Below are 71,757 nucleotides of genomic sequence, written 5' to 3' on the forward strand. Positions count from 1 at the left end.
GCTCCGTCTTCAGAGACACACCAGCGGCAGGTCAGCTCTCCCCGCTCCATCTTAGGCAGCTGAGCTCTCCCCTCTCCACCTTCAGCAGCTCGGCTCTCCCCGCTCCGTTTTCGGTTGGACGCCGGCGGCTGCTCGGCTCTCCCCGCTCCGTTTTCGGTTGCACGGTGGCGGCTTCTCGGCTCTCCCCGCTCCGTTTTCGGTTGCACGCCGGCGGCTGCTCAGCTCTCCCCACTCTGTCTCCGGCAGCTTAGCTCTCCCCACTCTGTCTTTGGTGGTATGCCGGCGGCAGCTCGTCTCTCCCTGCTCCGCCTTTGGCGGCACACCGGTGGCCACCTGGCTGTCCAAGATATGTCTTTGGTGGCATGCCGGTGGCAGCTTGGCTCTCCCCACTCCGTCTTCAGTGGCACGGCGGCGGCCGCTCGGCTCTTCCAGCTCCGTCTCTGGCAGCTCGGCTCTCCCCGCTCCGTCTTGGGCAGCATGCCGGCAGCAGCTCGTCTTTCCCCGCTCCACCTTCGGCTACACGCTAGTGGCAGCTCGTCTCTCCCCACTCCGTCTTTGGCTGCACGCCGGCGGCAGCTCGGCTGTCCCCGCTCCGTGTTTGGCAGCTTGGCTCTCCCCACTCCATCTTCAGCAGCACGCCAGCAGCAGGTCGGCTCTCCCTGCTCCGTCTTCAGCAACACACCAGCGGCAGGTCGGCTCTCCCCTCTCCACCTTCGGCAGCTTGGCTCTCCCCGCTCTGTGTTTGGCTGGACGCCGGCGGCAGCTCGGCTCTCCCCGCTCCATTTTCGGTTGCACGTCGGCGGCTGCTCGGCTCTCCCCACTCCGTCTCCGGCAGCTCAGCTCTCCCCGCTCCGTCTTCGGCAGCATGCTGGCGGCAGCTCGGCTCTCCCCGCTCCGCCTTCGGCGGCACGCCGGCGGCCACTTGGCTCTCCCAGATATGTCTTTGGCGGCACGCCGGCGGCAGCTTGGCTCTGCCAGATATGCCTTTGGCGGCACGCCGGCAGCCACTTGGCTCTCCCAGATATGTCTTTGGCGGCACGCTGGCGGCCACTTGGCTCTCCCAGATATGTCTTTGGCGGCACGCCGGCGGCAGCTTGGCTCTCCCCGCTCCGTCTTCGGTGGCACGGCGACGGCTGCTCGGCTCTTCCAGCTCCGTCTCCGGCAGCTCGTCTCTCCCCGCTCCGCCTTCGGCAGCTCGTCTCTCCCCGCTCCGCCTTCGGCAGCTCGTCTCTCCCGGCTACACGCTAGTGGCAGCTCGTCTGTCCCCACTCCGTCTTTGGCTGCACACCGGCGGCAGCTTGGCTGTCCCCGCTCTGTCTCCGGCAGCTTGGCTGTTCCTGCTCCATCTTCGGCGGCACGCCGGCGGCAGCTCGGCTCTCCTTGCTCTGTCTTTGGTGGCATGCAGGCGTCCGCTCGGCTCTTCCCGCTCCTTCTTCGGTGGCACGCCGGCGGCAGCCCTTCTTCTTCTTCTTCTTTTTTTTGTTTTGCTTCTCCAGAGCTGGCCCTGTGAGTGCGCATTCAAAAAGTTTGGAGACCCCTGGTCTAGTTTGCTGACGTCTTTGCATTGCAGGGTAATGTGGGTGAGGAGATGTGGAGCTATAATGAGGGCCTGTAATTCAGCCGTGGTTTCAATGGTTTTAATCAATTTTTACTACTCTCAGTTTGTCATGGGTGTTATGCGATTATTAAACTGTGCTCTTCTGGTCCCTGCTAGCAGCTGCTCTGTCCAAGGTCTCTTGATTACAGGTCTCTCAGCCTTCCAGGGATGCAGTCTTCACTCCCTGAATTCCCAGCAGCAACAGAGTACCTCTAGCCCTGCAGCCCTTTTTATGTGAGCCTCCTGGGCCATGATTGGCTGCTCCTTGCAGCCTCTCTCCTATTGACGGCTTCCCAGACAGCCTCCCTAGGGTTCTATTAACCCCTTTTATGCCAGTGTGGGTAAACTCTCCTATTACCGTCAATCTAATAAGAGAGACTTAGCTGGCCAAGACTCTATTTTGCAACTCTGGTGTAAGTCTGTGACTAGAGAGACAACTAAAAGCACTTCCCTAAACAGCCTGATTCTGGTACAAGTTTGGCAGGTCTCAGGGTGGCTGACTGGACCATGGGCTGGGCCTGTGCTTCTCCAACAGTAAGTGTGCAAATGACAGTCAACTCCAGAGACAGACGCTGCCTTTTCTATCTTTGTTGTTCTCTTCTTTCCTTTTTTAGACTTCAGAACATAAGAACGGCCATACTGGGTCAGACTAAAGGTCCATCTAGCCCAGTATCCTGTTCTGACGGGTTTGGTCACAGAGACCCCCTTGGGACTGTCACCTGATGTGCTGAAATTACATCTGAGCCCATTTTCCCTGCCAGCTTGGGACTTCCAGAACCCTGCCTTTTTGAGCCAGACACACTAGCCTGCTGAAACACAGACCCAGGCCTGGCCCCGTCCCCAAAGCTGCAGACTTAACTGAAAACAGCTCAGGAGGTTACCTATCTCCAGCACCCGGACACCCAGTTCCCAATGGGATCCAAACCCCAAATAAACCTGATTTACTCTGTATAACTCTTATACAGGGTAAACTCATAAATTGTCCGCCCTCTATAATTCTGATAGAAAGGGATGCATAGCTGTTTGCTCCCCCAGGTATTAATCACTTACTCTGAATTTATTAATAAACAAAAGTGATTTTACTAAGTATAAAAGGTAGGATTTAAGTGGTTTCAAGTCATAACAGACAGAACAAAGTAAGCCACCAAGCAAAATAAAACAAAACATGCAAGTCTAAGCCTAATACATTAAGAAACTGATTACAGGTAATATCTCACCTTCAGAGATGTTCCAATAAGCTTCTTTCACAGACTAGACTCCTCCCTAGTCTGAGCCCGATCCTTTCCCCCCTTGTTAGTTCCAGCAGACATTTCAGATGGTAAGTGGGGTTTTCTCATGACTTGCAGCCCCTTTTATAGTTTTGGCACCAAGTGGGAATCTTTTGTCTCTCTGGGTCCCCATCCCTCCTACTAAATGGAAAAGTACCAGATTTAAGATGGATTTCATTATCAGGTGACATGGTCACATGTCACTATAAGACTCCTAGTCTCCATTCTTCCTGGGTTGGCCCACACATACACCGGAAGGCTTGCAGGTAAAGAAAGCATTTACAACCAATTGCCCTAGTCAATGGGAGCCATCAAGATTCTAAACTGCCATTAATGGCCCACACTTTGCATAATTACAATAGGACCTCAGAGATATACTTCATATTTCTAGCTTCAGATACAAGAATGATACATGCATCCAAATCGGAGGATCATATTCAGTACTTTATAACCTTCATTATGATACATTACAAGAGACCTTTTGCATAAAGCATATTCCAGTTACATCATATTCATAAGCATACTTCCATAAAGCATATGGAGTGCAACGTCACACCTGTCTTCCAGCAGTGGCCAATGCCAGGTTCCCCTGAAGGAATGAACAGAATAGGTACTTACTGAGTGTGTGTTTGTCTTGTTTTGTATTCTGAGAAATGGGTTTAGACTGTAACAGCAGTAATACTGACAGCTGCAGCCCATCTCAACTCACTTCTCCTCATTTCCCCCAAAAGGACAATAAATACAATTTTTCCTACTCTCTAAGAGACTGCCACATAGGGGGGTGGGTGGGAAGGGAAAGGAAGGGAGGGTTCCTTTTAAAGACTTTCCAAAGCTAAGGGATCAAGGGTTAGTGTTAAAATGACAACCTTATTTAATACTTTATTTTGTAAATGCTTATTGTTTTCCTTCTTGTTCTGTATCCTTAATAAAAGGTTATTAAGATTTTGAATGGTGGGTTTGCCAGGGGACTAAGCAGGCTGAGGTCTGTGTACTTGGAACCCTGAACCATGTTTAAAACTGTGAATAGTGTACAGTGACCCTTGAACCCAGGGAGTGGCATGCAGATAAGAAATGAGAAGCAGGGCTTCACTTCCGCACTGAGCTGCCCCTGACACACGCAGAACCAGAGGACACATCTGGGAGGGGGCTGCAGATGGTGCTTCTTCCCACAGCCTGCAAGGTAAGTGACAGGCTTTTCCTGGGCTCTTTCCACCTCCCTCCCCCACGGAGGAGAGCTGGAGGCCTGAGATTGGGGTGGGGTGGGGGCAGAATCTCCCCAAAGTGCAGCTTTCCGGGTGGAAGGCAGATTGAAAGTGAACGTGAGGGGTGGGGTGGGAGGAGGCAATGCAGTCTGTGACGCTGCAGCAGGGCTTTTCCATTCTCTGCCAAGGAGTCCGAGATAGTTACATGAACTCAGTAAAGGACGTCAGAAAACAGGCTTAAGTCAGCCCCCTGAGGGCTCTTTGAAGGGGACAGGGGACCAGGACTACACCCAGCCCTGATGTACACACCTCGTATCCTTTGCAGGTCAGCACAGCAGGGCCTTGTCATACATACTCATCACTGAGTTACATGAGCCCAGGGAGCTGCATGGAGTGACACTTGGATAGATCTGACCATTGATTTAGAGCAAATGAAAGGGAATGACGGGGAACGGAAACATGTTCTATTTAGAATGGACCATTTAATATAAAGCATTCTCTAAACTACAGTTCTCCACTCAACTCCTGATGCAGTCAGAACCCACTTTGATTTAACAAAGTTATCTTGCCAGAAGGACACCTTATTTGCAAAGGTGGAACACTGGCCCCAGCAGGGACTGGTTGCCTCATTGCTCAAGCACTGTGGAGCCTTTCCCCTGCAGGTTTCCAGTTCGATTCCTACCCAGCACAATTAGGATTAAAAGTTATTCCCATCTAATGGCTGTCTGGGCGCCTGGAGATGAGTTTGGTGGGTCCAAATTCCAGCTCCCACATCACTGTGCTTAGCACTGGATTGTGAAATGTACCTGCGCCAGCTTTGATCAAACTAGCATGCTAAAAACAGCAGTGTAGCTGCAGTGGCACTGGCTAGCTACCCAGGAACATATCTACGGACTCAGACAGGATGTACTCAGATGGCCAGCCCATGTTACCCCCCCAGCTCACTGGCTGCACTTCTGGTTTTAGTGCAGTAGCTCGCTCAGGGCTAGCACATGCAGCTCTACCCAAGCTGGACATTACACCTCCTGCTGCAGTGCAGACGTACCCTGTATCTTCTGATGTGTTTGTACAGTGCCCTGCACAATGGGGTCCCAATCGTGGGTAGGTCCTTTAACAAGAGCTCCTGCAGCAGCAGCTGAAAGCTAGTGCTGTACCCCGAATGGACTGTACGGGACCATAATGCCCCCACTGGGGCGACTTCACACGCAGGTCTGATGTCACGCTCTTTGGAAAGTGCTATTTTGTTCCACAAAATGGCACCCTCCATGCAGTGTGACCTCGCGTGTGTGTTGAGTGCAAGGACATGTTCTGTGGAGGATGCCGTTGTGCGAGCAAAATGGCATCCTCCAGGCTGCAAAAGTGCCGGAATACCATTCTGGAGTATTCTGGCTCCATCACCCCTGCGGCTGAAATGGCCCAATTGTGAGAGTTGCGTGCACTAGGTGTCACACCTGGTGGGGCTGGTGGGAGAAGGTCAGCAATTTGCAGACAGACCAAACCCCATGATGTCATCATTTTTTAATTTCATCACGTTTGAACTTTTGGCGTTAGCAATACTGCGGTTCGTAGAGCTTTGTAGAGCTTGCTGAGGTTTGTGAAGGCAAATCCCTGGATTGATGCTGAATGTTATTAATTCCGAGACAGGAGCCCTTTATGGAGGGCATCAACTGTCTTCATAGATTTCTCCGAAGACGTAAAACACTAAGAACAAAATGTGAGACTGTCTTAGCTGTAGAGCGAAATGATCTCCCTGCCTCTGTCTGACGAACATTTTCCTCTCCGTAAACTTTCCAGAGAGACAACGGCGCAGAGGGAATAAAATGGCTTCCAAACAAAGGTCTGCGGCAACCGAAGGTGAGTGTGACTGATGGGCATATCTCACTATTAATCAAGAATTAAAGGAAAGTAATATAATTAATATCAATCAACATGGATTTATGCAAAATAGATCCTGTCAACGTGGCTTGATATTTTTTTGATGAGTTTGGTTGATAAGGGTAATAGTGGTGATGTAATATAATTAAGACTTTGACTTTCTACCTCATGATATTTTGATGAAAAAACTAGAAAGATATAAAATTAACATGGTGCACAGTAAGTGGCTTAAAAGCTGGCTAACTGATAGGTCTCAACATGTGATTGTAAGTGTGGAATCATCGAGCTGCTGTGTTTCTAATGGGGTCCCGCAGGGATCAGTTCTCAGCCCTATGCTAACTGACAGTTTATCAATGACCTGGAAGAAAATATAAAATCATCATTGCCAAAGTTTGCAAATGCCACAAAAATTGGGGGGTGGTAAATAATGAAGAGGACAGGTCACTGACACAGAGCATGGTAAGCTTGGCGCAAGCAAACAATATGCATTTTAACATGGCTAAATGTATACATATTGGAACAAAGAATGTAGGCTGTACTTACAGAATGAGGGACTAAGCCCTGGGAAGCCGTCACTCTGAAAAAGATTTGGGGGCTCCTGATGGATAATCAGCTGAACATGAGGTCCCAGTGGGATGGTGTGATAAAAAGGGCAATTGTGATCCTTAGATGCATAAACAGGAGAATGCTGAATAGGAGTAGAGAGGTTATTTTATCTCTATATTTGGCACTCGTATGACCAGTACTGGACTCCTGTGTCCAGCTCTGGTGTCCACAATTCAGGAAGGATGTTGATAAATTTGAGAGGATTCAGAGAAGAGTCATAAGAATGATCAAAGGATTAGAAAACAGGTCTGATAGTGATAGACTCAAAGAGCTCAATCTATTTAGTTTAACAAAGAGAAGGTGAAGGGGTGACGATCACAGTCTATAAGTATCTACATGGGGAACAGATATTTAATAATGGGCTCTTCAATAGAACAGAGAAAGGTCTAACATGATCCAATGGCTGGAAGTTGAAGCTAGAAAAATTCAGAATGGAAATAAGGCGTACATTTTAACAGTGAGAGTCATTAACCACCATGTGCTGTGGTGGATTCTCCATCACTGACAGTTTGTAAATGAAGATTGGAGGTTTTTCTGCTCTAGGAATTATTTGGGGGAATTCTGTGGCCTGCATCATACCGGAGGGCAGACTGGATCATCACAGTGGTCCCATTTGGCCTTGGAATCTGCGAATCATGAACAAAGCAGCATACAAAACAGCATATTGCTCCTACAATAGAGCTCAGCCCCACTGCCATAGCCCCTGCCCCATTCCTTACAGCGCTTCCTCCTAAGGGACTACGCCTAAGGGTGCAGAATGCAGCAGCCCACCTCTTAGGTGATGCTCCTTGGTGGCAGCATGTTTTACTCGTGCTCTAATCTGCTCTGGCTACTGATTGGTTTGTGGGTTGAATAATATAAGGTGCTGGATTTGATATGTGAACTCCTAGGTGGGGTTGGGACCTTGCTGCTTGAGTGACCCCCTTTCTCCTTGTACCAGATTGGCACAGCTGTGATAGGCAGAGGCGCCTGAGCTAGTCCCCCTTGGTTTTAAGGAGAGGGGGCTGGCAGCTGAGCACTCCCTGTGAGGGGCCCTCAGCTCGGGAACAGCTTTCCCACCAGCCTGAAATAGACCAGGTCTATTGACCTTCCAACCATGCTGCAAGAAACATCTGTTTCCGTGGGGTGTGGAAATCCAGGGGGCAGAAGGGAGTTTGGTGCTCAGTGGGCAATCTCATGCTGTTTTCAGAATATCTGGTTGGGGCATGGATATTTTTAGTAAAAGTCATGGACAGGTCTCGGGCAATAAAGAAGAATTCACGGAAGCTCGTGACCTGTCCATGACTTTTACTAAAAATATCCATGATAAAATGGGAAGGGACTGGGTAGCTGTGGGGTGGCTGGGGAGCTCTGGGGCCCCCACCACCCATGGGGGCTCAGACCTCCAAGGTCCCCTTACCCCCATGGCAGAGGGGAGCTTCAGGGTCCCCCTGCCCCTTCCCCAGCAGTGGGGAACTGTGGGAATCCCCCTGCCTCCCCCACATTTGGGAGCTGTGGGGATCCCCCTGCCCGTTCCCCAGTGGTGGGGAGCTGCGGGAATCACCCTGCCGCCTCCACATTTGGGAGCTGTGGGGATCCCCCTGCCCCATGGTGGCGGTGGGGAGCTGCTGGGATACCCCTGCCCTGCGGCGGGGAGCTGCCAGGATACTCCTGCTCCATGGCAGCAGCGGTGGGGAGCTGCAGGGATCCCCCGCCCCCCCGGGCGGTAGTGGGAGCTGCCAGGATCCCCATGCCCCGCGGTGGGGAGTTGCCAAGGTCTTCTGCCTCGCGGTGGCAGCGGAGAGCTGCTGGAGTCCCCCTGGCCCCACGGCAGTGGCCGGGGAGCTGCCAGGGTCCTCCTGCCCCGTGGCGGTGGCTGGGAGCTGCCAGGGTCCCCCTGCCGCCGCAGCTGGAGGGGAACTGCGGGGATCCCTCTGTCCCCCATAGTGGTTGGGAAATGCAGGGTACACGCCTGCCTGCAGTGGCGGGGAGCTGCAGGGTACCCCCCGCTGCCCAGGGCAGCTGGGAGCTTGTGGGCACTGCTGCCTCAGGCGGCGGGGGTACCTCACAGCTCCCTGCCACTGCAGGAGGCAGCTCCCTGCCACCAGGGCTGAAGTCACAGAGGTCTTTGGAAGTCACGGATTCCGTGACTTTTGCGACCTCCGTGACAAAATTGTAGCTGTATTTATGATCTGTATTACTGCCGCAGCTAGGAGCCCCAGTCATGGATCCCCAGCCCGTTGTGCTACGTGCTGTACAAACTACAGCCTTAGCTACGAGCCACTTCTAAGTTTTTTTTATAATTGAATAGTCTAATCTGGGCAAAGGCTGAGAGGAGAGTATCTGTGAGCTCCCCACAGCTCATGCTCCTGCCCAACTCCCTACTGCATCAACCGCTGTGATCACAGCGGAGTGTGGCTGACGGGCTCCTCTCATTACGGACCAAGCAGCACTCTGCCTGCAGTACAGCTGAGCTCTGGGATTAGAGATCACAGAACGGGCACGAGTCCATGCCAGTCAGTAAGAGCCACGGTGTCTAAGTGCTGGTCCTCTCCACAGGTGATGTTAAAGCCTTCAGCAAACACATGGATAATTATAGCCCTTGGGAGCTGAGGAGGCTGAGCGAGCACTTCCGCCCTGACATGGTCTATGTCATAGAGAACGACATTCCCATGGTGCTGCAGGAACTCACCCACAGACGCGTCATCACTGCACAGCAGGCCCAGGTACAGCACCCTGCATACAACACTGGACTCCCGGCTAAAGCTGCCATTCCAATTTCCCTAGAGAAACCTTGTCCGTGGATATCAGGGCAGATAGGGTTTGGGCACACCGCGTTGTCTTTTTCCAGGGCAGGAGAGTGTCTAGGGCTGCTGCTGGCCATACATGCCATGACATGCAGAGATAACAACAGGCTCCAGGAACTTCTGCTGGTCTTGCACTGAGCATGCTCACGTGGACTAAGCATGCTCAGTAACACTGCTGAAGCCAGCTGCCCACACTCTGCTCCCTCTCTCTGCGTGCTGCACTGGATCTGACCGGCAGCCTGTACAGCAGGCTCCGATCGAACTGCCCAATAACCATAGACCCGTTAGAAGCGAAGGCAGCCGGCCAGGTTTATTGTCGACAAAGCACAGTATTAGTGCCCTATACTTGCTACAAGTACACGTACGACATGTATGCCTGTGACAATGGACGCAGGTCAGTCAGTGGCAGGACTTTCCCCTGCCCCCGAGGCCAGCCGAAGACACTCCCTCTGAGGCCTGGTCTCCACGGTGTGTGTGGTTTCAGAGTAACAGCCGTGTTAGTCTGTATTCGCAAAAAGAAAAGGAGGACTTGTGGCACCTTAGAGACTAACCAATTTATTTGAGCATAAGCTTTCGTGAGCTACAGCTCACTTCATCGGATGCATACTGTGGAAAGTACAGAAGATCTTTTTATACACACAAAGCATGAAAAAATACCTCCCCCCACCAACAGGAGAGTGGGGTGGGGGGAGGTATTTTTTCATGCTTTGTGTGTATAAAAAGATTTTCTACACTTTCCACAGTATGCATCCGATGAAGTGAGCTGTAGCTCACGAAAGCTCATGCTCAAATAAATTGGTTAGTCTCTAAGGTGCCACAAGTACTCCTTTTCTTCCTGTGTGTGTATGGATCTAAGTGCCGCAACTTCAGCTATGTGAATAACATAGCTGAAGTCGACGTACTTAGATCTACTCAGCGTGGTGTCTTCACTGCGGTGAGTCGACAGCTGCCGCTCCCCCTTCGACTCCGCCTGCACCTCCCACGCTGGTGCAGTACAGGAGTCGACGGGAGAGCGCTCGGGGGTCGATCTATTGCGTCTAGACAACCTGGCGGGTAGTATAGGCATACCCTGAGATACCTCTTTATACACCCATACAAACAAGCTACATATTGCCCCTCTGATGAAGTTAGTTACAGCCCCCTAAGGTGGTTTGTTACCACTCATTACCTTGTACTTGTTGGTTTGATCAAAACATCTCTATCCATCACACTGAGGGCAGGGTGACCAGATGTCCCAATTTTACAGGGACAGTCCCGATTTTTGGAGCTTTTTCTTATATAGGCTCCTATTAGCCCCCACTCCCTGTCCCGATTTTTCACGCTTGCTATCTGGTCACCCTAACTGGGGGTCAGTGTGTCCTTGTATCATCTTTGGGGAGTGTGTTTGTCCCATACTTGGTATCGGGATGTTCTGGTACCATCCTTCTGGAATGTGTTTGCATGAGTGTCCTGTGCCGAGCACTTCTCGGGGATGTGTGTGTTTTTGCTAAACCAGTCTTGGTCTTGCCAGATTCTGTGAGGCTGCACGCAGACAGAGCCTGACTTCTGCGCACAGCCTGTCTCTTGCTCACTTTGCTTTATATTAGGAAGGCTTGACCGCTACTTTAGTTCAGGCCTCAGGCCCCGTATTGGGCTCTGACACAAGGCTTTGTGTCTCAGGCTCCCTTTCAGCTACAGCAGGCATGGGTCGGCTCTGTCTCTGCATGCAAGAGTGTTTTCTGAAAGAGAAACAATCCATTCATTCCATTCCCTTAATTATAATTCCTGAGGAGGCCACTAGAAGGGTCTGTAAGAGTAGGACCCCCTACCCCACACCTCTTCTAGCAATGGAAATGCTTCAGTGTCCCAAATCTCGGTTGATTTGGGGAGTGAGAGCGGGGGGTGGTCTATCAGTGCCACATGCAGCCTTTACTCCATCACCAGGTCACTCTGCTATGGCAGAGCCTTTTGTTGCCCTTATAATCATGGACCAACTGCCCAGATGGTCACTTTCAGGATGTAGCCCTTGGCCATTAGGATGTTATGGGCCACTGATAAGGCCTCAAGTGGAGTACTGGGTCCAGTTCTGGGTACCACACATTGGGAAAGATGTGGACAAATTAGAGACAGTCCAGAGAAGAGTAACAAAATTAATTAAAGGTCTAGAAACCATGACCTACTCTGAAAGATTTTTTTAAAAGGGTTTGTTAGGTCTGGAGAAGAGAAGACTGAGGGGAGACATGATAACAGTCTTCAAGTATGTAAAAGCTTGCTGTAAAGAGGAGGGTGATAAACTGTTCTCTTTAACCACTGAGGATAGGACAAGAAGCAATGGGCTTAAATTGCAGCAAGGGCAGTTTACGCTGGACGTTAGGAAAAATTTCCGAATGGTCAGAGTGGTTAAGCACTGGAACAAATTACCTAGGGAGGTTGTGGAATCCTCATCATTGGAGGTGGTTAAGAACAGGTTAGACAAACACCTGTCAGGGATGGTTTGGATAATACTGAGCCCTGAGTCAGTGGTAGAGACTGGACTAGATGATCTATCTAGGTCAGAGGTGCCCGCGGGACCGTCCTGCCCGGCCCCTGAGCTCCTTGCCCGGGAGGCTCGCCCCTGGCCCCTCCCCCGCTGTTCCTCCTCCCACGCAGCTAAGCCGCCGTGTGGGCAGCGGGGCTGTGAGCTCCTGCCACTCTGAGCGGCATGGTACAGGGGCAGCAGTGGGGGGGTTGGGTAGCAGGTCCCGAGGGGCAGTCAGGGCACAGGGAGCAGGGGGCGGTTGGATGGGGTGGAGGTTCTGGGGAGATCAGGGGTTGGGGAACGGGGGGGGGTTGGATAGAGCGTGGGAGTCCCGGGGGGCCTGTCAGGGGGTGGGGGTGTGGTTAGGTCGGGGAGTCAGGGTACAGGGAGCAGGGGGGTTGGATAGGGGGTGTGATCCAGGGGGGCAGTTTGTGGCAGGGAGTCCCAGGAGGAGGCGCTCAGGGGACGAGAAGTGGGAGGGGGCGAATAGGGGGCAGGGGCCAGGCTGTTTGTGGGGCACAGCCTTCCCTACCAGGCCCTCCGTACAGTTGCGCAACCTGATGTGGCCCTCAGGCCAAAAAGTTTGCCCACCCCTGATCTAGGTCCCTTTCTGTCCTCCATATCTATGATTCTATGTCACTCTTCTGATTACTATTATAGAAGCTCCCCCTCCCCTGCCCTGCCATTGCAGTCTGCTTCTGATTCTTCCGCCTCTTGTGTCCCTCTGTGTTTTAGGATTATAGTGGCTGGGAGAAGAACCATGACTCAACCAGCACCGCAGAGAAGCTAGTGGGTGATATTTTCGCTGTGAGCTATGCCGTGAGGCTGGGTCTCTGGGAGTGTCTGTTTGCTCTGCAGAGCAGGTGGGCTCACCCCAATCTCCATGGGATGCTGGATGAAATAATTCAGAACGGTAACGTACCCATCGCACCGAGTGGGAAACAAGTCAACTGGGGGAATCCATGGGAACCTATGTTCTTCACTACAGGCTTTTCCTTGCCAAGCCCTCAGATCAAGGCTGTTTTCTGTGGGGTTCATTAATTAATCATAAGCTATGTCTTCACTGCATGCTAAGCACAGGGTAATTTAACCTGTGGTAGCCTAACTCACCACAGTGTGACCACACTACGATGCTGTCATGCCCTGCGCCTGCACTGGTGCCATAGCGGGCTGTGACACAGCTATATGGGCATGTATGCCAAGATCCATCTGTGATGGTTCTTGGGGTACTCAGTAATGTAAGTCACCCCTCTGCCTCCACCGTGAGGGTGTCTGGCTTGTGCTTAACTGGGTGTCAGCTCCCTGACACCATGAGCCTATTACCACGTGAGCAATCTCCTCCAGGCTATGCCAGCCCTTACATTGCCTTGCAGGCTAACACTAGGTGCACCCCAGTCCCTGAGCCCCTTTGAAGCGTCCCCCTGGAGTGTCCAGCCTGTCCTCCACTGAACACTCTCAGTGATACCAGGTCTGCTGTCCCCAAGAGAACAATATAAATTATATCTCAGTTATGTCATATTCATATCATAAGCGTATTTTCATAAAGAATATGGAATGACACGTTACAGGAAGTAATTGGGCAGTGTGATTACTAAGTGCAGGATAAAGGGGTGTCTTCCTTGCCTTCTTATATCTCCCGAAGTTTATTGTTTGTCACCAGAGTCATGACAACCCCCATAACTTATTCTTTGGGTGAGCTGCCTCCCTGTTGACTTCATATGTAAATAGAGTTTCTATTGTCTTGGCTTACAATGTTTAATTTACATGTGGACAGGTGAATAAACATCTTTGATCTGACAGAAAACCTATTTGTCAACTCTGCCTTGACACAGACTTTAGGAACATATTTTCAGTATACCTCACAACTCATAGAATCATAGGACTAGAAGGGACCTCGAGAGATCTTCTAGTCCGGTCCCCTGCACTCAAGGCAGGACTAAGTATAATCTAGACCATCCCTGATGTGTACTTCTCTAACCTGATCTTAAAAATCTCCAGTGATGGAGATTCCACAACCTCCCTAGGTAATTTATTCCAGTGCTTAACCACCCTGACAGGAAGTTTTTCCTAATGTCCAACCTAAACCGCCCATGCTGCAATTTAAGCCCATTGCTTCTTGACTTATCCTCAGAGGTTAAAGAGAATAATTTCTCTCTCTTATCCTTGTAACCACCTTTTATGTACTTGAAAACTGTTATGTCCCCCCTCAGTCTTCTTTTCTCCAAACCCAATTTTTTCAATCTTCCCTCCTAGGTCATGTTTTCTAGACCTTTAATCATTTTTGTCACTCTTCTCTGGACTTTCTCCAATTTGTCCACATCCTTCCTAAAATGTGGCACCCAGAACTGGACACAGTACTCCAGTTGAGGCCTAATCATCACAGAGTAGAGCAGAAGAATTACTCCTTGTGTCTTGCTTACAACACTCCTGCTAATACAGCCCAGAACGATGTTTGCTTTTTTTGCAACAATGTTACACTTTTGACTCATATTAATCTTGTGATCTACTATGACCCCCAGATCCCTTTCCGCAATACTCCTTCCTAGGCAGCCATTTCCCATTTTGTATGTGTGCAACTGATTGTTCCTTCCTAAGTGGAGTAGTTTGCATTTGTTCTTATTGAATTTCATTCTATTTACTTTAGACCATTTCTCCAGTTTGTCCAGATCATTTTGAATTTTAATCCTATCCTATCCAAAGCACTCGCAACCCCTCCCAGCTTGGTATCGGCTGCAGACTTTATAAGTGTACTCTCTAGGCTATTATCTAAATCACTGATGAAGGATATTGAACAGAACTGGACCCAGAACTGATCCCTGCGGGACCCCACTTGTCATGTCCTTCCAGCATGACTGTGAACCGCTAACTACTCTCTAGGAACGGTTTTCCAACCAGTTATGCACCCTCCTTATAGTAGCACTGTCGTAAATATAAAGGGAAGGGTAAACACTTTTAAAATCCCTCCTGGCCAGAGGAAAAATCCTTTCACCTGTAAAGGGTTAAGAAGCTAGGATAACCTCGCTGGCACCTGACCAAAATGACCAATGAGGAGACAAGATACTTTCAAAAGCTGGGAGGAGGGAGAAAAACAAAGGGTCTGTATCTATCTGTGTGATGCTTTTGCCGGGGACAGAACAGGAATGGAGTCTTAGAACTTAGTAAGTAATCTAGCTAGATATGCGTTAGATTATGATTTCTTTAAATGGCTGAGAAATTAAGTTGTGCTGAATAGAATGAATATTCCTGTCTGTGTGTCTTTTTGTAACTTAAGGTTTTGCCTAGAGGGATTCTCTATGTTTTGAATCTAATTACCCTGTAAGGTATTTACCATCCTGATTTTACAAAAGTGATTCTTTTTTACTTTTTACTTCTTCTATTAAAATCCTTCTTTTCAGAAACTGAATGCTTTTTCATTGTTCTTAAGATCCAAGGGGTTGGGTCTGTGGTCACCTATGCAAATTGGTGAGGATTTTTACCAAACCTTCCCCAGGAAGTGGGGTGTAAGGGTTGGGAGGATTTTGGGGGAAAAGACGTTTCCAAACAATGCTTTCCTAATAAAAATAAACCCAGATATGGTTTGGTGGTGGCAGTGGAAGTCCAAGGGCAAAGGGTAAAATAGTTTGTACCTTGGGGAAGTTTTAACCTAAGCTGGTAAAAGTAAGCTTAGGAGGTTTTCATGCAGGTCCCCACATCTGTACCCTAGAGTTTAGAGTAGGGAAGGAACCTTGACAAGCACCAACTAGGTTGTATTTCTCTAGTTTGTTTGTGGGGTCATGCAAGACAGTATCAAAAGCCTTAGTAATGTCAAAATATACCACATCCACCGCTTCCCCCCTATCCACAAGGCTTGTTACTCCCTTCCTCCCTGAGCACTCCCTTCCTGGACATTTTCTACTTTCTGGGCTAATCCAGCCCATTTCCTGTCTATCAATTATGCACAGCTTGCCCCCAGGTTTAGTGTAGGGCGATTGAATTGGCGATCCAGTGATCAGAGTACTGGTCTACCTGCTGCTGCCCAGCACTCCATCACAGGGGCAAGGGAATGTGGGGAGCAGGAAGGAGATCGATGGGGGAATACAGGGGAATGTGAGGTACAGAATGGAGGAGCCAGTAGTAGGGGAGGGCAACACAATGGTTCTTTGGGTCCAATGTCACTGAGACCTCATTAGCCTGCAGGTCCTGAGATCCAAAACATGGAGCCCCACAGGTGGAATTCAGAGTTGGACTGGATCTATTGGAGCTGCTAACGTACAAGCATTGGGTACACTCTTCCCGGCCAGCTAACAGCGCAGTCTGTATCTCTCTCTCTGTTTAGGTCACAATCTGTTACTGGAAATTCTCCTGAATGAATCAGGACACGCCCTTGACCCAGAACTGAAAGGTACCGTGAGGGAACTGAACTGCACTTAACTCTGCCAACACTGTGTCTCTTGTCAAGCCAAGAAGGGCTCGATCACAGGCCTGCCCTGGGGGCAGTGTGGAGGCTGCTGGCCCCAGAGGGAGTGCTGAGAGGCATTGTGCTTCAATGGGGCACAGTTCCTCTTGGTGTTCCGCAGCCTGTGGGGGAGCATGTCTTCTGCTTCCCCCATCCAAGGGATGCAGCATATACCTGTGTGTCCAACTAGCTCTGGTGTGCAGTGTAGAGGAAGGACAGGACTATAGCCTTGCATCCTGCCTGCTCCGCTGGGGGTTTGTATCCCAGGAGGCACTAGGAGGGAGCAAACCTGGTCACACTGTCTGAAGTGGCTCATGACTGTGAGTGCGCACCTCAGGGCAGACTGTCAGAAAACAGAGAAGAGACCTCACACTGGTGGTGTGTTCTATGATTAGATTGCACCAAGCCAGTGACAAATGTGAACTCTTGGATCACTATCTCAGTCTTACCATAGAGTCACAGACAGTCCCCTTAGACTCTCTAGTCTATCTTGCCACCCAGACAAACTGGACTTTGTGATAAAAGGTCACTTAAACCAGAAATCACACCACATCAGGTTACTGCCAGTCCTAAGAAACCAGTCACTTACCCCAGATCAATGGGTACTCTAGATCTTAGGCCAAAGACAACATTGGTAGCCAATTCTATAGTAAACTAAAGCTTTATTAGCTAAGAAAAGGAAATGCGAGTTATTGAGAGGTTAAAGCCAGTAAACTATGCACACAGGTGAGTCACAGTTTGTAATTCAAAATGGTGGCAGTGATGTAACAAACTGCCAGTTTCCCGAAAGTCTTTTCTGGGTATCCAAATTTTCTCTGGGGATCTCTGCTTTGCCTCTGTCCCTCTGCTCAAGTGCAGGGATTCTGGTAAGTTTCTGTTCCCTACTGGATTACATGAGCTGGACCAGGTAGTGCAGCGGTGTCCTGTCAGACTCAGGGCAAATTCTAGTAGAACTATTCATGATCAGACCCAGCAGAGGAGAGAGATGAAACAAGTGAGTCCAGAGCAACCATCCACCTAATCCCCTCACCCTATTGTCTGATTAGAGCACAATTTAGAGGAGAAGTTTTTCTATCAAACTTCCATTTACTAACCCTCAAAAAACAAACAGTGATGAGGTGAGGGAGAGGGGAAATAACCATATTTCTCCTTTTCAGCTTGTCAAGTAGAGCACAAAGCCAAACTCTGTGATCTCACAGGGATGATGAAGGAAAACAAGATGCCAGGGCGATCTGAAGGGCAGATTTTCCCCATCTCTAACCGATACGTGGAGCTCAAGGTCATCTCAGACCGTCACTTCAAGAAGCAGACACACCAGGAGCACGAGGCCCTAGCAGCAGCTGGGGAGCTGAATGAATATCGCCTTCAGAGAAGAATAAAGAATGAGCTGGAGCGCATCACCCCTGACCGGCTCTTCCGTTGGTGCTTTCGAACCCACCATGTCCCCCTGTCTGTGATGGTGAGCGGAGTAGCTGGCGTAGGCAAGACAACCCTGGTGCAGAAATTCATCTTTGACTGGGCAACGGGGAAGCACTACCAGAAATTTGCCTTTGTTTTCTTCTTCAAGTTCCGGGACCTGAACACTATTACTGAGAAGAGGAGCCTAGAATCTCTGATCTGTCAAACATATCCACACCTCCAGTACAAGCTCCCAAGAGTCCTGGAAGACCCTGAGAAGTTGCTCTTCATCTTTGATGGCTTGGATGAGAGCAAGACTGATCTGAAATTAAGCAGAGGTGGATCCCAGGAGCTGTGTATGAACCCAGGGGATGTGAAGCCAGTTACTGTGATTGTCACCAGCCTGCTGAATCAGACTCTGCTGAAGGGATGTTCTGTGCTGCTGACCAGCCGCCCCAGCAAGTTGACCAGTTTGGAGGCTGGAGTCTTCCATAGGGTGGCCAGTATCGTGGGCTTCCTCTCCAAGGAAAGGGAAAGATACTTTTCCATGTTCTTTGGAGATGAGCGAGTCTCCAGAGAGGCCTTTGCATATGTGAGGGACAGTCAGGTTCTGTACACGCTGTGCTACAACCCGTCTTACTGCTGGATCACATGCACGGCCCTGAAACCCTGCTTCATTGCCAGGGCAGGGAGACCACAGCCTGCACCCAAAACAGTGACCCAGCTCTTTGTCAGCTACGTCACCCATATTATGGCCAATCACACCCAGGAGCGGCCTGAGCCTCAGAGGATGCGAGATACATTGGTAAATGTCGGACGGTTGGCTGAATACGGCCTCACATATCGCACACTTGTCTTTCAGCCGCACTACTTACAGGTTGCCAATGTGGAGTTTTCTCCCTTCCTCAGTGGCTTCTTGGTGGAGAACCCTCAAACTGATGACTCTGCCCAGGTGACCTACTCCTTCCTTCACCTCACCATCCAGGAGTTCTTTGCTGCCCTCGTGCATTACCTCGATTACAAGGAGGACAAGTTCAGAGACACAATGGATAAAGCCAGGTCCTGTAAGGAAGGTGATTATGAGATCTTCTCTCGCTTCCTGGCTGGGCTCTCCCATCCTGCAACCAAGATGCCCCTGGAGAAATATGTGGGGAAGTTCTCTGCAGAGGCAACTTGCAAGGTTATTGAGTGCCTCAGTGAGATGAACTATGAAGAGCTGCAAAGCAGAGAAGATCCTGAAGGGAAGAGAAGGCTGATGAATTTATTGAATTTGCTGTTTGAATCCCGGAACAGCCAACTTGTGCGTGATGTGTTGGGCAAAGATGCCCACATGGACTTCTCAGAGTTATACCTCATGCCAGTGGATTGCACAGTCCTTGCCTATGTTCTGAGTTGCTGTGAAGAAATACAGCGCCTAACCCTAGATTCCTGCTTCATCCAGAACGAGGGCCTGGAGCGACTCGGACCGGAGCTGCACAAAGTCAGAGAACTGAGGTAGGAAAAGAGGTTGTATATAAAGTTTAAAATATCAGGGACTTGACATGTCAGTGGCCTCAGCAGTGCTGTCAGGCAGACAACAGTGTTACTGATACAGAGGTTACACCATTCAGTAACATACAACCAAACCCATCCTATCATAATGAATATGTATACGGGGCTAATTAAGATTACACAGACAACCTTAAATACTGGCATGTCAGTGTTCCCTCCCCACTCTGAGCTCTAGGGTACAGATGTGGGGATCTGCATGAAAGACCCCGTAAGCTTATTTCTACCAGCTTAGGTTAAAAACTTCCCCAAGGCACAAATACCTCCTTGTCCTTGGAATGGTATCGCTGCCACCACCAAGTGAGTTAGACAAAGATTTAGGAAAAGGACCACTTGGAGTTCCTGTTTCCCCAAAATATCCCCCAAGCCCCTTCACCGCCTTTCCTGGGGAGGCTTGAGAGTAAACAAGGTGAGCATAGACCAGACCCTTGGGTTTTTAGGACACTAAAAACCCCAATCAGGTTCTTAAAAACAGAACTTTTATTATAAAGAAAAAAAAGTAAAAGAAACACCTCTGTAAAATCAGGATGGAAGATAATTTTACAGGGTAATAAGATTTAAAACAGAGGATTCCTCTCTAGGCAAAACTTTAAAGTTACCAAAAAACAGGAATAAACCTCCCTCTTAGCATAGGGAAAATTTACAAGCTAAAACAAGATATACTCAAATGCATTTCCTTGCTATTACTGACTATTTCTGTAATTTTAGATGTATCATTCAGTAGGAGCTGTATTACTTGGTCTGTCTCTTTTTGTGTCTCCGGAGAGAACACACAAACACAAAACAAAAACCTTCCCCCACAGATTTCAAAGTATCTTCTCCCCTTATTGGTCCTTTTGGTCAGGTGCTAACCAGGTTATCTGAGTTTCTTAACCCTTTACAGGTAAAGGAGGGACTTTATGCTACCCTCAGCTGTATGTTTATGACATGGCATTTCCTAAATTTTGAGTGCTTCACTTTGCAACCTTAATAATGTTCTTTTAACTTAGACCTGTGTTTTGTGTGTGTGTAATTTCCTAGGTTTTAGAAAAAGCAAACAAACACCCCCCCCCAGAAATCCCATTGTGTTGCCTCTTATTGACAGCCACATAGGCTATTAGCAGGGTCTAGATCCATTGCACAGACCTCTACCACTTGACCTAACTGAGTAACTGGTAACAGTAGTAGGTTGTCACCCTCTGTGTCGTCTCTAAGGATGAGACACCTTGCCACTGGATTTTACAGCTATTTGCTGACAGCGAGGAATGGTTAGACTCAGGAATCTTGGGGTCCATTCCAGACTTTGGAGGGGAGTGTGCTCTAGTGGGCACAGACTCTTCTGCTGTTTTCCTCCATCCTGTCATAGTCAGGTCAGGTCTCTTCTCTACCTGTGGTCCTTGTTCCAGTTCCATTCTCCTTGCCTACCCAGTCCCAGTCTCCACTACTCAGGCTTCACCTCCCAGTCTCAGTCACCTTGCCCAGCCAGTCCTAGTCAGTCCCTCCAGGCTTGTTGTCCAAGTCCCACACTCCCCCACAATCCCAGTCTCTCCCTTTCCCTAGGCCCAGTCCCAGTCTCCTTGCCCAGCCAGTCCCAGTTCCCGATGCCCGGCTCCTTGTCTGAGCTGTCTCTCCCCTCTGCCGACACTGGTTTCCAGTTCCAGTTTCCATCTATGGGCTCCTCATTCAAACTCAGTTACTGCCCTGCCCCAGGCGTCCCCAGCTCCTTATCCAGTTTCTTTGCCCAGCAATCAGTCTCAATCTACCCTATCCGCCACCAGCTCCCAGTCTCCTTGCTCAGCCAGTCCCAGTCTCCCCTCAACTCCCAGTCCCAGTCTCTCTCCCCACTCCAGTCCCAGTCTCACCATACTCGTTGTCCCAGGCTACTCCTTTCCTTCACCCTGGTCTGGCTTTTGTCTTTTCTGCATTCAAATCAGGCATCCTCCTCCTCTGTGCAGCCTGGGCCCCAGCAGGAGAGATAATGGGGACATTGATGGGCTGGTTCCTTGCTCCGAGTTCTGGGTTTTGGTTCCACCTCAGCCCAGAGCAGCTGAAAGCATGCTCAGTTTAGCTCTGTGGGGATGGCGCATGAGCAGTCTGGGCAGCACTAGGAGTGGAGAGAGGCTGGAGCCTGCTCAGCGAGGATGGGATCTTGGGAGCTTTTAGCTGTTAAGCTCTACCAGTCCCTGCTGAGCATGTGCAAATTGTAATTTTTCATTTGTAACAGAGCTGGAGATGGATTCCAGAAGTCCTGCTTGTCAGTCTTGTGCCTTATCCACAGGTCCATGCTGTCTTAGTAAACAGTACTCCTCCAAGGGACTGAAGAGGAAGCTCAGCCCAGGATTTTAGCTTTGAAGCTAACGCAATGTGTCTGAGTCCAAGCCTGTAATTCTCTCTATTCATTTCCCCTCCAGCCTCTCAGACAACGATTTGAAGGATGACTCAATGAAGAATATTTGCTCTGTACTAAAGCATCCAGACTGTAGGCTAGAAGACCTGAGGTAACGTCATGCTTGTTTTCTGTCTGTGTCCTCAGAGTAATTCAGTGTTTTTGATTTCCAAATAAGTGATATGCCTGCAGTTGTACTGTCTTGTTCTGGGGTCTTGTCCTATCTTCAAAAAGCTAAGTGGCATTGGACCCGATGAGTGACTCACCAGGCAAAGCTGGCATGCTGTGTGAAGTGGGGATGATCACGTACTATGTGGCCTGGCACTCTTCCCTTTCAGGCACTGCTCAACCAATATCCCAGCAAGGGCTTTGCTACGGAGACACAAAACTTAGGTCCCTCCTGGGTGCTTGTGACCATTAAAGTTCCCGTGGCGGCCTTCACAAGATTAGAAGCATCAAATCTCATGACCTGGTCAAATTCTAATTGGATTTGTTGAACTCTGTTTCCCTAAATGCCCTCCGCTGTTTCTGTTTGTTAGAAAAGTCTTCACTAATTGCTCTAGCCTGTAAGTGATATTGCTGAATGCTGCTACGCAGCTTCTGGTCCCCACTGCAGAGGTGACGGCTTTTCAGTACGGGGTGAAATCATTCCTGTAAATAATACTATACTGTGTTAATTCTGAATGTCCAAATTAGGGAATAGTTAAGATACAAACTCCTCTTGGCTTATAAAATATTGAGGGTCATCTCACTGGTCATTGGAGAAGCATAATTATTCATAGATTTGCAACAACATACTGGATTTTCCCTGTACCCTCAAAACTGGTTGAATACATTTCTATATGAAAGGAATGCAGCTGAGATAATGGCTCAGGATTTTAGTGAAGCATTTGATACAGTGTATCTCAACATCTCATTTGAAAAATTAATTTATATTGGTTTGGATATGTCAGTATATAGCATGAAAGTGGGCGGAAGGGTAATGATAAACGACCGATCATAATGTTGTGAGGAGGCACTTTGTGGCTTACTCTGTGGACTGGAGTTAGGGCCCATTTTATTTAATATTTTAATAAATTGCTTGGAACAGGGAGTAAAGACCATGTTAATTACATTCAGAGATCACAGTAAATTGGGAGGAGTTGCAAACAGCATTGAGAACAGAAACGATACAAAGGGCTTGTCTACACAAACTAACTGGAAAAACTGAATCAGTTTTAATAGCTACTAAAGTCAGACATTCTTAAATCACCCATAACTTGGATCTGAGAGTTTTAAAAGAGCAGGCTGAGCAGATCACTGGACTGTGAATGTTGAGTTTCAATACATCCTGGAACACTAGGGAAGTTCCAAAGGACTGGAAGAAAGCTAACGTTGTGCCAATTTTTAAAAAGAGGGATGACTCAGATAATTATAGGTTTGTCGGCCTAACTTTGTTTCTGGGCAAAATAATGAAATGGCTGATGGGGCAGAGAAGAGCCATGAGAATGCTTAAAGGATTGGAAAAGAAATTCATGGAGCTCAATCTGTTAGTTTAACAAAGAGAAGGTTAAGGGATGACTGATCACCATCTATAAGTACCTGCACAGAAAACAAGGTAAGTGAGGTAGAATCTTTTATTAGATCAACTTCTGTTGATGGAAGGCACAAGCTTTAGAGCTTCACAGAGCTCTTCTTCAGGTCTAGGGAAGGAAGTAGAGTGTCTGAGCTAAATACAAGTTGGGACTGATTGTTAAGCAGAAGGGGTAATGCGGTCCCTTCTGGCCTTAAAATGTATGAATCTATGAATTCACATTAAATTATTTCAAAGCAAATCTGTGTGTGGATACTCTTATCTCAGAATAAAAAAAAAGTGTCCTATTTCAGTTTAGCCAAAGGCTTTTAGAAAACAAAGTAAGTTAAATCAAAATAGGATAATTTTATTTGGAAATATCAGTGTTCACACAGACTTGTACCAAAATAACAAAGGATGTGAATTAAAATTAAAATGTGAATTATTTCAGTGCAAATCTGTTTGTACTCAAGCCCAAAGGGGCCTAGAGAGATTAAAACCATGGGCAGGAAACAAGTTCAGGTTCAACTTGTACAAACAAAGCTAAGTTTTAGAGTAACAGCATCCGATGAAGTGAGCTGTAGTTCACGAAAGCTTATGCTCAAATAAATTGGTTAGTCTCTAAGGTGCCACAAGTAAACAAAGCTAACACATCCAAGGATAAATCATTCAAAATACATATACCCGATAGGAAGGAGAAACCTAGCAAGCAGGAACAGCTGAAAAAGACTTTGCAACCAGTATGGCCAAGACACTGGAGAATAGATGTTTGGGAACAATCCTACTCTAGCATCCTGGGCATGGACCAGATGCCCCATGTCTAACACTGGATCATAATTCAACGTTACTCTTCCTGAGACTGCCTTTTATTGCACTGTATTGATCCCTCTGCTAGAGTCCCAAAGACAGAATCACATCCCAACATGCAGCCAGCTTGGCTCTCAAAAACACTGTGGAGTACTGGAGCGTCAAACATGTAGTAAGTGAAAAGCTAACGTAACCTTTTCCTGTTTCTTCCTCATTCTGCTCCTATGGCTTCCATCCTTTCTCTGCATTGTGGCTCTTGCATTCCACCCTCATGTGGTTTTCGTTCATTCTGATTTGTCTGCTCCTTCACATCTGGGTGATTCATGGGGCCTCTCTCCTATTCTTTCTTTCATTCTTTGTCCACGACTCCTTTCACCCACCCTCCTGCCCAACTGTCTATTATTCTGGGTACTTTCTCTTTTTGCTTTGTCCTCCTGTTTCTTCTACTGTTTTATTTTCACTCCATTTCCTGACTTGTCATTGTCTTGTTCCTCATCTCCTCTTTATCTTTTCCTCCCTCTCCCTTTCACTCTCTCTCTCTTTTCCACTCTGCTCTCTAGCCTAGGGCAGAACATGTTCACAGAAGAAAGCTGTACAGCCCTGGCCTCTGCCCTCAAGGAGAACCAGACCCTCTTCAGTCTTGATCTGACCAGAAACAAAATGCGGAACACTGGCCTTTCCACCCTGTTAGAGGTGCTTGAGACCCCACAATGCAAGATTCAGAAATTAGTGTAAGTATCAACCTGACGGTGACACTTCTGCCTGAGGGCACTAATGGCTTCTAGAGCATCAGCTTTTTGGTTAAAATGTCCCCCCCCCAAATTTCTGTGGAAAGTGTACACTTTTTTGCAAAATTTTTTCATAAAACCCAAATTTTTACTGAAAAACAGTTTTGACCAGTCCTGGCTGTACGCTGAGCAGAATGAAACCCTGATCAACATTTCTAGGTGTTCTCATAATATGAATATCAATAACAATATAGGGAAGATGGTGGGGAGATGCTCAGATGGGCACAAGCGATTAGATATGAACTGTCAATGTAGCCCAGAGGCTTTTCTCTAATGGATTTGTCCAATGCTCTGACTAGCCTCCAGGAAAATGGTTTATCAGATGACTCCTGTGGGAGACTCTGCTCTGCTCTCTCCAAAAACTCCACCCTCCAGCATCTGAACCTGAGTGCGAATGTTTACACTGATGGGTGCGCAGAAGACATGCATCTCCTTATCCTGACCAGCCCCAGCCTCACCGACATCAGGTAAAATGGCATCAGGTAAAGTGGTGAGCTGGAGCCGGTTCGCACCAGTGCGCGTGAACGGGTTGTTAAATTTTGAAGCAGTTTTAGAACCGGTTGTTAACCTGCTTCCCTGCAGGGGGCGCTGAGGCTTTGATGGGCTCCGGCCGGGAAGTGATGTAATTCCTCCTCCGGCCGCCGGGGGCGCTGCACTGCGGGAGCCATGTGGGCTGCCGCCTGGCCCTGGGCACAAGCCCTGTTGCTGCTGCTCCCCCGACCCCTGGCCCTGGGGCTCCCGATGCTGCCTGGTGGGTCTCCGGCTGCTCTGCTGGGCCTGGGCTGTGTCCTGCTGCTCGGGCTGCTCCAAGCCGCTCTCCCCGTGAGCACCCACCACCCTGCCCACAGCCAGCCCCTGCCCTGCCCGCAGCCAGCCCTGCATCCCCTGCCCTGCCCGCAGCCAGCCCCCCGCTGCACCCCCTGCCCTGCCCACAGCCAGCCCTGCATCCCCTGCCCGCAGCCAGCCCCCCGCCGCACCCCCTGCCCTGCCCTGCCCTGCCCGCAGCCAGCCCCTGCCGCACCCCCTGCCCTGCCTGCAGCCAGCCCTGCACCCCCTGCCTGCAGCCAGCCCCTGCCGTACCCCCTGCCCTGTATTCAGCCAATCCCTGCCACACACCCTCCTTGCCCGCAGCCAGCCCCTGTCTCCAGCCCCAGCCGCACCCCCTGCCCTGCCCGCAGCCAGCCCGTCTCCAGCCACCCCCGCACCCCCTGCCTGCAGCCAGCCCCTGCCGTACCCCCTGCCCTGTATTCAGCCAATCCCTGCCACACACCCTCCTTGCCCGCAGCCAGCCCCTGTCTCCAGCCCCAGCCGCACCCCCTGCCCTGCCCGCAGCCAGCCCGTACCTCCAGCCAGCCCCTTTCCTGTCTCCAGCCAGCCCCACACCCTGTTGCCTCCAGCCAGCCCTGCACCCTCCTGTCTCCAGCCAGCTCCGCACCCCCTGCCCTGCCCACAGCCAGCCCTGCACCCCCTGCCTCCAGCTAGCCCTGCCCCACGCCCCTGTCTGCAGCTGGCCCCACGTCCACTGGTGTCCCGCAGTTCCCAGGGCAGTAACCCTGCACACCAGCCTCAATGATGGGGGCAGGGAGCAGCTGGGACCCACACATGTGCACACCCTAGGGTGACCAGACAGCAAGTGTGAAAAATCAGGACAGGGGGTGGGGGGTAATAGGAGCCTATATAAGAAAAAGACCCCAAAATCGGGACTGTCCCTATAAAATCGGGACATCTGGTCACCCTAGCACACCCCCAGGGAGTGGCGGGGACCCACACATGCGAAACGGAGCTCATTTCTAGTTCAGGCCCATCTTTTTAAAAAAGAACTTTAGGCAGGGTTAATACACACCTGTATTTTCCCAGACAGGTCAGGCTTTTTGGTTCTTAAATCGCCGTCTGGGAGGAATTTTTAACTTTCCTCCTGGGAAAATATGGACGTATGGTAACCCTGTTGGTACAAAAAATACATACTGGGGCACATCCCTTAAACCAGAACTTTGTATAGGGAAGATTTTGGCAGCTCATCACTGCCTTCTACTGTCATAACTCCTGTTCCCTCCATACCCCTCTCCAGTGGATTTATGAAAGAGAGTAATGGTTGTCAGTGGAATTCTTTGCTGATCAGAGAACGGTCTGGGAAGGAGATGTTCAGGGTTGGCCCAACCCATCTGACTTGCTATTGGATTCCTGTGTGCATGCTCATTTGATTGATAATACAGGAGCTCTGTGGATATAGGGGAGAGATGAGCAGTAGTAATAGGAGTCTGGTGGTTGGGATTTAGAAAGTTTTTAGGCTGTCTTGGTGGCTCAGTGCAGGAGACCAATGATGTCAATGGCCAACCATAGCGAAGAATTTGGCTCGGATTTTGACTATATAATAGGGCCACATGGGCACCCCATTGAAAAGATCTCTTCTGCATCCACAAAGATTGATCAGAGGGACAAGAGTTGACCGCTTGACTACTCTAGTCTCTTCCTTTCAAGGCTCCTTTTCCCCCCAGCAAATGTATCTAGATTTTTATACCATGCCCACTGGTGTGGTTTCTTTTTAGCATCTTCCCCACCTTGCTTCCCTCCAATCCACTCACAATGCAGCAGCCAAAATCACCTTCTTTGCTTATGTTTTGGACCCTACCACTCCTGTATTCAGCTCTCTCCACTGACTCCTCTGACCTATAGCATCAAATCACTTTCAGATTATGATCCTCACTTTCAAGGCTCTATGGCCAACATCCCTGATCTTGTAGCGTATCAGATCCCACCTCATCCCTTTCACTTCACCAGCAGTTGCAGCCCACTGTTCTTTGGGTGTTTTCTTCCACTGTTGTGTTTATGCCTCCTTTCAGGCCATCTGCTATGATCTCTCCCAGTGTGCCAGACTCCCATCTTCTTCTCATTTTAATCCCACTGCTTCTGCAAAGCCCACTGATATAAATCCACCTCAGTATCAAGCCAGCACTGCCTCCTTCCATCACAAATATTAAAAAGTTCTTCATGTCCGATTGCTGGCTGTTTTTTTAAATTGCAAAGGTCATTGGGATAGGGACTTGGTCTCTTTAATCTCTTCTACGGCTCCAAGCGCCCTGTTAGGAGGAGAGGCGGAGGGAACTGGGGTTATTTAGTCTGCAGAAGAGAAGAGTGAGGGGGGATTTGATAGCAGCCTTCAACTACCTGAAGGGGGTTCCAAAGAGGTTGGAGCTCAGCTGTTCTCAGTGGTGGCAAATGACAGAACAAGAAGCAATGGTTTCAAGTTGCAGTGGGGGAGGTCTAGGTTGGATATCTGGAAACACTATTTCACTAGGAGGGTGGTGAAGCACTGAAATGGGTTACCTAGGGAGGTGGTGGAATCTCCTTCCTTAGAGGTTTTTAAGGCCTGGCTTGACAAAGCCCTGGCTGGGATGATTTAGTTGGTGTTGGTGCTGCTTTGAGCAGGGGGTTGGACTAGATGACCTCCTGAGGTCTCTTCCAACCCTAATATTCTATGATTTAGTGCTTAACAAATAAAGATAATATTGAATGAGTCCTGCAGTAAGACACTAGCTTCTGTCATGGAGTTGTTTTTGCAGAAAAACGTAAGGTGTGATATAGAAGTTAACTGCAACCTCTCAGAAAGACAGAGAGCATAGAGTCCTATAAACAGACTGATCCTGGAAGACAGATATTCCAGGTCTCTGGTAACATGTCCAATTCCTATAGGAATAGGACAGGACTACTGGCCAAAGTTTGCTTTGTAACAGTACTAGAGTTATACCCATTTGGGTTGTGGGTTCCCAGACAATAACCCTGCGTGTTTTCCCGATTTGTTCCTAGATTGAGTTTGAACGACTTCTCTCCAGCGGTGGAAAGGCAGCTGAGGAGCCTTCAGAGAGAAGGTCTGAAGATTCATATTTAAAGGACTCTTTAATCTGACAGTGCTGCTATGCTCTTCCATCCTGTGAAAACAGCACTTGACTCTGGGAATTGCACCTCTCTGAATGCACTGCCTGGTTTAACCACCACTGGGACGATTTATTGTGGGAGTAAGAAAGTTGGGGAAGGGGTGGCGGGGGGGGGGGGGAATCTGATGCACATTGTGCTACATGTAAAACACCTGGAAATAACTTCCTGGAAACCCTGCCAAAACTTCCATCCCCAGCACTGGTGCAATGGGCTGCTCTTCTAATTCATTTCTTACTGCCATTAGTCGACCTGTTTGTTGGACTGAGATTCACTTACTCAGCAGATGGGTCTAACCAATCTTTATCACGGGAAAACATTCAGTAAGCAGTGATCATTTACAAGTGGGAAGCTCATCAGGATGATCCCATCGCAGTCACTTCCAGCGCTGGACAAAACACCTTCAACCTCCCTTTGTTACAGACTTATTTATGACTTTTTGTATGCTTTTCTTATGCTTATGTATTAGGCTCATTTCCATGTTAACTCTCCTCCTCTGCCACTACAGGGTTAGTATTAGTTCAAGATGGGGTTTTCTAGCTTTTTAGTTACTTTCTTTTCTTTTTCTCACAAATATGAGTACTCTTCAATTTCTCACACGTACACAAACTAAACATGGTTACACTGCAGTTTCTTACACAGGTACAGTTTTACTTATGCATACATTGTAAAATATTATCAGAAAAGACTCTTAAAATTTAAAGCAGTCTTCAATCAGGTCTAAATATGCTGTCATTCCCAACATAGTTTATTTCTTTTTGAATTCATTCCAAACCCATTGTTGTCATGGAAACTTCAGATTTGTATTGTTGTGTGACATGGCAACTACAGCAAAAAGAATTGCCATAAACTGAGTGTGATGCTGTGTATAAAGAAAGGTGGCCATTTCTATCACCGTTGTTACCAGTGTCACACAATTTCCATAAATCTTGTACAAAGTATGTCATGTAAGGGATCAGTAAAAAGAGTTATGAATTGCTAAGTATGATTATCCTGTTTATATGCATGTATAATATTTGTATCTGAAGTTATGAATATTGGCTATGCACTTGTATCTTAAATGTGTTGTATTTCTGGGTGACAGCCTCCAGATATAGATTTCCATCATCTCCAGCCAGGCCGTAGGAGAAACTCATCCCACTCAGACAGCTTTGCCTCTGGATGCCTCAGACAGCGAGGAGCCAATGGCCGCCCCCCGTGATTCAGCAAAACATGTAGGGGCATGGGATATGCTCATGTGACCCTGGACCAGGCACAGGGGCTGTGGGCTTCGTTTGGGACAGTAACTTTCCATGCACATGGCAGAGGATATAAAAGGCACCTGAGACATCTTGATTTTGTCTCTTTCCTGCTCCAATTCTCTGGACTGTGGATTTACAATTAAAAAAAAAAGTATTTTGAACTATGGACTGAGGATCTTCCAATCTTTTGGACGTTACCAGAGAGACTTTTGCAAGCCAGCTGTCTGTAACATCACTGCTGCAATCCTGATCCAAGGACCTTGGAATCATTTATATGTATAAATCTATTAACCATTTTAACTCTGTTCTTTTCTTAATAAATCTTTAATTAGTTTACTGAGGATTGGCTGACAGTGTGATATTTGGGTAAGATCTGAGATACATATTGATCTGAAGGCAAGTGTCTGATCCTTTGGGATTAATAAGAACCCCACATATGGTGAATTAGGTTTTCAATCACCCCTCACTATATTAGACCTCTTTGTCTGGATGGGAGCCAAGGGCTGGAGTGCCTAAAGGGGACTGTGTTTGGCTTCTGGTTAAGCAGTGTCATACTGCAGAGGCTCTTTTGCTACTGGCTCGGTGAATCTAATTTTAGAATATACCAGTTCTGGGGATTGCCTGCCCTATTTCTTGCACTCTGCCCTGACTATAGCATTCTCAGGGTGGTTCATCCCAGGCATCTGGTCACACTGAGTGCCATTCTGCCCTTTAGAAGCCTGCACTGGGGATGGCTCTGCTTTTACAGAGAGGACATCACAGCTCCTACACGGCTCTGGCTATGACATTGTACTGAGATGCTGTTTCCTAGCTATGAGAGGCCTGCAGTTTGCATGTGTTCCTGTAACTCTTTCTGTAAAGAAGGGTGACACTGGGGAAATTTAGGAAGTTGTGTTTGGGGACGTCTACAGATGTGTGGCAGGTGGGTTTTGAGTTGGTCCTGGTTAGCAGAATTAGGAAGTGCAGTGTAAATTAAAGAAGCAACATTTGCCAACCGTTTTCTTTCAAGGGTTTCTGAGACATAGAATCATAGTATATTAGGGTTGGAAGAGATGTCAGGAGGTCATCTAATCCTGTCCCTTACTCAAAGCATGACCAACACTCACTAAATCATCCCAGCTAGGGCTTTGTCAAGCTGGGCCTTAAAAACCTCTAAAGGATGGAGATTCCACCACCTCCCTAGGTAACCCATTTCAGTGCTTCACCACCCTCCTAGTGAAATAGTGTTTCCTAATATCCAACCTAGACCTCCCCCACTGCAACTTGAGACCATTGCTTCTTGTTCTGTCATCTGCCACCACTGAGAACAGCTGAGCTCCATCTTCTTTGGAACCCCCCTTCAGGCAGTTGAAGGCTGCTATCAAAACTCCCCTCACTCGTCTCTTTGTAGACTAAATAAGCCCAGTTCCCTCAGCCTCTCCTCGTAAGTCATGTGTCCCAGCCCCCGAATCATTTTTGTTGCCCTCCACTGGACTGTCTCCAATTTGTCCACATCCCTTCTGTAGTGGGGGGACCACAACTGGACGCAATACTCCAGGTGTGGCCTCACCAGTGCCGAGTAGAGGGGAATGCTTATTTCCTGTTCTGTTCATACAAGTGTCTAATTTAGATGTTAAGTGGTTTTTATTCTATTCCTGGTTTGTGTTTGTATAATTTAGATTGCAATTGGTGGCCTATTACTGTTTAATAACAATGATAATTACTAATAGCATTGCAGCCTGGGGTACCCCAAGCCCCAGTGCTCATAGAATCCCCTGCACCAGGCCCAGCTACTTGGACTTAGTGCAGGAGGGATTTGGGCTACCAGCTGTCTGCCATCACATTTCTCTTTTTCTTTGTTAACTCTCAGTGTCCTGTGTCTGACTAGCTTGTTAGCCTCTCAGGGTACAGACCATGCATGAATCAAAACCTTTCAGGTCAGAATTGGAAATTGGGAGAAACCTTTGTTCAGGTGTCTAAATGGGAGTTGAGCTATTTTGGAAATATGAGCATTAATCTCCCCACCAGCTTTAAACTCTGAGGCAGGGACTGTGAGATTGTCCAGTACCTAAAATGATGGTCCAGTGGTCAGGGTACTAGCTTAGGGCTTGAGAAACCCAGGGGCGATTCCCTCCTGTACCACAGGGACTTTGGGCCTGTTGCTCAGCATCTCCATACCTCAGTTCCTCATCTGTACAAGGAGGAGAACAGCACTTCCCTGCCTCCTGGGGTGGGGTGAGGTCCTGTGGTGCCGAGGGCCATGTAAATACCATGGGTCAAGTGGGACCCTGATTTCAGAGCGGGACTGTAGGTGCTAGTGAAATAAAAATTAACCATAATAAATTAATAACAGAGCTGCTCTGGAGAGAGTCAAGGTAGGTAAGGTAATTTCTTTGTGATTACAAACAGAGATTCCTGGATCTATTTTTTGCCTTGATCACATGGTTAATGATCTAGGTACAGAACATGCTGTAGCTTACCGGCAAGGTGTGTTTTAAGCCTTGCCTATTGTGTGATCTGTCCATAAATTCTAATCTAATTTGTAATGTTTGCAGCACCAAATGCTGTAAATAAGGTTGCAACCTCACTACAACAAGAAATCCTTGTTTTCACTCATAGAACATTGTCAACAATGCTCTCTTTCTCCCGCACATTTACTGTCTGAAGAGAGTCCCATTGCTGGGTCTTGTGGTTCTAGCTCAAAACTCAGCAGGATCTCCCAAAGCTATCATGTTTCAACGGCTGTTTCCCAATTCAATATCAGCAGGTGGCATTTGACGGCCCTGCAGCCTTCTTATGCCTTCAAATGTCAGTTGCTTTCTCCCCTAGGCACAGGTGACATAGTGTAAGATTAAAGAGGTGTACCGCAATTCAGCAGCAAGCACTGCAGGTGCTGCCGCAGCTTGGAATTGTAGGTGCTAACCCTGGTGGGTCCCAGTTACCACTTATCACATGGCTAAGGGAAAGGGTATTGTACTAGGGCTCGCAGGAAAGGGAAAGGTTGCAAATCCTTTAGGTACAAAGGCTTAGGGTATGTCTACACTACGGAATAAGGTCGAATTTATAGAAGTCGGTTTTTTAGAAATCGGTTTTATATATTCAAGTGTGTGTGTCCCCACAGAAAATGCTCTAAGTGCATTAAGTGCATTAACTCGGCGGAGTGCTTCCACAGTACTGAGGCTAGTGTCGACTTCCGGAGTGTTGCACTGTGGGTGGCTATCCCACAGTTCCCGCAGTCTCCGCTGCCCATTGGAATTCTGGGTTGAGATCCCAATGCCTGATGGAGCTAAAACATTGTCGCGGGTGGTTCTGGGTACATATCATCAGGCCCCCCTTCCCTCCCTCCCTCCGTGAAGGCAAGGGCAGACAATCGTTTCGCGCCTTTTTTCCTGAGTTACCTGTGCAGACGCCATACCACGGCAAGCATGGAGCCCGCTCAGGTAACCGTCACCGTATGTCTCCTGGATGCTGGCAGACGTGGTACGGCATTGCTACACAGTAGCAGCAACCCCTTGCCTTCTGGCAGCAGACGGTGCAATATGACTGGTAGCCGTCATCGTCATGTCTGAGGTGCTCCTGGCCGCGTCGGCTGGGAGCGCCTGGGCAGACATGGGCGCAGGGACTAAATTTGGAGTGACTTGACCAGGTCATTCTCTTTAGTCCTGCAGTCAGTCCTATTGAACCGTCTTATGGTGAGCAGGCAGGCAATACGGATTGCTAGCAGTCGTATTGTACCATCTTCTGCCGGGCAGGCAAGAGATGACGATGGCTAGCAGTCGTATTGTACCATCTTCTGCCGGGCAGGCAAGAGATGACGATGGCTAGCAGTCGTACTGTACCATCTTCTGCCGAGCAGCCATGAGATGTGGATGGCATGCAGTCCTTCTGCACCGTCTGCTGCCAGCCAAAGATGTAAAAGATAGATGGAGTGGATCAAAACAAGAAATAGACCAGATTTCTTTTGTACTCATTTGCCTCCTCCCCCGTCTAGGGGACTCATTCCTCTAGGTCACACTGCAGTCACTCACAGAGAAGGTGCAGCGAGGTAAATCTAGCCATGTATCAATCAGAGGCCAGGCTAACCTCCTTGTTCCAATAAGAACAATAACTTAGGTGCACCATTTCTTATTGGAACCCTCCGTGAAGTCCTGCCTGAAATAGTCCTTGATGTAAAGCCACCCCCTTTGTTGATTTTAGCTCCCTGAAGCCAACCCTGTAAGCCGTGTCGTCAGTCGCCCCTCCCTGCGTCAGAGCAACGGTAAACAATCGTACATCTGAGTTGAGAGTGCTGTCCAGAGCAGTCACAATGGAGCACTCTGATGGGGCTAAAACATTGTCGCGGGTGGTTCTGGGTACATATTGTCAGGCCCCCGTTCCCTCCCTCCCTCCGTGAAGGCAAGGGCAGACAATCGTTTCGCGCCTTTTTTCCTGAGTTACCTGTGCAGACGCCATACCACGGCAAGCATGGAGCCCGCTCAGGTAACCGTCACCGTATGTCTCCTGGGTGCTGGCAGACGCGGTACGGCATTGCTACACAGCAGCAGCAACCCCTTGCCTTCTGGCAGCAGACGGTGCAATACGACTGGTAGCCGTCCTCGTCATGTCCGAGGTGCTCCTGGCCACGTCGGCTGGGAGCGCCTGGGCAGACATGGGCGCAGGGACTAAATTTGGAGTGACTTGACCAGGTCATTCTCTTTAGTCCTGCAGTCAGTCCTATTGAACCGTCTTATGGTGAGCGGGCAGGCGATACGGATTGCTAGCAGTCCTACTGCACCGTCTTCTGCCGAGCAGCCATGAGATGTGGATGGCATGCAGTCCTTCTGCCAGCCAAAGATGTAAAAGATAGATGGAGTGGATCAAAACAAGAAATAGACCAGATTTCTTTTGTACTCATTTGCCTCCTCCCCCATCTAGGGGACTCATTTCTCTAGGTCACACTGCAGTTGCTCACAGAGAAGGTGCAGTGAGGTAAATCTAGCCATGTATCAATCAGAGGCCAGGCTAACCTCCTTGTTCCAATAAAAACAATAACTTAGGTGCACCATTTCTTATTGGAACCCTCCGTGAAGTCCTGCCTGAAATAGTCCTTGATGTAAAGCCACCCCCTTTGTTGATTTTAGCTCCCTGAAGCCAACCCTGTAAGCCGTGTCGTCAGTCGCCCCTCCCTCCGTCAGAGCAACGGCAGACAATCATTCCGCGCCTTTTTTCTGTGCGGACGCCATACCAAGGCAAGCATGGAGGCTGCTCAGCTCACTTTGGCAATTAGGAGCACATTAAACATCACACGCATTATCCAGCAGTATATGCAGCACCAGAACCTGGCAAAGCGATACCGGGCGAGGAGGCGACGTTAGCGTGGTCACGTGAGTGATCAGGACATGGACACAGATTTCTCTGAAAGCATGGGCCCTGCCAATGCATGCATCATGGTGCTAATGGGGCAGGTTCATGCTGTGGAACGCCGATTCTGGGCTCGGGAAACAAGCGCAGACTGGTGGGACCGCATAGTGTTGCGGGTCTGGGACGATTCCCAGTGGCTGCGAAACTTTCGCATGCGTAAGGGCACTTTCATGGAACTTTGTGACTTGCTTTCCCCTGCCCTGAAGTGCATGAATACCAAGATGAGAGCAGCCCTCACAGTTGAGAAGCGAGTGGCGATAGCCCTGTGGAAGCTTGCAATGCCAGACAGCTACCGGTCAGTTGGGAATCAATTTGGAGTGGGCAAATCTACTGTGGGGGCTGCTGTGATGCAAGTAGCCCACGCAATCAAAGATCTGCTGATATCAAGGGTAGTGACCCTGGGAAATGTGCAGGTCATAGTGGATGGCTTTGCTGCAATGGGATTCCCTAACTGTGGTGGGGCCATAGACGGAACCCATATCCCTCTCTTGGCACCGGAGCACCAAGCTGCCGAGTACATAAACCGCAAGGGGTACTTTTCAATAGTGCTGCAAGCTCTGGTGGATCACAAGGGACGTTTCACCAACATCAACGTGGGATGGCCGGGAAAGGTACATGATGCTCGCATCTTCAGGAACTCTGGTCTGTTTCAAAAGCTGCAGGAAGGGACTTTATTCCCAGACCAGAAAATAACTGTTGGGGATGTTGAAATGCCTATAGTTATCCTTGGGGACCCAGCCTACCCCTTAATGCCATGGCTCATGAAGCCGTACACAGGCAGCCTGGACAGTAGTCAGGAGCTCTTCAACTACAGGCTGAGCAAGTGCAGAATGGTGGTAGAATGTGCATTTGGACGTTCAAAGGCGCGCTGGTGCAGTTTACTGACTTGCTTAGACCTCAGCGAAACCAATATTCCCACTGTTATTACTGCTTGCTGTGTGCTCCACAATATCTGTGAGAATAAGGGGGAAGACGTTTATGGCGGGGTGGGAGGTTGAGGCAAATCGCCTGGCTGCTGGTTACGCGCAGCCAGACACCAGAGCGGTTAGAAGAGCACAGGAGGGCACGGTACGCATCAGAGAAGCTTTGAAAACCAGTTTCATGACTGGACAGGCTACGGTGTGAAAGTTCTGTTTGTTTCTCCTTGATGAAACCCCCCGCCCCTTGGTTCACTCTACTTCCCTGTAAGCTAACCACCCTCCCCTCCTCCCTTCGATCACCGCTTGCAGAGGCAATAAAGTCATTGTTGCTTCACATTCATGCATTCTTTATTCATTCATCACACAAATAGGGGGATGACTACCAAGGTAGCCCAGGAGGGGTGGTGGAGGAGGGAAGGAAAATGCCACACAGCACTTTAAAAGTTTACAACTTTAAAATTTATTGAATGCCAGCCTTCTGTTTTTTGGGCAATCCTCTGTGGTGGAGTGGCTGGGTGGCCGGTGGCCCCCCCACCGCGTTCTTGGGCGTCTGGGTGTGGAGGCTATGGAACTTGGGGAGGAGGGCGGTTGGTTACACAGGGGCTGTAGTGGCAGTCTGTGCTCCAGCTGCCTTTGCTGCAGCTCAACCATACACTGGAGCATACTGGTTTGATCCTCCAGCAGCCTCAGCATTGAATCCTGCCTCCTCTCATCACGCTGCCGCCACCTTTCAGCTTCAGCCCTGTCTTCAGCTCGCCACCTCTCCTCCCGGTCATTTTGTGCTTTCCTGCACTCTGACATTATTTGCCTCCACGCATTCGTCTGTGCTCTGTCAGTGTGGGAGGACAGCATGAGCTTGGAGAACATTTCATCTCGAGTGCGTTTTTTTTCTTTCTAATCTTCACTAGCCTCTGGGAAGGAGAAGATCCTGTGATCATTGAAACACATGCAGCTGGTGGAGAAAAAAAGGGACAGAGGTATTTAAAAAGACACATTTTATAAAACAGTGGCTACACTCTTTCAGGGTAAACCTTGCTGTTAACATTACATACATAGCACATGTGCTTTTGTTACAAGGTTGCATTTTGCCTCCCCCCACCGCGTGGCTACCCCCTCAACCCTCCCCCCTCCCCGTGGCTAACAGCGGGGAACATTTCTGTTCAGCTGCAGGCAAACAGCCCAGCAGGAATGGGCTCCTCTGAGTGTCCCCTGAAAAGCACCCTATTTCAACCAGGTGACCATGGATTATATCTCACTCTCCTGAGGATAACACAGAGAGATAAAGAACGTTTGTTGTTTGAACGCCAGCAAACATACACTGCAATGCTTTGTTGTACAATGATTCCTGAGTACGTGTTACTGGCCTGGAGTGGTAAAGTGTCCTACCATGAAGGACGCAATAAGTCTGCCCTCCCCAGAAACCTTTTGCAAAGGCTTTGGGAATATATCCAGGAGAGCCGCGAATGCCAGGGCAAATTAATTCTTTCACATGCTTGCTTTTAAACCATGTATAGTATTTTAAAAGGTACACTCACCGGAGGTCCCTTCTCCGCCTGCCGGGTCCAGGAGGCAGCCTTGGGTTGGTTCGGGGGGTACTGGCTCCAGGTCCAGGGTGAGAAACAGTTCCTGGCTGTCGGGAAAACCGGTTTCTCCACTTGCTTGCTGTGAGCTATCTTCTTCGTCCCCAAAAACCTGCTTCCGTATTGCCTCCCTCTCCATTGAAGGAGTCAAAAAACACGGCTGGGGTAGTGGTGGCTGAACCCCCTAAAATGGCATGCAGCTCATCATAGAAGCTGCATGTTTGGGGCTCTGACCCGGAGCGGCCGTTCGCCTCTCTGGTAGGCTTGCCTCAGCTCCTTCAGTTTCACGCGGCACTGCTTCAGGTCCCTGTTGTGGCCTCTGTCCTTCATGCCCTGGGAGATTTTGACAAAGGTTTTGGCATTTCGAAAACTGGAACGGAGTTCTGATAGCACGGATTCCTCTCCCCATACAGCGATCAGATCCCGTACCTCCCGTTCAGTCCATGCTGGAGCTCTTTTGCGATTCTGGGACTCCATCGTGGTCACCTGCAGCTTGCCACGCTGGCCAAACAGGAAATGAGATTCAAAAGTTTGCGTTTCTTTTCCTGTCTACCTGGCTAGTGCATCTGAGTTGAGAGTGCTGTCCAGAGCGGTCACAATGGAGCACTCTGGGATAGCTCCCGGAGGCCAATACCATCGAATTGTGTCCACAGTACCCCAAATTCGACCCAGCAAGGCCGATTTAAGTGCTAATCCACTTGTCAGGGGTGGAGTAAGGAAATCGATTTTAAGAGCCCTTTAAGTCGAAATAAAGGGCTTCATCTTGTGGACGGGTGCAGGTTTACATCCATTTAATGCTGCTAAATTCGACCTAAAGTCCTAGTGTAGACCAGGGCTTCGAGTTTGAATTCAAAGGGAGCAAGAACGTTGCTTGTTTAGGTCCCTAGGGAAGTCCTATTGAGAATCAGGGATTTCAGCCCTCGTGCCTTGGGTCCAGTCTCTATTTAAGCAAATAGGAGCTTGTGGATTTCCAAGACAGGCTCAGTTAGTGTCTCTCATTGGGGCCCCATCTGCACCAGATCCCTGCACAGCCACTGTTGCTTCCCCACAAGGACATTGTGATAAGGCCTTCAATGGCTGGGCAGCCTAGTGGCTGGATTGTTGGTCAGGGGAGGGTTGTCGGAGGACCTGACCCTCCCTCTCCACCAGGTCCTGGCCTAGGAGTCCTGTGTCACTCAACCCCCTACAACAGGGGAGATGGATCTTTCTCCCAGCCAGGGTATGTGTTCAGGACCTGTTTTCCTGGGCTGCTGCCTATGAAAGTTCTTTAGTTCGGGGTGTGGCCACGCTGGTCCTGTTACCTTGCAGTTGGGGCATACCTGCAGGCTCCCCTTAGCAGGGGAAGGGTTACTTTTCTCCAGTAGCTGGCAGGTTGCCGGTCTGGTCCGTGCCTTCAGGCAGGCAAACCAAGAGCTTCTGCCTTTTCACAAGTCAGCCCCTAACTGAGCCAGGCACCCTTCTTTTCTCCCCCTCCAGGCCTGGCCTTGGCTGCAGGTATAATGGGGTAGGGCTAGCTGAACCCACAGGTTTTCTTTAACCCCGACTGTGCCAGGCAGCAGAGACATGCACTCCCTTGTGAACAACCATCAGTTACAGCCTGTTCCACGGCAGGCTCTGCATGCATGTGATTCCTGGGAAATCTTTCAGCCGCCATAGTCTTTGCATGAATGTGAAGTTAAAAGGAGTTTTGCACAGACTCTAAGAACACTGCAGAGCTCAGAAGGGACTTGACAGTCTGGAGTAGGGCTAGTGTTAAAAAGGGTAAGTCTTAAAGGGAATGTGGATGATTATATATATTTTAAAAGAGAAAACTATAAGTTCAGTAAGAAAGTGAGTAGCATAGCAGCTAACACTGTCTTTTAAAATATTCTTCTAAGTGTAGCAGCAGAAGTATTGATCTCTAAGTTGGTGGAGATTCAGAAAAGAATAAAGAAATCAAAGCAGCTGTAAAACAGAACTTTGCTAAAATACAGCTGTTCACAGAGCCCTGGCCAAAACAAAAAAAGTTCTCTCACCTGTGAAAAATGAATTCAAAGCTGAAATACAAAAATAAAATGTCAGTTTAGAAACATGAGTTGCTTAATTTGGAGGAGACCTACCGAAAAATGAAGAGGGTATTTTGATAGCCAGGGTGCTCGTGCAGAACGTCTCAGGGCTGGTCTCCCTGTAAAATGCTGCAGCAGCACGACTGGTGCTTCAGGGAATACCCTACGTGCTCCAACAGAGGGGTTCTCCCGTTGGAACAGGCAATCCACTTCTCTGAAAAACAGTAGCTGGGGGCGGGGGGAGGTGGGGGAGAGAATTCTTCTGGAGACCTAGCACTTTCTGCTTTCCACCCCTGTGAGTGATGTAATTATACAAACCTAATTTCCTAGTGTAGAGCAGGCCTCAGATAAAAAGCCTTTTCCAACAGCCAGTTGGGAGGATCCCTACCATGTAAGGACAAGCTAGTCCATCAGTATATCTGATTCAGGTAAAGCATGAACAAGGGGGGGGGGGGAAATCAATGGTTGCACCCTCTGCAGCTGAAAGCATACAGAGGGAGGCACAGAAGTGAATCTACTGGTGGAACAATAGGGAAGTGGGAATATTTCTCTTTCAGGTATTTGGGACACAGTGGTGACAGTGCACATGGGGAAGAATGCCACCCTGGCCTTATGATTTCCAGGTACTCATGCAGGAAAGCCTATGGTGTTCTGGTACAGACTGGACTGCAGCCAAGGTGGAGGAACCTGTAGCATAAGGAACCTGCAGAGTCTTGGCCTGGGGGACCTAGAAGGGATGCTGTGTTTAAATGGGATCGTAAAGTCTAACCTAACCATTCATAATGCACAGTTAACGCATGCAGGAAATATTACAGTTACTTTAGCAGATCATCGAATTGCTGCCCATGATCCAGCCCACCATGCCAAGAAAGTGCCTGAGACTTTGACCTTCTCTTTGAATGTGATTAAGGATTGGCAGAGCACCACGCACTATCCCTCCTGAAAACACTGGAGAAACTGGATGCCTCCTACTCCAGAATTGAAGCAAGATGATGAACCAGGCCCAGAAACAGAAGCAGGACCTGACAATGGACTAATGATAAATTATAAACATCAGATTACATACAGTAGTGTACAGTACCAAATGATACCTGTAGTATTGAATAACTGATTTTCCATTACCACAGCAGCTCTGGCATGCAAAATACATGCACTTCTATATGCAAATTATTGCAAAAATAGTGCAAAATTTCAGACAGACAATCAATGGATTGGGTGGAATGAAGGAAATTTGGTGGCCTGAGAAGAGAGTCAGGGTAAGGGAGATAGACACAGGACCAGTACTAGGAGATCGGGGGTTGGGAGCATCAGCATGGACTCATATGGATATTACAGTATTGTGGGAGGTAAATCAGAAAATGAGAGTTCACTTACAAAACCTATTAACAAAGTTAAATAAATAAGCAGAATGAGGATGCAGGGGAGGATGAAAAGGATGTTCAGGATGCTAGGATAACAGGACAGCTGTTTAAGGAAGTGAAAAAGAGCAATAAATGAAATAGGAAAAGTCATGAACCAGCCTGATGTATCAACCTAACTCACTACAGCAGTTTCCTACAGTAGGAGCTACAGGGAATTCCAGATGAGGAAGTGCCTGGGTTCATAACAGATACGATGCTAGAACAATGGAATTAATAGGGTTTAGTGCTACCCAAGGGTCTATTATGCTGAGAAAAGATGCAAGCTTGATTAAACATGGATCCTTCTGTATTCCCTTGGGGTTTAGAGAGCACAGCCCCTTTAAAATCTCATCCTGAAGCAGAGGAAATGCTGGTTATTCCAGGGGGAGGAGGATGGGGAGAGGGAGAGGGAGAGGACAGTGTGTGTGTGTGTGTAGCTCCAGACAAGGCGGCTGCAGGCCCTCATGTAGTGGAGCAGCCAAGAACCACCTTTAAGCCCGGGAGGGTCAGAGCGTCTGACTGGGGATGTCCCACGACAAGAGCCAGGAGGAAAGCAGACTCCCATCATTCACTTGTGGCTAAGACTCCCATCTCTCTCAGTCTACCTAAGGAAACCCCCTGCCAGGCGATTGACAGGAATAACTGTCCCTTTTCCCATGCAGAGTGCCCTATGTCTCCTATGTGTGAACCAAGGGCCAGGTAGGAGGATGGAAGCTGTAGCCAACTGACTGGGAGACCCAGAAAACTGAAGGTCAAATGGAGCAAGCTGACTGATACCCCACAAAATCCAAACCACCTGGCCTTCACCCCTCAACTGTACCTTTGTTTGCCTGATTTATCAGATGTTCAGCTCTGTGTGAATAATCTGTCTTGTTCCTCCACGGTAATGTCTCTTGTCCTATGATAAGTCCTGGAAGATGTGATGTGGAAGGTATTAGATACAATCAAAGAATGTCTGGCCCGTGTCCATTGATTTAGAGGACTATAAGAGGTTGTTTGTTTCCTTTCTAAATGGTTGTTGCACTTAGAAGTGACAGCTATTGTATAGCACAAGAAAAAAAGAAAGGAATGTTAAAAGATAGAAGCCTATAAAAGTGTGGAGCCCAGTCCATAGTCCAGGATAATACTGAAATTAATTCATTCCATGGATTGTATTAAACCTTCTGACTAACAGAAGCAAAGAAATTTGCCAATGGAAGCAGCAGGAAAACTAAGAGCGGATGTCCAAGTGCCAATGGAAATAAGAGATTGCTACCTCTGATGGACCCTAAAACAGGGGATATAACCCATGGACACCTCAGAGCTTTGCTGACCCTTGATGTAGGAAACACTCCCTCTGGTAGGGTCACAGGATGAAGCAAAATTGACTGAACCCACCAATAAGTTGCAGAATCCACAAGTGCAACTGATGCCGGGACCAGCCAAGTGGAAAGCACTCTCCCCGATGCCAGGGTTACTGGGTTAAGGAAAGTGGTGAAATTTTATTTTAAAGACTGTATTTTTCCTTCTGTTCTTTAATGTAAATAACTGAAGGTTCGCCGTTGAGTGTACACTCAGAGAGACCTCAAGTATCTGTGCTTTGGATTTTAACTAATTAGTACCATATGAAGGCCCTGTGATGAAAGCCCAAACAAAATGGTCTAGGAGATATTTAAAACAACTTTTGGCTCCTGTGTGGGCAGTGCTTTAGCATGAGCTTCTGGGGGAGCAGTTTAGGATGACATCCTGGGAAGAGCTATTTAGGGCGAGGACTATGGAGAATGGTTTAGGATGAGCACCCAAGTGAGATTGGCTTTGGGTGAGTGACAGAGGGGAAGAAGTTTAGAGCAACACGTTGGGGTGGGTGGTTTAAGGTGAGCGTCTGAGCTGGAGAGACTTAGGTACAACACCTGAGGGACTGTTTTGGAGTGGGAACCTGGAGGGGACCTGGGTCAGTATGAGCTCCTGGCAGGAGCAGTTTTGGGTGAGCTGTAATGGAGGAGCTGTTTAGAGGCACACTTAGGTGGGTAGGGCTGGATCATAATAAGAACACCTAGCTCTTATCTAGCATGTTTCTTCCATAGATCTCAAAGCATTTATGAAGGAGGCAAGTATCATTATCACCATGTTGCAGATGGGGAATCTGAGGCACACAGCAGGGAAGAGACTTGCCCAAGGTCCCCCAACCAGCCAGCCACAGAGTGAGAAATAGAATGCAGGCCTCCTGAGTCCCACTCCAGTGCTCTATCCACTTGCTCCACAGGTGCACATTCTGGACTCCCATAATGGTGAGTAAATCGCAACATTCATTTAAAACAAGTTGCCTGATCTGAATGAGACCTGAGTGTGACCACTGCCACCACATCTGCCCGAGTCTGCCGAGAGCCTGAGATGAGAGCTCAAGCCTACTGCTCTGGGGGTCCCCTGCCAACACCACCACAACAGAGGCTCCACATCAGACAGCACTTATGTGGGTGGGCCACTGTCACTACCAGCCCAAACAGGATGGGGCGATGTCTCGAGGGTAGGACATACAGCAAAGCCATAAGGCATCCTGGCCTCAGTAGAGGTGAATGTGTTTAGGGTCTTGGATTGCTTTACTCTGATCTTGTAGCCAAACCCCAGAATTTGTTACTCATGTTCACATCAGATTTGCCGCTGTTCTCAGCCCTGCCTTGGAGTCACCAGCTATATCTGGGGTTTGCTCAAAACCTGATTGTAAGTAGAGTGACCCTAATAAAGGTTAAAAAAAGGGAAAAGAAATGGATGAGATAAGAGATTGATAACATCACCAGAAGTCCCTCCTAGCCTTACTGTCAGTGGAAATGATGATGCACCAGAAATGATGGTGTTCCAGATCCTAGCATTATGACCTAAACCCTTACCCTTCTGGGGACTGCTCTAACCTCTTACACATCCTGATTCCCAGCTGGAAGACCTACCTTGCCTAATGAGGGAAACCAGTGGGATTTGGTGGATGGCCCAGATCTCTGTAGCACCACCCCTCAACATGATAAAGAGCTTCAGCTGAAAGCTTTAGGTTATATCCCCTAAAATATGTGGAAAGGGGCTTGTTAATTGAAAATGAATGTAAAGCTAATTGTTAACTGAAATTACAGTACCATGTTTCTGCATATGTGTAACTGCAGAGAAAATTGTACAAGGCCTACTTTTTTATAAAATAGCTTTTTATGTATTTTGTATTCTACATTGTTGAATTAAAAGGGAAGGGGCATATGCAAAAGGTAAGGGAATCATAGACTGGAAGGGATCTTGAGAGGTCTAGTCCAGTCCCCTGCATCATGGCAGAACTAAGTATTATCTAGACCATTCCTGACAGGTGTTTGTCTAACCTGCTCTTAAAAATCTCCAATGATGGAGATTCCACAACCTCCCTAGGCAATTTATTCTAGTGCTTAACCACCCTGACAGTTAGGAAGTTTTTCCTAATGTCCAACCTAAACCACTTTTGGTGCAATTTAAGCCCATTGCTTCTTGTCCTATCCTCAGAGATTAAGAACAACCATTCTTCTCCCTCAACCTTGTAACAACCTTTTATCATGTTGAAACTGTTATGTCCCCTCTCAATCTTCCCTTTTCCAGACTAAACAAACCCAATTTTTTCAATCTTCCCTCATAGATCATGTTTTCTAGATCTTTAATCACTTTTTGTTGCTCTTCTCTGGAATTTCTCCAATGTGTCCACATCTTTCCTAAAATGTGGCACCCAGAACTGGACACAATACTCCAGTTGAGACCTAATCAGCATGGAGTAGAGCGGAAGAATTATTTCGTGTCTTGCTTACAACACTCCTGCTAATACATCCCAGAATGATGGTCACTTTCTTTGCAACAGTGTTACACTGTTGACTCATATTTAGCTTGTCATCCACTATGACCCCCCAGATCTCTTTCCGCAGTACTCCTTCCGCAGCAGGAATTTCCCATTTTGTATGAGTGCAACTGATTGTTCCTTCCTAAGTGGAGTTCTTTGCATTCGTCCTTATTGAATTTCATTCTCTTTATTTCAGACCATTTTTCCAGTTTGTCTAGATCATTTTGACTTTTAATCCTATCCTCCAAAGCACTTGCAACCCCTCCCAACTTGGTACTGTCCAAACTTTATAAGTGTACTCTCTATGCCATTATCTAAATCATTGATGAAGATATTGAACAGAACCAGACCCAGAACTGATCCCTTCGCGACCCCACTCGTTATGCCCTTCCAGCATGACTGTGAACCACCAATAGCTACTCTCTGGGAAGGGTTTTCCAACCAGTTTTGCACCCACCTTATAGTAGCTCCATCTAAGTTGTATTTCCCTAGTTTGTTTATGAGAAGGTCATGCGAGACAGTATCAAAAACTTTACTAAAAAATCAAGATATATCATGTCTGCCACTTTGCCCCTATCCACAAGGCTTGCTACCCTGTCAAAGAAAGCTACCAGGTTGGTTTGACATTTTGTTCTTAACAAATCCATGCTGACTGTTACTTATTATCTTCTAGATGTTTGCAAATTGATTGCTTAATTATTTGCTCCATTATCTTTCCAGGGACAGAAATTAAACTGATTTGTCTATATTTCCCTTTTTATAGATTGGCACTATATTCTCCCTTTTCCAGTCTCGTGGAATCTCTCCCATCTTCCATGACTTTTCAAAGATAATTGCTAATGGCTCAGATATCTCCTCAGTCAGCTCCTTGAGTATTCTAGGACATTTCATCAGGCCCTGGTGACTTGAAGACATCTAATTTGTCTAAGTAATTTTTAACTTGATCTATCCCTATTTTAGCCTCTGATCCTGCCTCATTTTCACTGGCATTCATTATGTTAGACGTCCAATCACCACCAACCTTCTTGGTGAAAGCCAAAACAAAGAAGTCATTGAGCACTTCTGCATTTCCGCATTTCCACATTTCCCTGCCTCAGTAATGGGTCTACCCTGTCTTTGGTCTTCCTCTGGCTTCTAATGTATTTGTAGAATGTTCTATTTTTACTGTGACGGGGTCAAAACTCACCACCGCTGGCGCCTCCTGCTGGTTGTTCCAGGAATTAGCTCTGTCCGCTGCAGGGCCTCCTCAGCACGTGGTTTCTTGCCCATTGCCCATTCTGCTGCCCTAGGACCCACATTGCTCCCCGCTTGGCAGCATCTGCTTCAGGACACTGCCCTTCGGCAGTGCCCACTACTCCAGACTCACCCGCTTCTGGGGGGGAGGGCAAGGCAGGGAGGGGGTTAACAGCAGTCTTTGGGACTCGCAACTGCATCAGTGGCCAACCACAACTCAAAGTCTATCTCCTTAGTTCAGGGGCAAGTTGCAGTCTGTATTGGCCACAATCTTCTGTGGCCAGGTGCAGTGTAAAGGGGGGGGGGGGGAACCCAGGCCCACCAACTACTCTAGGTCCCAACCCAGGGACCCTCTAGCGGCAGCCTCTTTCTGCCCTCCTTAGTTCCCCTATTCTCCCTGGGCCACTTCCCCTGTGGCCCTGTGCACCTTCTCAGCCCTTTGTAGCAGAGTCTGCAGCCTGGCAGTTAATGGCCCCGGCCCCGGCCCCAGCCCCAGCCCCGGCCCCGGCCCCGGCCCCGGCCCCGGCCTTCTCCCTTGCTAGTCAGGGAGAGACTGACCTCTCCCTAGCTAGGCAGCCCTTTATATAGGGCCTAGCCCAGCCCTGATTGGCTGCCTCTTCCTCTGCCCTGATTGGCTCCCCAAAGGCCTTTGCCAATTGGCTGCTGGTCTGCGCAACCTCTCTGGCCTGTTCCAGCCCTTTTTCTCATGGGGTGGGACAGCCACCCCACCACAGTTACCCTTTATGTCTCTAGCTAGTTTGATTTCGTTTTGTGCCTTGGCATTTCTAATTTTGTCCCTACATACTTGTGTTATTTGTTTATAGTCATCCTTTGTAATTTGACCTAGTTTCCACTTTTTGTAGGACTCTTTTTGGATTTTTAGATAATTGAAGATCTCCTGGTTAAGCCAGGGTGGTCTCCTGCCATACTTTCTATCTTTCCTATGCAGTGGGATAGTTTGCGCTTGTGCCTTAAATAATGAATACAGCAGAGCTGAGGCATCGTAAGTTCTGAAACCCAGCATGCTGATTTGGTGAAAGGTCTAGTTTACCGTGTCCTTAAACAGCTGAATTGTTCCTCTATGACAGGTGATGAGTCACTACATTTACCTTATGTCTGTTAGAGGGTGAATGTTTTCTCAAAGACAAAGGGCAAGCCAGGTATCAAAAAAAACGGATGGACCATCACCTATCAAGTGGCCATTCTTGGCAAGAAGTGGGGGGGGGAAGGGACAAAGAGATCTATATCTTAGCAAAGAAACAGCACGAGGTCTCCTTCCTCCACCAGACCTGAAGGAGCAGAAACATGCCCATGTTCCCTTGGTGCACTCATTTCTGCCATAGATCCTGTTTCTCAATGAACACAGTCACTTTGTTTGACAATTTGACAAGAGCTGCCCTTGCCTGCTAATATTAGTTGATTCAGGTGATCAAAAATATCAAAGCAAGCCAAGCCAGCCAGTTCTCCTCTGAGAATCTACCTGTAGATTTGTACATTTGCTCATCCAAAAATACTTTCAGAGACTCACAAAGCTCAAAAATGCAATTCAAAACCTTTCCCTTGGAAAGGCGTCTGACCTCAGTGTGTAGGAGAAGGTTGTGATGCAATTTACCCATTTCTGCACACATTGCTGAAAAAAATACATACATTAAATCGGTGTGCTTTGATAAAGTTAACAACTTTTATTGTCTCGTCAAGTACATCTTTCAGGTCATCTGGCATCATTCTCATGACGAGGTTCTCCCTGTGAGGCATGCAATGCATTACTTTTGCAAATGGTGCAACATCTGTAATTTTTTTTGCAACCCCATTATGCCTCGCCATTATTGCAACTTGCACCTTCTGTGCACACACCATAACACTGCCCCTCGTCTAGGTCGTTGCTTGTCATGAAATTATCCGGATACTTAAAAACCTCATCGCTTGTTGTTTTTGTTGGTAGTGATCTGCAAAACAGCAGATCTTCTGTTTTCCCATCACAGATGTATCACACATAAACCAACAGCTGAACCTCACCAGACACATCCCAAGATTCATCCAGTTGTAAGCTTTATTTCCCACATACTTGAATCCTGTGTAACAACTGGTGTTTCATGTCAGCTGCCACATCTGTAATTCACCTTTTAATGGTGTCGTTTGATGCTGGCGTATTCTTCAATTTATTAGCAGCTTCATCCCCTAACATTTCATAGCACATATCAATTGCAGCTGGCATCATTCAAGTTTCAGCAATTGCATGTGACTTTCTGTTGTTAGCGATGCTAATTGCAACATTGTAGGATGCTTTGAGAGCCTTTTCTTGTACAGTTGACACAGTGTATATTGTCTTTTTTGGTTTTAGTAAGAAATTTCCCCTTCTTTCAAAATATTCCACTGGCTTGTCAGTGGTTTCCACATGCAAAGACCTCAGATGTCTTGTAAGTTTTACCAGCTTAAGTGCTTCTTTAGAAAGATCTTCTCCACAAATTCTACACTAGGGTCTTGATTCTCCATCAACACATACATACACACATAAAACCAAGTACCCTCACTTTTTGTTTTTTTGAAGGGGGTTCAATTTTGCTTCTTTCTTTCTGTTCTGTCTTATTTGAGATGTTTTCTGCTTAATGAATTGCCAAACTAGACTGTCGTTTTATGAATAACAAACTTATCGACTATAGAAATTAAACCAGTTAATTATATTTCACAGTTGCAGCTGAAATGATCATTAGCAGAGGCCACATGTAACTATTGAGAACTGGGGAGACACAATCTAAAGGTTCTGGGGGTGCACGTGACCATCCCATGTGTCACCTCTGGATCTAACAGAGGTTTTCAAGCTGTAGGGCTTATGTTTGTTTTTTCTGTATTTCTATTGTAAAAAATTAATTAAAAAGGTTTAAATGAACCGTTTTGCAAAACATTTTGATGAAAATAAATATTTGTATCAAAACTGTTGGCCAAAAAATGTTGCACAGCTCCACACAGCAGTGTTGAAGTCAATGGAGCGTTATCAATGCGCACTGTGTTACAGCCTGAACTCTTTGCAGTGTCGTCAACCCAGTTATCCAAAAATCATGAGTCAGGCTCTGAATATTGTGAGATTTGATTGAAAATCACCATTTTCTAGTTTTAGTGCGCTAGCTCAGTCCGAGCTGCAAATTACAACTCCAGCTCCAATGCAGACGTACCCACAGGCTCTCTTTGCCCTTTAGTACTATTTATGAAGCCAAGGTGTGACTGTCTCATGGTATTTCCATGATCTGAGAACTTGAAGATGTGTGAGCGAGCACTGGCTCCCTGTGCAGGAGTGTAGGTTTACACACTTGCCCAGATTCACAGAGGTATTTAGGTGCCATGCTCACAATGATTTCAACAGGAGTTAGGTGCTTAAGGAGCTCTGTGAATCTGGGCCACAGCGGTTGGTAAATAAGGAATGGACCAGAAAGGAAGCCAGAAGGCTGGTATTATGATGCAGGATGACTTTAATGTCAAAAAGAAGAGGAGTACACCTCAAGAGACAGAAAGAATGCAAAATAGAAATAATATATTTCAGGAGTTTCAAGAAAGTCTACAATGAATCAATAACTCAAAGATGATGCATTTCACACCAGATGTTTTTCTATCTTCATCACTATAGAGTTTGACAATCAAGTCCTGTTTGCAACCATTTAAAGATATTTGTTTAATCACAGTCAGAATCAAACGAGACAAAACACAAGTTCAGTCAAAAAGGAAGCTGCTTCTCCAATATACAACATTTATAGTCCTGTCGAAAACAACGGTACATATTCATGAAACAAATGGTACATATTCATGAAAAGGCTCTAACACATAGGGCTAGATTCTCATTGACACTAAGACCCCTTTTACATGGCTCTTTAATGAACATTAAAATGAGTGTTCATTGTTTTGACCCACCAATTAGGCCCCTGCTTCATTTACCGTGTCAGAGGGGCCTAAAGGGGCCTTCATGGACTTGAGATTCATGCCTAAACAGATTATTCTAGAAGAAGCAGAGCGTATGGAAGGCAGTGGAGGAAACAATCATCAGGTGTAACCTGGGAAATATTAATATGGGGCAGATTTACTGAGATGCTGAGCACTCACAGCTCCCATGGGAGTCGAGGTCGCTCTGCATTTTTGAAAGCCATTGTCCATAAGCTCATCTGGGAATCTGTATCCTGTGTTCCGTTTCCTGGTCTTTCCACGTTCTGGGTCTATTCCTCCTGGGCGAAACATGGCCAACCCTTTCCATAGCCGTACCCGCAGCCCCAATGGCAAGGATAAAGGTACCAACAACCTTTGGGATAGCCCCAACAACACTTGTACGACCTTCGGTAAAACCATGGCCTACAGTAGCCGTAACCTCTGGAACCACCCCAGCCCCCATAATAGTAGGGCTTATAATACAATTCATCACTAAAGTTTTCGTCAAAAGTCATCTTTCTGTGTTGGAGGTAAACCTGAAACACACAGAAGAGAAAAGAGTCAATACAGTAGAACCTTAAAGATACGAACACCAGAGTTACAGAGTAACCGGTCAACTGGACACCATGGGGAACCGGAAGTAAGCTATCAGGCAGCAACAAAGCCAAAAACAAACAAACAAAGAAACCAGCAAATACTGTACGGTGCCTGTATTGCATCTTAAAGTTAGGCACATCTGAGCTGCCTATCCTACCCCACTCCATACTTGCCACGGTGCAGGGCAACCACTTACAGGTAGGAGGTGGTGAATGCTGTTTTCCCCTCTCCCTGCCTCCAGCTGGGAGGGGAACAAGCTTGCAAGTTCAGAACACAGGAAAGAAATTTCCCGAGGTGCTACTGAAACTTGGCCTGGAGTGTAAGCTGCTGGAGTCGGAGCCGAGCTCCTGCCTGCATGCGACGCTCTGGTGCCCCAGGGTGCCTCATTCACCACGCTTGCTAGGCGGCTAGAACCAGCTGCCTGCTCTACCCCCACTCACCAGGCCACTACTGCAGAGCTGTGAGCCCCCACTCTGAGCAGTCTGCCCTCAGGAGCATCCCATAATGGCTTGTTCAGAATTACGAACATTTCAGAGTTATGAACGACCTCCATTCCCGTAACTGTGAGGTTCTACTGTATAATGCATGGGAGTTGGTGGAATAAATGGGTCAAAGCTCAGTGGAGAAAGAGTGAGAGAGCAGGGAAATGATGACGTAGACCCTCAGTTGCTGGCTACGTGTTGCCTCCCATTTCATCCTCCTAATCCTCTTCTTCCACACACTCTTAACCTCCTTCTCAATTAACCCCTTTGATCCCCTCTCAATCCCTTTCTCTGAAAAATACTGTCCGTAGATTACACATATGTTATAGGCCATTTTTACCTTGCATGAATGAGATATTTATTCCCTTTTACAAAATGTTTATACAAAGTATGTCAAGGACAAAGTTCATAATGTTGGTTTCCTAGTGTGGATTTTGCCTCAGCAGTCGGACCACTTCTCTCCGTAAGCAGATTGTGGTGTTTTCGTTTGTCAAACTTGCAAGGCAGCAATGCTTGCGGCTGAATGAATGGCAAATGAATATTCTTTTTTCTGTACAAAATACTAAGGACCAGATTATGAGCTGGATTAAATCGACTCAGTTACACTGACATCAGTAGAGCTATGGTAATTTACCCCAGCCTAAGATCTGCATCTAAAATTGCTACCTGCACACAGAAGAACATAGGAACTGTCAGACTGGAGCAGACCGGTGATCTATTGAATCCGTTGTCCTGTCTGAAACAGTATTGAGTACGAGCCATTTCCGAATGAAGTAGAACACTGAAATGGCCCCTTATGGAAGAAAGTGTGGTAGTTTCTTCCCAAAATGACTCAATGAAAACTGCACTGTGAGATTATTCAGAGCTACCAAAGGGATTCCAATTTCCTGTCTCTGGTGAGGAGTCATAGGAACTCGGTGTTGGAAACACATATGTGGCTCTGCAAATCCCACCCTTCACTTCTAAAGCATGAATCTGCTAATGCCTGCAACTTAACTACATAAAGTTATGAAAAAACTCCTCACAAGTGCTGAGAATCACAGAGACAACATAGAAGATTCAGGCCTGAATTGAAAACATTACTAATGTGACACCTCAATAGTTAACAAGAGATTGATTGAAATCAGACTTACCCAGGTTACCGAGGAGAGTAAGTGAAGAGAAGAGAAGGAGGACTTGTGGCACCTTAGAGACTAACCAATTTATTTGAGCATGAGCTTTGCATGCATCCGATGAAGTGAGCTGTAGCTCACGAAAGCTCATGCTCAAATAAATTGGTTAGTCTCTAAGGTGCCACAAGTCCTCCTTTTCTTTTTGCGAATACAGACTAACACGGCTGTTACTCTGAAACCTGAAGAGAAGAGGTTAGAAGATCCCTGTGTGGCAGGAGCTTTTATACAGTTTCTCAAACTGCCTGGAGGATCGAAGACAACATTTGTGCAGGAGGTCCTTATTCGTTACAAAACACATTTTGTTGGACTCTTTGCTGCGACTCTTTCAATTTATTTAATTGTTTCCTCAGTGTTTATGTTCATTAGTGTAATCTCAACCTCTCAGGCAAAGTACAACGTGCAGGTTCCTTTTATATGAACATTTTCATGGGCTGACTACATTCCTGGTATCATTCTCGTGACTTCCTTGGAGTTACAGTGGGAATGTATCTGAAACAAATTCAGAGCTTGAACTGAGCATCATTAGCATGTACAAGAATTCAGTCTGGTCTTTCAAAGCTATGCTGGTCTTTGTTTGGGATATTCTGGCATTAACCACTGCAATGTCAGGGAGCCTGTATTCTGCATGCTCTGCACATCTACCATAAAGCATCTGATTCAATTCACACTGTAATGAATGGTATTTCTCCATTGACTTCAGTGAGTTGTTCATGAGGCCCTATGATTTGGCATTCAGTCTGGTGGAGGGCACTACAAGGCCTATAAACCTCTGAAGACCCTGGGGGGAAGTTCATTTGAATATATAGAACTTTAATGACTGTTTGTGAAGTACTTTGGTATCCTGAGTTCTAAGGACACCACTTAACATCTGACACAAGTTTTTGTTTCCTTATTTTCTATGCAAATAAAAGAGGCACATTACGCAGAAGGTCACAGAAGGAGTCAGTTGCAGAGACAGAAATAAAACCATGTGGTCAGATTTATCATGCCACATGCTACTTACTGGGTTGAACATTATTAGACTGCATTAAAAGACAACATCAGTTCAGTATCTTGTGAGTTTTTTTAGCTTCTTTATACGCAACTTATATGCAGGGTGCAATTTGTAATGAAAGAGGTGCCATACCTGACCTGTCAGGCCGACAGGTGGGCTTTGAATGATTCCTTAAAATGGATATTAATTATTTATGGTAAACAATCTGTTCCACCTTCTATTTAGCTGTGGCATTTGAATACACTTCTCAGACTTGAAGAAGAGCTCTCTGTAAGCTCAAAACCTTGTCTCTCTCCCCATCAGAAGCTGGTCCCGTCAACAATATATTGCCTCACCCATCTTTTCTCTTTAAAATCCTGGGACCAACAGGGTTACAATAGCATCTTTTCCTAGTGAGCTGTTTGGAAGCCAAGAATGTGAAGGGTCCAAGAGGGTTCAGGATCAATGGTAAATATGGGGTACATATTGTCAAGACAACTGGGGTTTTATTTGGGACTCTGCAACTTGTCCCTCTCTGACCTTCAACAAAGTATGTGCTCTGGTTCGCCGCATAAAAAAGAGGGATCATCACATCTGGAGGATGTTCTACTTCCTCAGGACACTGGGTATCCAGGACACTGGCAAAAGCACATCACAAACACTCATTAAGGTTGTTCATATCCAAAGCGGTAGATTTTTATGATATTAATAGTTTGATATTGGAAGACTCACATTAAAAGAATTGCATGTCAAGGTGACCTGTTTCCGAGTGGTAGCCATGTTACTGTGTATCAGCAAAAAGAACGAGGAGTACTTGTGGCACCTTAGAGACTAACAAATTTATTTGGGTATAAGCTTTCATGGGCTAAACCCCGCTTCAATGTATACCTTTAAGTCAGCGGCACTGCGATGGGTACCCGCATGGTCCCACAGTATGCCAGCATTTTTATGGCTGACTTAGAACAACGCTTCCTCAGCTCTCGTCCCCTAATGCCCCTATTCTACTTGCGTTACATTGAAGACATCTTCATCATCTGGACCCATGGAAAAGAAGCCCTTGAAGAATTCCACCATGATTTCAACAATTTCCATCCCACTGTCACCCTCAGCCTGGACCAGTCCACACAAGAGATCCACTTCCTGGACACTACAGTGCTAATAAGCGATGGTCACATAAACACCACCCTATACCGGAAACCTACTGACTTCTATACTTACCTACATGCCTCCAGCTTTCATCCAGACCACACCACTTGATCCATTGTCTAAAGCCAAGCTCTAAGATACAACTGCATTTGCTGCAATTCCTCAGACAGAGACAAAAACCTACAAGATCTCTATCAAGTGTTCTTAAAACTACAATACTGATCTGCTGAAGTGAAGAAACAGATTGACAGAGCCAGCAGAGTACCCAGAAGTCACCTACTCCAGGACAGGCCCAGCAAAGAAAGTAACAGAACGCCACTAGCCATCACCTTCAGCCCCCAACTGAAACCTCTCCAGCGCATCATCAAGGATCTACAACCTATCCTGAAGGACGATCCCTCACTCTCACAGATCTTGGGAGACAGGCCAGTCCTCGCTTACAGACAGCCCCCAACCTGAAGCAAATACTCACCAGCAAGCATACACCACACAACAGAAACCCTAACCCAAGAACCTATCCTTTCAACAAAGCCCGTTGCCAACTCTGTCCACATATCTTTTCAAGGGACATCATCATAGGACCTAATCACATCAGCAACACTATCAGAGGCTCATTCACCTGCACATCTACCAATGTGATATATGCCATCATGGGCCAGCAATGCCCCTCTGCCATGTACATTGGCCAAACCGAACAGTCTCTACGCAAAAGAAGAACTGGACACAAATCAGATATCAAGAATTATAACATTCAAAAACCAGTCGGAGAACACTTCAACCTCCCTGGACACTCAATTTCGGACCTAAAAGTCACAATTCTTCAACAAAAAACCTTCAAAAACAGACTCCAATGAGAAACTGCAGAACTGGAATGAATTTGCAAACTGGACACCATTCAACTGGGCTTGAATAAAGACTGGGAGTGGATGGGTCATGACACAAAGTAAAAACTATTTCCCCATGCTAATTTTTCCCCTACTGTGACTCACACCTTCTTGTCAACTGTTTGAAATGCGCCATCCTGATTATCACTACAAAAGTTTCTTTTCTCCTGCTGATAATAGCCCACCTTAATTGATTTGTCTCATTAGAGTTGGTATGACAACCCCCCTGTTTTATGTTCTCTGCATATATATTATTATCATACACATTGTAAGGAGAGTGATCACTTTAGATAAGCTATTACCAGCAGGAGAGTAGGGTGGGGGGAGAGAAAACCTTTTGTAGTGAGAAACACCCATTTTTTCACGGTTTGTGTGTATAAAAACATCTTCTGTATTTTCCACGGTATGCATCCGATGAAGTGAGCTGTAGCTCACGAAAGCTTATGCTCATATAAATTGGTTAGTCTCTAAGGTGCCACAAGTACTCCTTTTCTTTTTGCGAATACAAACTAACACGGCTGTTACTCTGAAAGCTGCATATATATAACTTCCTACTGTATTTCCCACTGCATGGATCTGATGAAGTGGGTTTAGCCCATGAAAGCTTATACCCAGATACATCTGATAGTCTCTAAGGTGCCACAAGGACTCCTCTTTTTTTTTCTGATACAGACTGACACGGCTGCCCCGCTGAACCCTGTCACCATGGATCGTAGAGTGTACTTTGGAGCAGTTCTCTGAAGCTATCCCAGGACACCTTTTCCTGAGAGCATACTCCCCGCTGGGGAAGTGTCCAGCTATTGCTGACCTGCTGCTAATTACTATTAGATACCTTCTCAGATTTTCGGTAATTATCTGGGATGTTCTAAAGCTATTGCTTATGTGTGTGTGTGCTTAAATCTAATAAATATTTAGTTTTAAATAAGAGCATACTTGCTCCATCAGTCTTTCATCAGCTGGAAACTAACTACGGGGGGGGATAGCTCAGTGGTTTGAGCCTTGGCCTGCTAAACCCAGGATTGTGAGGTCAATCATTGAGGGGCCCATTTAGGGATCTGGGGCAAAAATTGTGGATTGGTCCTGCTTTGAGCAGGGGGTTGAACTAGATGACCTTCCCGAGGTCCCTTCTAACCCTGATATTCTATGATTCTAGTCTAAAGAAGTGTGTTTCCCTGTATGAAGCCCCAGGGCGGGAGCACTTGTAACAAGAAACCTAAAGCCATTATCTCCAGATCTAGGTTTGGATCCTGTAAAAGAAAGGGGACATAAAGTTCCTGCCCCTGCTCAGGCTAACCTTCAAGAGCTGGAAGGAGATCCCCATTTCTTACAGGCTGTTCTGCTTCTAGTGTCCTCTCGCTTGCTCAGTTTCCTCTTGCTGTTTGACTAGTCCCTATGGTGGAGCAGGGAGTCCTCTTCATTGCACCCAGGCTGTTCTATTTGGGAGCGCCAGGCTTACCCCTTAGAGGGGTCGTACACTCCTTCTCATACCTCCCCCTTTGAGTGGACCTATCGTTGCACTCATTGAATGTTCACGTCTTCATCTGATCTCCAGGGAAGCGGACCGGCTGTAATGCTAAGTACCATTGGGTGAGGCAGGCATTTCAGTCCTGCATTGTCTGGAGCCAGCGCAGAGCTGCATTATCGATGAGCAGGACAAATGGTGTCACGAACAGGGAGTCCATCACGGCCCAGTGTCTGGGCAAAGATTCTTTTTTGAGGGCCATGAATTATGTCTCCTTCTCCAGGAACTGTGTATTAGTAGATAAGATGGAATCAGTGGGGCAGAACTATCACCAGAGACGACGTGTGGGGGGACGATGAGGGGGTCAAGTGCCCCCCCAGATTGGCCTTGTGGGGGCAGGGAGGGAGAAGGGCTCTGTCCTTCTCTCCCTGCGCCTCCCCCACTCGGCACATTCAGCCGCTCTCCCTGGCAGCCACGTGGGAAAGGCAATGGAGCCACTTCTGCCTGTGAGAGCCTGGCTGGGAGGCCGTGGTGGATGCCTGGGCTCGGCTGTCAGGGGACGGGGAGGGGAGGCTCCGGATCACTTGTCCCCTGACCCCACAGAAGGGCTTGGGCAGGGGCTTCTCGCTCAGCTCAGCTGCCGGGCACAGGGGAAAAGTGAGCCAGAAACATGCTGGGGGCAGTGGGGGCTCCTGCTTGTTCAGCCCCTGTCTCCGGCAGCTGGGACAGCAGCGGTCCTCCCTCTATCCTGGACCCCCAACCCTTCCAGCAACCGAGCCCAGGCAAGGAGTGGTTTGCTGTCGCCTCCCACACAGTCTCTCTCAGGCAGAAGCAGCTCTGTCCCTCTCCCCGCGTAGTTGCCAGGGAGAGCAGCTGAACGTGCTGAGGGGGGGAGGTGCAGGGAGAGAAGGACAGAGGCCCCCTGCCGTACATAACCTGGGCTGGCAGCCCTGGGCTGGGTGCACAGAGAAGGCGAGACACAAGGTGTGGTCATGTGTCCTCCCCTTTAGATTGGGCCCCTGTAGTTTAGGTATGCACCAGTCATCTAAGGTGTGGCTCATCTGTCACATGTCCCCCCAGATTTCTGTCAGGATGGGAGTTGGGCTGAAGGGACGTGCCTGGGAAAGGCACCAACAGGAAGCACTCCTGCTGTACCCCACGAGGTGGCGCCCAGAGCTCAGGGAGTTGGGGGAATTGTGGAGGGAGGCATTGGGGTCTGGTGGTACTGGGGTGTGGGGGAGGAAATGGGGGCTGGGAGTGATGGGTGGGACAGGGGAGGCAGTGGGAGCCAAAGATAATGTGGGGGATGGGGCTGGGAATGATGGGTGAGGTGATGGAGGAGGCAGAGGGGGCCAGGGGTGATCAGTGGGGGACAGTGGAGGCAGCGGCAGGCAGGGGCAACGTGGCGGGTGGGGAGAGCTGCAGGAGTAAGGATGCCAAAATACAAGTTCACTCAGAGTGCCATATTCCCTCAGGACGACTCTGGGAGGGCTGGCCTTAAGTGTGGTCAACATGGTCGGGGGGACCCATGCTCAAGAGGCTGATGCTGGAGGATGCTTTGTCGGTAACCAGGAAGTAAATGTAGCTGTGGTAGTGGTGGTGGGGCCCCCCAGTGTGTCCCCCCACCCCCAACTATCTGCAGTTACCAGTCACCTATGATCCTGCATGTGAATATGGCAGATTTGGAGTGCCAACTTCTCCCCATTGACCCTGGGGACCTGACAGTTTCAGAATCCCGACTCGGCTCCTCTTTGGCCCTTCAGCTTCCACCTGGTGCTCAGAGAGCACCAATCAACCCCCCACTAAGTGTCAATAGGGGCCAACAGCCCCCTCACATTATTACATGCTGTCCTTCCCTGGGGCTTCACTAAGGGAGAGACACTTCTTTGGACTAGTTTGTTTAGTCTTTGCAGTACCCTGTCTGCCTGCGTCTGTCCTCTGCGGGCTGCAGCGGGGAGGTTCTTGGGCCACCCACAGATGACCCACGGGCCGGGACTTTGAGACCCCTGATCTATATGTTCTGAAGAAGAAGAAGAGCCAACACCCTATTTGGTTTAGGTCGTACAAAGAGGGAAAGCACTGGGGTAATGCCTCTCTTACAATTTTCTGAATTTTGCCAGACCTGGTTCTCTTCTCACTACAGGGCTCAAGTGGGACTTAAGTAGTGCACAGGCCCTGGCGCCCTGGAGCGAATGTTTACATACAGGCCCAGAGTCACAAAGATATTTAGGCCATGTCTACACTACTTCGACCAAAGAATAGAGGTGTACACATTGCAATGCTCCTCCCCCTACTTCAGCTTGCCTGCTACGCCGACATAATAAAACCACCTTGATAAGAGGTGTAGATCTAAGGGTGATGTCATTAGATTGAAATAGTGTCAGTGTAGACACTGTGTTGCTTACATCAGCCAAGTGGCCTCCAGGAGGTATCCCACAATGCCCACCATGACCACTCTGGACACCATTTTGAACTTTGCTGTCCTGCAGCCAGGTACACAGGCGTGTGCCCCTCCCCTGTTAAAGTCCTGGGAAATTTTGAACTTGCTCTTCCCGTTTGCTCGGTGTGGAGAGCTCACATAGCTACTGCCCAGCTGAGCACGGTGGCTCCACGCAGCAAACACGTTCCCGCCTGGCGTACATGGGAGATGGTGGGTCTCCTGGGTGTGTGGGGAGAGGAGGCGGAGCAGGCACAGCTCCGCTCCAGCCACAGAAAGTTACTCCGGGCGTGGAGGAGAAGGGCCGTGACGGCGAAACGCAGCAGTGCAGAGTAAAAATAAAACAGCTGCGGCAGGCACAGCAGGCAGAGCAGGAGGCCAAGAGTTGGTTTTGGTGCAGCTCCACAGACATGCCGCCTCTATCAGGTGGGAGAGGAGTTCAGGGAAGTGGTGTCTAGCCCCCCATCCCCACCCATTGTGCTCCTCTCATACCATTGTGTTCATTACCCACAGGACGATACTGCAGAGCCGTGCAGGACCCATGCTTTCTGACACGGATGGATGGCTCGAAGGTTACCAGGGCAGTTGAAAAGCAGCTGGAAACTAGTAGGATGCCTATGGAATGATGCGATTGAGAAACCTGCATCATGTGACACTGATCCGACCTTAATGAGGCATTGCAAGCCCTTCCCGAAACACCCTGGGGCTGCTTGCACCATGGGATAGCCACCCACTGTGTGCTGTTGTCTGTGCCAATGCAAGATCTGCTACTGTATCGATGCTCTGCCGACACAAGGAGCAGAGTGTGGAAATGCAACAGCAGTATATTCATAGCGGTGGTCGTGTGTCGACTTAACTTTGTAGTGCAGACATGGCCTTAGGTGCCACGCTCACAGTGATTTCAGGAGGAGTTAGGCATCTAAGGAGCTCTGTGAACTTGGGCCACAGTGCTTGGTAAATAAGGCACGGAGCAGAAAGGAAAAGCAGAAGGCTGGTATTATGATTCAGAATGACTTTAATGTGAGTAAGAAGAGGAGTACACAGCATGAGACAAAAAGAATGCAAAGTAGAGAGGATATATTTCAAGAGTTTCAAGAAGGTCTGCAATCCATCACTGGCTCCAAGGTGATGCATTTCACACCAGATGTTTTTGGTTCTTCATGACAGCTGTAAAGTTTGACCATCAAGTCCTATTTGCAACCATTTTAAGGTGCTAGGTTCATCCCAGTCAGAATCAAATGAGGCAAAGTTCAACTTATGCCACGGATGAAACTACTTCTCCACTATACAACTGATATAGCAAAGTTGAAAACAAAAGAATGGTATGTATGCATGAAAGGACTAGAACACGGAGGGCTTCATTCTCCTTGACACTAAGACCCTTTCAAACTGCTTTGTAAGAAGACTTCAAGTGAGTGTCAATGTTTTATTCACCCTCACTTAAGGGCTCTGTTTAATTTACTGTGTCAGAGGGACCTAAAGGGGCCTTCATGGAATTTTTGTTTGTCAAACTTGTGAAGCAGCAATACTTGTTAATGAACGAATGGCAAATAAATATTATTTTTTCAGGACAAAATACTAAGGACCAGTTGTGAGCTGGGTTAAATTGGCTCAGTTACACTGACTTCAGTGGAGCTATGATAACTTACCCCAATTTCAGATCTGCATCTAAAATTGCTACGTCCAGAATAAGAACATAGGAACTCTCAGACTAGGTCAGACTAGGTCTATTGAATTCATTATTGTGTTTCACACAGTAACGAGTACCAGCCGCTTCCGAATGAAGTAGAGCACTGAAACGGCCCTTTACAGGAGAAAGTGGAGGAGTTTCTTCCCAAAATGCCTCAATGAAAGCGGCAATATGAGATTATTCACATCTTTCAAAGGATTAAATTTCCTGTCTTCAGTTAGGAATCATAGGATCTCGGTGTCAGAAACACATATGTTGCTCTGTAAATCGCACCCTTAATTAAGTGTTCTAGCTACAAGACTAAAATTGTTACATCCACTCCAAACAGAGCTTCCTCTAACCATGGAAAGGGAAGAGCATTTCTTCGATTTTCAGATGTCCTTGTAGTCAACAGAGCAGTAACAATTTACAGCAGCTCAGGATCTGGCCCATAGTCTATAAAATGGAATTTTATACACAAGCGAACCACGGACCAGCTATTTAATAAAAATCAAAACGCAACAAATTCTGAGGCTAGATATCAGGACCTGATTATGACCTACAAATGAGAGAAATTGAAATACATATTTAAAGTGATCCTATTACTTAAAACATAGACATGTTCTGTGAACAAGCTATTATTGTTGTAATCATATGACATTTGCATATATAGAACTTTAATGGCTGTTTGTGAAGTGCTTTGGTATCCTGAGTCCTAAGGCTACCACTTAACATCAGACAAGAGTGTTAGTCTCTTTATTTTCTATGCAAATACACAGAGGTCCATTGTGCTGAAGGTTACACAAGGAGTCAAGGGCAGAGACAGAGCTAAAACCACATAGTCCAATTTCTCATGACACATGCTACTCTCTCAGCTGAACATTCTTAGGCTGAATTACAAGACAACATTAGTCAAGACGGGTTGGATCACAGCAAACCCCTTGGGAACTGCCAACTGATGTGCTGAGACTACCCCGAGCCTGTTACCCCTGGCAGCTTGGGACTTCAGCGCCCTGCCTGGTTTGAGCCACAGACGCTAGCCTGCTGCCAACCCAGACCCAGGTCTGAACCACGTCCCCTAACAACTGCAGGCTTAACTGAAAACGGCCTAAGAAGTGTTCCTGTTTCTAACACTCAGATGCGCAGCTCCCAAGGGGTCCAACCCCCAAATAAATCCATTTTACCCCTGTGGGACTACCTACCCCATCACTTTCCCCGCCCATGGAAAATCCATATATTCCATTGTAATCAATTGATTGACAGTGTCTCTGAGCCTAATAAGCGAGGTGACACTCCGTCAGCTCTGTACGTAATAAACTCCTATGCTTGACCTCTACACGTGTGGATTTGTGTCCTTCACGATCCCAAAGTTTGTTGCTACCCTTCCCCTTGCCATGGGGGCTGGGGATACAGCTATGGAAAGGGTTGGCCATGTTTCGCCCATGAGGAATAGACCCGGAACATGGAAAGACCAGGAAATGGAAAACAAGATACAGATTCACGGTTTGATCTGATGGGCAATGGCTTTCAGAAATGCAGAGCGACCTCAGCTCCCATGGGAGCTGTGAGTGCTCAGCACCTCAGTAAATCTGCCCCATATCTCTATTTCCCAGCTTACACTTGTTGACTGTTTCCTCTGCTGCCTTCCATACTCTCTGCTTCGTCTAGAATAACCTGTTTGGGCATGAATCTAAATTCCATGAAGGCCCCTTTACGTCACTCTGACACAAACAATTAAACAGAGGCCTTAAGTTTGGGTGAAAAAACATTTACATTCACTTGAAGGCTCCTGACAAAGCTGTGTAAATGTGTCTTGGTGTCAAAGAGAATCAAGCTCTACGTGTTCTAGTCCTTTCCTGCATGTCTGCCATTTGCTTTTGTTTTCAAATTTGCTGTATAAATTGTTTACTGGAGAAGTAGTTTCTTCCGTGGCATAAGTTGTGCTTTGCCTCATTTGATTCTGACTGGGATCTACCTAATACCTTAAAATGGTTGCAAAGAGGACTTGATTGTCAAACTTTACAGCACGGCACGGCACAGCACGCTGAGGCTCTGCGAGAGGGGGGATGGCGGGGTAGGGGCCAGGGGAGGGTTCCCGGCCGGGAGCTCAGGGAGCCGTAACAATTTTTAACAACCGGTCTAAAACTGGGTCAAAATTTAACAGCCCGTTCACGCAAACCCATGAGAACCGGCTCCAGTGCACCACAGTTTGTATGTACATTATATCTTCTTACTGTATATTCCATTCTATGCATCCAATGAAGAGGGCTGTAGCCCACGAAAGCTTATGCTCAAATAAATTGGTTAGTCTCTAAGGTGCCACAAGTCCTCTTTTTCTTTTTGCGAATACAGACTAACACAGCTGTTACTCTGAAACCTAATACCTTAAAATGGTTGCAAAGAGGACTTGATTGTCAAACTTTACAGCTGTAATGAAGAACAAAGAACATCTGGTGTGAAATGCATCACCTTGGAGCCAGTGATTCATTGTAGACCTTCTTGAAACCTTGGAAATATCATTTTAATTCTGAATTCTTTCTCTCACTTTCTGTGTACTTGGCTTCCTAAACGCATTGAAATGATTCTATCATATCATAATATCATCCTTCTGGTTTTGCTTTCTGCTCCATTCCTCACTGACCAGCCAACTGAGACTAAAAGAAAATAAGTGAATGGAGAGCTTGAGTTTGGGTGACATTTAGATAGAAGCTTATTATGGCTAAGAATGTTAGGAAAGTTTTGGTGATAGGCAATGGATTGAAGTTAGGAGAAGTGATGACCCAGTAGGGGTCACTAGGAGCTATAGGTTTTGTAAAAATTGGTTATAAAAAGACTAGATGATAGAGTGTACTTTGGAACTGTTCTGTGAAGCTATCCTGCAAGACTTTTTCCCTGACATCATATTCCCCAGTGGAGAAGTGTCCAGCCATTGCTGATCTGCTGCTAATTACTCGATACCATCTCAGATTTGAGGTAATTATTTGGGATGTTCTAAACCTATTGCTTATGTCTGTGTGTGCTTAAATCTAATAAATGTTAGTTTTAGAGAAGAGCACGCTTACTAGTATCAAGTTTTCATCAGCTGGAAGTGCTGTGTTCCCATTGATTTATTCTTGTCACTGCCTGGAGTGAAACAGTTAAGTTACCACTGCTTTGGGTTCTGACAACCCTGGGTAACACCTAGCCACCATGGAAAGCAATACATATATGAAAAGATGGGAGTTGCCTTGCCAAGTGGGGGTCAGTGCTAATGAGGCCAATTCAATAAAGGTGGAAGTGGCCTATTCCACTGTGATATATATACCAATGTCATATATGCCATCATGCCATCAGCAATGCTCCTCTTCCACCTTAATTGAATTGGCCTTGTTAGCACTGACCCCCCACTTGGTAAGGCAACTCCTATCTTTTCAAATATATACTGCTTACTGTGTTTTTCACTCCATGCATCTGATGAAGTGGGTTTTAGCCCACGAAAGCTTATGCCCAAATAAATTTGTTAGTCTCTAAGGTGCCAAAAGGACTCCTTGTTGTTTCAAAGAAGTAGCCTGTGAGAGCCATGCTGGGAGGCAGTAGTGGCCGGTTCCCTCCCTGGGCTCAGCTTCCGCGGGGCAGGAGGGAGGCTCTTGGCCCCTGTCCCCACAGCAGAGCGCGGGCAGAGGCTACCAGCTGCCGTCCCAGCTGAAGGGCGCAGGGGATGAGTGAGCCAGAAACATGCCAGAGTGGAGAGGGGGCTCCTGCTCTTTCGGCCCCTGTCTCCGGCAGTTGGGACAGCAGTGGTCCTCCCCATGCCTGGGCCCTGGGAAAAGGGCCGAGGGAGCAGGAGCTCCTCTCCCCTTCGTGCACCTGTGTCCAGGCAGGGTGTGGGCCGCAGCTGTTTCCCAGCCAGGCTCTCTCAGGCAGAAGCAGCTCTGTCCCTCTCCCCACGCAGCTGCCAGGGAGAGCGGTGCAATGTGCTGGGGGCGGGGGGAGACACATATGGAGAGAAGGAGAGAACCCCCCTTTACCCATTCCATAGGTATCCTGGGGTGAGGAGAGTGCAGTGGCCCTGGGCTGGGTGCAGGGGTGCAGCACCAGGCATGGGAGACGTTACCTGAAGGGGGGACCTCTGTCCTACTCCCGCTGTGCTGGAGACTTCTGAAGAGCAGGGCTCTCCAGAACCGCAGTGGCGGAAGGAGCAGAAGTGGGGCCGCTTGGTGGCCCCATGCCGGCCATTCTGGCGTGGCTTTACCGACCCCAGTCCCACCCCCAGCCCTGTCCTCTGGCCGGACTGCTGTACAGACCCCAGACAGGAGACTCAGGTGTGTGGAAGGGTTTGGGGCAGTACAGCCACGCGGGAGAAGCTGCCGACGTGGGGCTGTTCTGTGTCTTTGCAGTACAGCGTACTGGCTAGAATAAATATCTTACTGGTACGGAATACCGGACGTACTGCCACACTTGCACCACTCGGAGAGACACTAATTTGGACTACAGTAACTCCTCACTGAACGTTGTAGTTCTGTTCCTGAAGAATGCGACTTTAAGTGAAACAATGTTAAGCGAATCCAATTTCCCCATAAGAATTAATGTAAATGGGGAGGGGTCCCTGCAAAATGCTCTCTCCCTCCTAGGAATTGCAGGGAGAACTGTGCAATGCCACCAACACCTGCCCACATGGCTTACCAGGACCAAAGTGGAGACCTCCATCTAATGGCAGACTTTGCACCTGTTACAGATCTGACAATTTTTTACATCCATTCCCATTGTAACTCCTGTGGAGGAATGAACGTGTCCCATAAAACTTTTCAGATGAAAGAAACCTATAGGCTGTCTGGTGCATGTCAGACCAGGTGAGGTTGAAAACACATGGTAATAATCCTGAAAACAAATTATATCAATTGAAGGAGTGACTCGCACAGCATAATATGTTTTCTAACTAATTAAGACCTTAAGCAAAAGGGTGTCTCGTATTCCCCAGGCTGTCTAAGAAATTGTATAAAAGCGCTCACAACTCCATGCTCCTTAACAACTTCTCTTGACTTATCCTCTTCAGCCACCGGGGTAAGTCCCATTTGTTTCATTCTCTCGAGAGCTATTGCGATCTCCCGTTAGTCACGGTTTAATTTAGGACTCAATCTTGCGCATGACTTTGTGATTATTGGCACGCTAAAGGGGTTTTGCCAATAACACAGGAGTTGTTAAGTTGCAGGCACTGATGCCTTCATGGTTTAGAGGTAAATGCTTCAATTTTCAGAGGTGCCTAGGCATTTGGGAGAGGAGTTCATGTTTACTATCACTAGGAATTAGGTGCTGGAATCCCATCAGTAGCTTCCAATAATTCCATATTCAGCTTTAAAGTTAGGGGAGTTAGGATGAAACTTCCCCAGTTTTTTTCAGAATAGGTCACTGTGTTGTTCCTTATTCTGTAGCAGAAGGTACTCGGCCAGATTTCAGACAGAATAATGAATGAGAAGGAGCTCTGGTCTGATCCAGTATGGAAATTTCTATTTTCCTACCTGCTCTAGTAGCAATGTTAGATGCAGATCCAAAGCTAGGTAAATTAGCTTAGACCCTTGAACTCAGTTGAACAGTGCCCTTATCTACCCACTCAGGACTTGGCTCTTAATGTTTTGTTTTGAAAAAAGTATTTTAGAACATAAGACCGGCCATACTGGGTGAGATCAATGATCCAACTAGCCCAGTATCCTGTCTTCCAACAGTATCGAATGCCAGGTGCTTGAGAGGGAATGAACAGAACAGGTAATCCTGAAGTGATCCATCCCGTCACCCATTTCCAGCATGTGGCAAACAGAGACTAGGGACATTTCAGAGCACGGTTTTCCCTTCGTTTATTAGCAAGTATTGTTGGCTCAGAAACTTTAGAAGCCAAACTGCCAGTCTGTTATTCAGAAGAAAAGGGGTTTTCATGCTGAGGTTCAATCCTCTCAAGCAAATTAAGATTAGCAAACTGGTCCCTGCCATCCTTTGTTTAAACCATTTGTAAAAGAGAGTAAAAATCCCAAGTGTACATGATAGAAATAGTCTATAGCAGATATTTATTTTGCTGTCAGAGGAAAGATTGAGAGGGACTCAAAAGGGCTGGTTAAGAGGGAGGTTAGGAGTGAGTGGAAGAAGGCGGCTAGGAGGAGGAGCTAAGAGGCAACACGTATCCAGGAACTGAGGGTGTGGGTCATCATTTCCCTGAGCATTGAACCGTTTACTCTATGACCCTAGTGCATTATGTTGACTCTTTTCCCTGTTGTGTGTTTCAGGTTTACCTCCGACACAGAAAGATGACTTTTGACGAAAACTTTAGTGATGAATTGTATTATAAGCCCTACTATTATGGGGGCTGGGGTGGTTCCAGAGGCTACGGCTACTGTAAGCCATTGTGTTACCGAAGGCCGTACAAGTGTTGTTGGGGCTATCCCAAAGGTTGTTGGTACCCTTATCCTTGCCATTGGGGCTGCGGGTACGGCTATGGAAAGGGTTGGCCATGTTTCGCCGAGGAGGAATAGACCCAGAACGTGGAAAGACCAGGAAACATTAAGCAAGATTCACAGATGAGTTTATGGGCAATAGGTTTGAGAAATGCAGAGTGCCCTCAACTCCCATGGGAGCTGTGAGTGCTCAGCATCTCAGTAAATCTGCCCCATATCTCTATTTCCTCGGTTACACTGGTTGACTGTTTCCTCTACTGCCTTCCAGACTCTCTGCTTCTTCTAGAATAATGTGTTTGGGCGTGAATCTTAATTCCATAAAGGCTCCTTTAGGTCACGCTGACACAGTAAATGAAGCTGTGCAAAGGGGTCTTAGTGTCAATGAGAATCAAGCCCTACGTGTTCTAGTCCTTTTATGCATTTGTGCCATTTGTTTCTGCTTTCAACTTTGCTTCATATGTTGTTTACTGGAGAAGTAGTTTCGTCCTTGGTTTTAGTTGTGCTTTGTCTCATTTGATTCTGACTGTGATGAAACTAATACCTTAAAATGGTTGCAAAGAGAACTTGACTGTAAAAATCTACAGCTGTGATGAAGAATGAAGAACATCTGGTTTGAAATGCATCACCTTGGAGCCAGTGATTCACTGTAGCCCTTCTTGATACCTTGGAGATATTATTTTAATTCAGAATTCTCTGTGTCGCTTTCTGTGTACTTGTATTCCGATTCACATTAAAAAGCTTCTGAATCATATTATCATCCTTCTGAGTTTCCTTTCTGCTCCCTTCCTTATTGACCAGCCACTCTGGCCCAGATTCACACAGGTAATTTGGTGCCTAAGGTTACTCTGGAATTGAGGGGTGTGTTTCCCCAGAATTTCATCAAGCTAATTGTGGTCCTATTGTATGCTTTCCACCACCATGAACTGCTCAAATAGAACATCATGTAGTTTAGGGTTAGTTTGGACAAGGGCTTTTGGAGGCGAGGTTGAATACTGGCTGCACGTTTGTAGTTTCTGCTAACCAGAAGGGGAAGTGGGGAGAAAAGAATCAACAAATTGAGACTGAAGGAAAATAAGTGGATGGAGACCTTGAGTTTGGGTGACTGAGATAAAAGCTTATTATGGCTAAGGTTGTTAGGAAAGTTTTGTTGATAGGCAATTGATTAAAGTTAGGAGAAATGAAGACCCAGTAGGGGTCACTATGAACTACAGATTTTGTAAAAATTAGTTCTAAAAAGATGAGATAATAGAGTGTACTTTGGAGCAGTTCTCTGAAGTTATCCTGAGAGACAGCATACTCCCCAGTGGGGAAGTGTCCAGCCATTGCTGACCTGCTGCTAATTACTAGATACCATCTCAGATTTTAGGTAATTATTTGGGATGTTCTAAAGCTACTGCTTACGTGCGTGTGTGCTTAAATCTAAAAAATATTAGTTTTAGATAAGAGCACGCTTGCTGTATCGTCCAGGAACTAACTAGTCTAAAGAAGTGTGTTTCCCTGAATGAAGCCGCAGGGCAGGCACCCATGGAACAATCCTAAGGCCATTACCTCCAGATCCAGGTTTGGATCCTGCAAAACAAAGGGGACACAAAGTTCCTGCGCCTGCTCAGGCTAGCCTTCCAGAGCTGGAGGGAGATCCCCCTTTCTTACGGGCTGTTCCGCTTCTAGTCTCCTCCTCCTTGCTCAGTTTCCTCTTGCTGTTTGACTAGTCCCTGTGGCGGAGCAGGGTGTCGTCTTCATTGCACCCAGGCTGTTCTATTTGGGAGCGCCAGGCTGACCCCTTAGAGGGTCGTACACTCCTTCTCATACCTCCCTCTTTGAGTGGACCTATCAGTGCACTCATTGAATGTTCACGTCTTCACCTGTTCTACCCAGAACCGGACCGGCTGTAATGCCAAGTACCAGTGGGTGAGGCAGGCATTTCAGTCCTGCATTGTCTGGAGCCAGCTCAGAGCTGCATTATCGGTGAGCAGGACAATTGGTGTCGCAAACAGGGAGTCCATCACGGCCCAGTGTCAGGGCAAACATTCTTTTTTGAGGGCTGTCAGGGTCCCTCCCTACTGTGAACTCTGGGGTACAGAAGTGGGGATCCGCATGAAAGACCCCCTAAGCTTATATTTTACCAGCTTAGGTTAAAACTTCTCTATGGCACTAATTCCCTCGACTGATATTGCTGCCATCACCAAGGGATTTACACAAAATATTCAAGGAAGGGTGACTTAGAACCCCTATCCCCCCCAAAATATCCCCCCAATCCCCTTCAGCCCCTTTCCTGGGGAGGCTTGAGAATAAACTACCAACCAGTTGCCTTAGCAATGTGAGCGCAGACCAGACCCTTTGTCTTCAGGACACTGAAATCAATCAGGTTCTTAAAAGAAGACCTTTATTTTAAAAGAAAAAAGTAAAAGAATCACACCTGCAAAATCAGGATGGAAGGTAATTTTACAGGGTAATAAAAAGATGGAAAACACAGAGGATTCCCCTCTGGGCTCAGCTTCACAGTTACAAAAACAGGACTAAAACTACCTCTGTAGCATAGGAAAATTCACAAGCCAAACCAAAAGATAACCTAATGCATTTCCTTGCCCTACTCACAGTTTCTGTGGTTTTAGATGGATTATTCCAGGTATATTTTCAGGACATATTCTACCTGCTTGGCTTTTGCCTCCATCCGGAGAGGCTACAAGAAAAGAGAACAACAAATAAATCCTTCCCTCCCAGATTTGAAAGTATCTTTTCTCATTGGTCCTTCTGGTCAGGTGCCGACTAGGTTATTTGAACTACTTAGTCCCTTTACAGGTAAGGCAATCCAGTACCGCTGCCAAGCATACATAAAGGTTACTACCCTTCCCCCTATATTCATGACAAGGGTCCTGGACAACGTCTCCATCTCCAGGAACTGTTTACTGGTAGACAAGATGGTATCATTGGGGTAGAAGTATGACCGGAGACGAGGTATGCGGGGAAGGATGAGGGGGTCAAGTGCCCTCCCAGATTGGCCTGTCGGGGGCATGGAGGGAGAGGGGCTCTATCCTTCTCTCCCTGTTTCCCTCCCTCCCGCCGCCATGTTCAGCCGCTCTCCCTGGCAACCAGGCGGAAAGGGCGACAGAGCCGCTTGTTCCTGTGAGAGCCTGGCTGGGAGGCCGTGGTGGATGTCGGGGGACGGGGAGGGGAGGCTCTGGATCACTTGGCCCCTGACCCCACAGCAGGGCTTGTGCAGGGGCTTCTCGCTGTTGCCCCAGCTGCGGGGCACAGGGGACAAGTGAGCCAGAAACATGCTTGGGGTAGTGGGGGCTCCTGCTTGTTCAGCCCCTGTCTCCGGCAGCTGGGACTGCAGCGGTCCTCCCTCTGTCCTGGACCTGCTACGGGGACAGGGGCCGAGTGAGCCAGGGTCCCCTCCACACCCAGCAACCGAGCCCAGGCAGGGAGTGGTATGCTGTCACCTCCCACACAGGCTCTCTCTGAGGCATGAGCAGTTGCCAGGGAGAGCGGCTGAATGTGCCAAGGGAGGGAGGCGCAGGGAGAGAAGGACAGAGCCCCCACCCCGAAGATACCCTGTGGTGGGGAAACCTGCAGTGGCCCTGGGCTGGGTGCAGGGCTGGGGTGTGGGGACTGGGACAGATGGTGTGGTCATGTGTCCTCCCCTTTAGATAATATCCCTGTAATTTAAGGGGGCATCAGTTGTCTAAGGGGTGACATGTAGGTCATATGACCCCCCAGATTTCTGCCAGGGTGGGAGTTGGGCTGAGGGGATGTGCCTGGGAAAGGCACCAGCCGGAGGCACTCCTGCTGTACCCCACGAGGTGACGCCCAGAGCAGAGGAGCGAGACCGTGCTGGCAGCACAGCTCTCTGCCAGAGGGGGCGCGGGAAAGCCTGCTGAGTCTGTCCTTCTTTGCCAGCAGCCACATGGCCCCAGAGAGAATAACTCCTCTTCACTGCAGACACCGGCATGGTGACATGAGTGTTAAACCAGAAAGGAAAGTTATTTACCTGTTTGTGTACATGTCTAGACTAGCCTGCCAGGGGTGGGCAAAAGGGAGCTCAGGGAGTCGGGGCAGTGGTGGGAGGAGGCAGTGGGGCCTGGTGGTGCTGGGGGTGGGGTGAGGGTGTGGGGGAGGCAGTGGGAGCCAGGGGCGATGTCGGGGGTGGAGGGTTGAGGGAGCCACAGGGGTAAGGATGCCAAAATTCATTGGCAGGAGTTGTAGACCAAGCTGGATTAGCAAGCATCTCAGAGAGGTGATTAAGAAAAAGCAGAAAGCATACAGGGAGTTTAAGATGGCAGGGATCAGCAAGGAAAGCTACCTTATTGAGGTCAGAACATGTAGAGATAAAGTGAGAAA

General features: G+C 47.8%; 1 protein-coding gene across 1 annotated transcript; it reads left to right on the forward strand.

Annotated features, from left to right (window-relative positions):
* The first annotated feature begins 3,907 nt into the window (after positions 1-3,907).
* Positions 3,908-28,610, forward strand: LOC141977263 (NACHT, LRR and PYD domains-containing protein 12-like). Its single transcript, XM_074938654.1, has 10 exons — positions 3,908-4,045; positions 5,862-5,921; positions 9,087-9,253; positions 12,567-12,744; positions 16,147-16,212; positions 17,424-19,158; positions 21,603-21,689; positions 24,497-24,667; positions 25,024-25,191; positions 28,529-28,610. The coding sequence occupies exons 2-10, from the start codon at positions 5,888-5,890 to the stop codon at positions 28,608-28,610; spliced, it is 2,688 nt and encodes an 895-aa protein (XP_074794755.1). The 5' UTR covers positions 3,908-4,045; positions 5,862-5,887.
* The last annotated feature ends 43,147 nt before the right edge of the window (positions 28,611-71,757 follow it).

The sequence above is a fragment of the Natator depressus genome, chromosome 24, assembly GCF_965152275.1.
Source record: "Natator depressus isolate rNatDep1 chromosome 24, rNatDep2.hap1, whole genome shotgun sequence".
NCBI classification, from domain to species: Eukaryota; Metazoa; Chordata; order Testudines; family Cheloniidae; genus Natator; species Natator depressus.

Bases quoted from the DNA above. Each gene is read 5' to 3' on its own strand.
- LOC141977263 (XM_074938654.1), top strand. From the start codon at position 5,888: ATGGCTTCCAAACAAAGGTCTGCGGCAACCGAAG. The intron at 9,254-12,566 runs GTACAGCACCCT...TCTGTGTTTTAG, and splicing joins TCACTGCACAGCAGGCCCAG to GATTATAGTGGCTGGGAGAA. The intron at 16,213-17,423 runs GTACCGTGAGGG...TCTCCTTTTCAG, and splicing joins CCTTGACCCAGAACTGAAAG to CTTGTCAAGTAGAGCACAAA.